General features: G+C 45.6%; 1 protein-coding gene across 1 annotated transcript; it reads right to left on the bottom strand.

The window, feature by feature from the left end:
- Positions 1-3,096: 3,096 nt before the first annotated feature.
- Positions 3,097-38,923, bottom strand: sh3bp5b (SH3-domain binding protein 5b (BTK-associated)). Its single transcript, XM_069656078.1, has 9 exons — positions 38,615-38,923; positions 36,526-36,588; positions 30,439-30,567; positions 11,584-11,748; positions 11,016-11,146; positions 8,796-8,838; positions 8,207-8,426; positions 5,345-5,698; positions 3,097-3,839 (listed from the first exon to the last, which is right to left on the bottom strand). Exons 1-9 carry the CDS (start codon positions 38,690-38,692, stop codon positions 3,601-3,603), a joined length of 1,422 nt encoding a protein of 473 aa, XP_069512179.1. The 5' UTR covers positions 38,693-38,923; the 3' UTR covers positions 3,097-3,600.
- Between the last annotated feature and the right edge of the window lie 23,530 nt (positions 38,924-62,453).

Here is a 62,453-nt window from a genome sequence, read left to right as displayed (position 1 = left end):
TTATTGTCAAACACAATGTATGAAAAAGGTATCTATGACTTCTTCAACAAGCAGTTTTCAGACAGCCGCTCATCTTAAAAGGTAACTCCGCCTGTGTCCATGGACGCTGGCAACGCCCACGGTTTCAGAGCTCTTCTCACTAGCGCTTACTGTTGCTACGATACGAAAGTTGTCTGGCAGCTCTTCCACGATGGAAAGGAATCAGCAGCAGCTCTACACCTGGACATTGTACCCTCGAAAAAACGAAGGGATTAGCTTCCCCTCCACGGTTGTTGTTGACAAAGTTGACATCAGAAGTCCCGCCCCTTCTTGATTTTGATTGGTCGGTGAGGGAGAAGTGACATTGACGAGTGCGTCGGTGTTTCAAAAGTTGAACTATTTTCAACTGAGAGCGCAGCAACAAAAATCAAGCTGATAGCGAGTGCTGGAAACGCTGAATTGCATTCGTCTAGTTTGGAAAATAGGTGCTGCCAGTACAAGAAATAACGTGAGTGGACACGGGCTCTTTTGTTTTTGGTCTAAATGACTTTTAGGCAGCAAAAGTTTTGGAATTGCTCCAGTGGATTGCTTCAGCCACCGCAACGAGACAGGCTGTCATGGCTGAAATGTAATCCATAGGATCAAATGCACCAGATGAAAGTTCTTCCACAGGCTAAAGCTCTTATTCTTTTATTATTATTATTATTATTATGATTGTTTTGAGTCAGGAAACATTACAGAAAGGATCTCTACCCACAAAACAGTTCCATCGCTCTCTTCACAGCCGCCAGACTCCATTGACAAAAACAGTCATTTTAGTTTGTAGAATATTGGAGTTGCTGTTGATTGTGTTTGATTGTGTGTGATACAAATATTGTGTTAAATATCAACTCATTAGAATGAATTATTACTTGTTAATTTAAGCATTTAAAACACCAAAGTTGAGGTGCTGGTTTAACTCAACAGTTAAATCGACGGCTAACGTACAGAGGCTACAGTCCTCGATGTGCAGCCTCAAGGTCCTCCCCTGTTTCCAGCATTATGCACTGTCCTCCTGTCCTACTAAAGGCATCAAGGCCAAAAGAATTATTTAAAAAAGCACCAAAGTCACTCAATAACACAAACAAACTAATCGAGGCAGCAGGTCAAGTTTTGGGAGGTTTAAATGACATGTTTTTGGCACATTTGATCCTTCCTGTGATGCTGTCAGACTCTTACAATAACAATCTGAGCCTGTCAGTGGAGAACACAAGAACTTTTAGTGGACGTACCTCGATCCGTTGCTCTTACCTACAGGGATTACGTTGGAGCCGTTGGAGCCTGTTTTGAGGCTGCAGGCTGAAGCGACCTACTGGAACACTTTTGTACCACTTCTCCACATAGACAAAGTTTAAAATTCAGAGTTCCACAGGGTCCTGTGATTGTTAAGGCTGCCTACATGTCATCACAGACTTTATTTTGAGGGGAAAACTTGCCTCGGTAGATCCAACACAGAACGTGTGTAACAGTGATACATCTCACCTGGTTCATAGAACAGTAATGCTTCTGGGGAGCACAGTGACTGTTTCACCCTTAATTACTGTTAAAAATAATTCATAACAAAGCCAATGCTGACTTTCTGTTGACTGTAAATGTACAAATAATAATGCTGGTGTACTAACAGGTTAAAAAAGAGCTTTAAATATCCATTGCCAAGCACGTCTGTCAGATATCCACTTGTTTATTAATGATAAATCATCATTATTATTATTATTATTATTATTATGATGAATGTTTTGTCTTTCTGTTCATTCAGTTATATGTTTTTAATAATTTAAATATGCAGCAGGACAATCTCACGGCAGCCTGTTGTATGAATGATGATGTAATGTTTGCAGAACTTGCACTAAATGTTGAGTAGACTGATGTGTTCAAACTTTGAATACAGAAACACATATCTGATCCTGTCTCGGCTCTTTGATCTGTCATTGATGTGGAAGGGGTTTGTGCAGCGGTGGTGCAGCGGTGGTGCAGCGGTTAGCATGGTCAGCTCACAGCTGGAAGGTTCCAGGTTTGAATCCCAGTTCAGACGTGGGGGCCTTTCTGTGTGGCGTTTGCATGTTCTCCCCGTGCATCCGGCTTTACGTGTCGTTTTTTTGTTGTTGTTTTTTTTAACTTTATTGAAATCTACTTCAGTATACGAGCTCTTGTTTACATTTAGTGGGGGACTGGACAATCACGTTTGTATAAGTCACCAAATTCGCTATGAACTCTGGGTAAGTCCCAGAGGAAAGTCTGCAGATATGTGGACTGAAGTCCGTAAAAGCACTCGCTTAACGGAAACGTGCACCAAAGTCAGCGAGTCCCTGAGTGTGCAGATTAACAATGACAGCTGGGCTCCAGTCTCCCCGTGACCCTGAACAGGTTAAGTGGTTTAGATAATGGGTGGATGGATTGGGCTTTTATTTTGAAAGTGCTATCAACCTTCATTAGTTTCTGGAGTCGCCAGAAGATGTTATAAATGTGATTTTGTCAGAAGAATCTTTAAATACTGATTTAATGAGGGATCTCAACATGCTAACAAGCTAACAAAAGCTAATGCTAACTCCTGGGGTTTTTGGCATCTATTTACATTACATCAGAAAACCTTGTACTTGTTTCCCACTTACACCAAAACAAACAACTGAAGATCTTTTATGCTGAAATAAGTCATTTCAAGTTCAGAATATAATTTGTTTTCCAAGCAGATTAAATGTTTGCTGGTTTCCTGCGTGACCGAGGCGACGCTCTGATGGAGCGTGAAGGTGAATCCGAAGTCAGAATCCCTCGATGTCAACAACACTGACAGGAGAAAGAAAAAGGCTGAAAGGTCGATTAAAGTGTGTGAAGAGGAGGGCGGTCATGGGAAAAGTGTGAAGGAAGGTTGTGTAAGTGAATTAAAAAGAGCCGACTGTGCTGTGAGAAGCGTGTGTGACAAACAACACGCAGCCGCTGCTGATCTGCCGTCGCACGGCACAGGTGGAGGAGGTGACAGCCTGGAAAGTAGAGTTTAATTTACTGTCAAGATTAAACACATCAAGTACGGAGTGTTTAGCAGAAGTTCAAGAGACCACGCATTTATTATTTATTCATTTATTTATTATTTATTTATCTCAACATGTGTGACTTTTATTCTTTTAACTGTTTGAGTAGCAGATCACCACCCCTGCATGGTTACAGCATGCCAAGTGCCTTTAACAGGTTTCAATTCTCCGTTTGAATCAAGAGTTTCACCATTTATTAAACAGACAGAGCGGATTTTAGACGATCCTGAAGTCCCAGTTTGTTCACAGGCAGCTCGTGTACCTTTGTGACAGAAGCCTTTTCAGCTTTCAGTGAACAATAACAAACTTAAAATAACATGAAAAATGTCTAACCCTCTCTTCCCTCCATCAGCACATTTTCAGCCCAGCAGTGCTCTTTATGTCTCAAGCATCGGAGGCCTAAGGTGCAGCGTCCTTCACAAGGAGTATGAGATGAACACTTTATATACACAGACGATGACATTCAGAGTCTCTGTGTGACCGTGGAGTTTGGAGATGGAGTGCAGTCGTAGCTTATAAACAGCTCAGAGCAGTGTCTCAGAGTTTCTCTTCTCTGTCCTCAGACTCCTTTCACCAACACCACCGTGTGCCCGGCCTCGGCCTTGTCCGTGTTTTTAGCGTTGTCGGGGCGCGGGCGGCGCAGGTTCAGGAAGCTAAAGCGCGATTCCAGGCTGAAGCTCCTCTTGGTGCTGGGGGCGGAGCTGCTGCTGGTGTTGTTGTTGGTGGTGGTGGTGGTGGTGGTAGTAGTAGTGGGTGGAGCGTTGTCAAGATCCCCCTCTGCCCCTTCTGCCCGGTCACCTGCAGCACACGACAAGGTCAGAGATGATTTAATCATGGGCAGAGACGCGAGCATGATGGGTGTAAGTTATTCAGGACAAAGTTTTTCAGCTTTGAGGAGGTCAGATAGAAGTGAGACACACAGAGAACGTCTCCTTTCAGAAGTTATAAAGATAACCTGAGAACTAAAACTACAACACATCTCATAAACTCTGTTCTTTGCATTACTCGTGCACGCGTCGCTTGAACACAACCTGCGAATATCAATAACCAAACGCTGTCATGCCTGGGCTCATAAAATCATTGAGACGTTGCACACAGCTCAGTTAACTTCCTCCTCCTGAGCTGTGTCCGCATGAACTCTCCTGCTGCTCCCAGCTCCTCGAGGCTGACCAGTGCCCAGGACACCAACTACCTGCTGTTGAGGGCCTGTCCATCTTTCTCTGGTACACTGCAGTTTCACTGTTTCGAGCAAGTCACATAAAATAAGCAGATTAATCTGTGATTTAATTGCGATAGCCGAGTATAAAGGATGCCGAAATAACTACATTATGATGCAGATTTGTAAAAAGTAAAACCAGGTCTCTTCTCAAGACAAGACAAAGACGAAGGTTTAAAATTCTTGTTTCTTTAATGGAATTTAGTTCGACCAGTTCTCATAAAACATCAGGAAGTCTGGAGCATCTCCAGGTTGACTTGGTGACAAAGCATGGAGGCAAAGCTGCACGATTTGTGTCTTTCGTGTCGGCCGGTGCAAATTCAAGCCCATGCATCTTTGCATTCGTTTGTAATCAAGCCGCACAAAAGTTTTATGTCTGAAGCTTTGGTCGTTTCTTTGCTGCATGCGGCTGACACACTAGTGGACTGTAGCTCGTATCAGCTAATGTACTGTACCTGCCAGTCCAATCTAATGGCTGGGCTGTACTTCTACTCTGACATGATATCAATTTAAAGACCTGTTTCTTTGCTTTTTTAATGGATATTTATTAAAATATGTCCACATTTGTAAGGAGTCACCCTGAGCTGCAGTGCCCTCAGTGTCTGCCTCTTTTTGACTTTGCCCAAAGACATTTTAACGAGCTAAGAAATGACGGCTGGCTGAGGTGTGTTGAGCTCTCTCCTCCACCTGCAGGATCTGCACGTTGTGTGTCTGCAGGTGAAGCTGTCTGTTTGACTAATCGGCTCCTCTGGAGGAGCAGGTGTGAGCGGAGCAGGTAGCAGGAGATCGTACGTCTAACCCAGAATAGATTCTCACACATCATCCATCTCACTTCCCTTCGCCCCCCCGCTTCCTTTCTTTGTGTTGTTCTTGTGTCTGTGAAACAAAACGAGCTGCACACTGATGAATACATTATAAGAGATGTTTAAGGGCTCGTGCATGCACCGAAACACTGGTTCATACCATTAAATTATTTTATCAGCTTATCTCTGCAATCGAAATGCTTCGCCGTTGCCACATCTGTATTTTTTCTTAACACACACACACACACACACACACACACACACACACATTTCCCATCACCCACCTCTCTCCAGGTCACATTCAGGTGACGACGCTCCGCTGCACTCGCTGCGCGGCCCGAGCACCGGAGAGATGAGGCCGAAGTCGGACAGCGACACGGTGCTGGGAAGGTCAAGACTACAGGGCCGGGACGGAGGAGCAGGGGAGGAGGAGGAGGAGGAGGGAGTGGGTGACGGAGAGGCGGAGGAGGACGTGCAGGAGGAGGAGGAGGAGGAGGTGGCGAAGGGGCAGGGCGACAGGAGCTCCTGAGGGCTGCTGGGAGACGAACCCAGGCTGCAGGTGGAGCGAGTCTCCGAGTCCTCCTCCGACATGATGCTGCTGCCGCCGCACGCCTCGTCGTCGAAGCACACCGACGCCACTGCAGGAGGAGGGGGGAGAGATGTGAGGAAGAGGGGAAGGAGAAGGAGAAGAGAGGAGACAAAAATGTTAAAATAAGTTACGATATGAGAGAGGGAAAAATAAGGGGGGAGGAAAGGGGGAAGGGAGTAAAAGGAGACGAGGAAGAGGGAAAGGAGATGAAGAGTGATGGAATAAGGAAAGAAAAGCGTGGGGAGGAGGAGAGGTGTGAGGTAGGTGGAAAGGGAGACAAGCAAGACGCAAGGAGAGAGAGATGAAGAGTAATGGCAGAATGAGGGGAGGAAGAGGGAGAAAGGAAAAAGGAAAGGGGAGGAAGAGGTGAGACAAAATGCAGAGAAAGGAGGGAGGAGAAATCAAAGGATGAAAGGCGGGGTGAAAAAGAAAGGGAAAAAATTAGAAAGAAGTTGGAGAGGCATTGTGATGGAAGAAAGGGGGAGGACAAAAACAAAAGCGTATGTGAAGGGGAAGAGGGAAAGAAAGAGATAAAGAGTAATGACAAGAAAAGAAAAGAGGGACAAAGGAAGAAGGAGACAAGGGGATAAAGGGAAAAGAGTGTAGAGGAGGAAAGGAGGATAGAAAGAAGAAAGTTGCGATTGAAAGAAATACATAAATAAAGATGGTGAGGCACGAGGAAAAGGAAACAAAAAGGAGAAGATGGAGTGATGAGAAGGAAATGAGAGGATAATGAGGAGGAGGAGGAAAAGGAGGAACATGGAGTGAGGACAAAAGATGACTAAGCAGAGGTATTAATAGATCTAACAGAGCTCTAAACTGTCACATCACTTCCAGCTGTTGTGTTTCAGTTTTACCCGACATAAATCAAAGCACCTGAAGGCACCGTGGGTGTCTGTTGTTCTACTCAGAAGCAGCAAATTCCTCCTTTAAAGAGGTTAACGTGTCATCACAAGCGTCTGCTTTGGGATCGGGCTGCTCTGCGGTTACCATGGTAACACCAGCCTATTTATCCCGGAGTCAAGGCCGACGTGAATTTTCATTTTCTGTCCTTCGAGTGTTCTCTTCTGCATCTTCAGACCTCCACCAAGAAACCTGCGTGTTTCTGAGAGTTGGAGTGGACATGGAACTCTCTCCGCCCTCGGTCCTTGGTCCCGGCACTTATCAGGCTTTCCAAGAATCACGAACCAGGAACAAGGCGCACTCTTGTTCCTCTTTCCTGTCTGTATTTACTTAACCAAAATGCGCTGACGTGAGCATCAGTCCTGAAGATTTTCCCTCCATGTCACGAGAGGAATCGGGTCAAATACAAGAACTACGAAATCAAAGTGCTCACTTCTGCCCCGGCATTTCTTTAAAACGTCACTATTTTAGATCATGTCCCGATTTTTGTTTTATACATGTTTTAGTCCAAAAACACCGGAGCTGCTGGTCTACTGCTGCGTTCATTACTTCTGATCCAATCTGGGAATCCTTCGGCCTCTGGGGTCAACGGTGAACATGTCGGGCGTGTAGCCAGCGGTTGGCGCTAAACGACTTCCAGCCAACACTTCCTTCTCCGTGCGCTGCATTGTTTACAGTCCAGTGATCAGCTTGAGAAACAACCGTGTGTTCAGATCAAAGTGAAGGTAAATTCTCCCTCCAGATGTGTCTGCTAAATAAACACTGTCATCTCTGGGTTCGTCCCATCCCCCGGAGGAGCGCCCGTTCATCTGTCTGTGCTGAGTCTCAGTCTCACTGTAAACAGTAAGTTACACAGAGGCTGCACTCTGGCTTACTGCAGCGGGATGAAGCCCAAACAGAAACAGATTTTCTTGTGATCGACTTTAATTAACGGCTCTTCAGTTTGCTGAAAGAACAACATCATGATGCAGATTAGGAACAACATGAAGCTTTGTCAGGTCTGTCCTCAGGAGGAGGAGAAAACGACTTTAACATGACAAGTTTGTTGAACGGAGGGCGGATCGTTTCTGATGCATTCGAGGAAGTCCGGAAATCTTAACGCTGAATGGCTTTTGTAACACAGCATCAAGCGAATCTGTGTCAAGTTGACTTTCTGATCTAGAACAGATTGGTAGCTTTATGATGTCTGTTTATAGAGATTAATAAATCGCCGTCAGATGGTCACTGATGGGAGCCAGGCAGATTACCTTCTGCCTGTTCTTCCTGCATACGCCGCAACCTGCTGATACGTGATTGGCCAGCACTACTCGGACTACAAATATGCTACAAAGGAAAACCAGAACACTTCCTGTACAAAAAATACACGGGTTTGATGAGAACGATATTAAGGTGGTCTCTGACGATGTCAGTAACTCTGACATTTAGAGAGTCAGCAGGGGAGCAGCTGTTTCTTTGGAGGCTGACATCAGAGCAGCAAGACGGGTAAGATTAACCTTTAACTAACTGACCTTTTATCTATCCGGACAACCGTCTGAGTCATGCTGAGGTCCATGAAGGCAACAACCATACATGATAAACACTTATGTAACAAACAGTGACGTGAGAACAAAAGAGGAACAGTGGTTCTGTGTCAGATATCTTCTCCTGTACTCACTGGATATTCCGTCGGACTCCATCTTGAAGCTGGAGACGTCGTCCCCTGACACGCTGTCGCCCTCTGCGCCCACGCCGCGCCCCCGGGGGCCCATGGCGGAGTTTCTCCGTCGCTCGTGGATCTCGTCGGAGATCATCTCCAGGTTCCTCAGCGCCGTCTTGTACTCGCCTTTGGCATGAGACAGCTTGGCCTGCCGCTCGTCCACGTTCTTCTTCAGGTTCTGGGAGAAGAGCGGCGAGAGAGGAGGGGGGTGATTAACGTGGTGGATGTAAATACAGGACTAAAGTAACGCTGCCTTTGTTACCTCTTAGCTAGACGTGATTAGATAACCTGCAGGTTACTGTGTTGCACAGTCGTGCTTTTCTTTGTTCTGAACAAAGCTAACAGCTGCAGTCTGAGAAAAAGACCTCCAATCTGATCACAGCCGGAAGCAAACCGACCAAACTACAGCACACACGCACACGCACACGCACACACACACACACGCGCACGCACAAACACACACGCACACACACACGCACACACGGGGGGAAAACTGCTATTTGTAATTGTTTCTAATTGTAATTTCTGCTGAGCAGTCATCACGTACCTCCAGCTGCAGATAGTACTTCGCCTTCATCTCAAAGTAGGGCCTGCAGAGGAGGAGGAGGAGGAGGGAGAGAGGAGAGAGAGGAGAAGATTAGATCAGAGGGGAAAATGCAGAGTAACCCAGAAAAAGAGCAGCAACCACATCGTCACCATGGCAAACTGGAGGAGGAGGAGAGGGAGATAAAGGGGTGCTGATGTTGGATGAGTGAGCGATGCAGAACAAATTAACACCCTGCTGAGGAGACACACAGCCAGGCGGCTGCTGATAACTCTGCTGAACATTCAGACGCAGAAACAACAGAACGCTGAGAATGAACTGGAAATCCAGCAGAGAAAATCTGCGTTCTGCTGCACGTAAGAAAAACTAGTTACAGTCCAAGCGCAGAATCGACAAATCGATTCATTGCTCATGATCAAGAGCTCTCATATCACATGCATGACTGATATTAACCTACAAGCGGACTTTTTCAGACTCCTCAGTAACAGCTCATATTTCATCTGTACATTAACTGCACTTGTCTGTGATGAACTGCCTCTGGACAGCATCCGTACCATCAGGCGGCGGACACGGCCTTCCACAGGCTTCTCCGAGCGATGAGGTGCAGGCATGAGGGTTCAGGGAGGGTCTTATGCAACATCTGGTTTAAACTGAGGGCCACATTCAGAAACGTACCGCCGAGCTCCAAACACACTCCCACTCCACACGGAGCTTTCAAGATCTCGTGGACGTCAGAGCCTGAACACGGAGTTAAGACCGCTTCCACCTGTGCATGTTACCCCCCATTTTATAAACCAGGAGAGTTTTCTGAGCTGATTTTACTCGGTGTTTTTTCTGCAGCAGGAACAAACTTGGATGCTTGTAGACACAAAATCAGGGTGAGAATAGTTTTTAAGTATCTGCAGCTCTCTGAGGGTTAAGAGCTCACACATGTTTAACAGAACAATAAGGGTGTTTGTTGCTGGAGGCAACCGTTGCATCAACTTTTAATCAACTTTCCAGAGTTTTACATCACTGATTTGTTCGGAACAAAAGCAGGAATGAGTCGGAAAGCAAGAGCAGCTAAAGGCATTGTGGCTTAACATCTAAAGGAGCAGTACCTACAAAAACTCAACCTCAAAATGGCCGATTATGGAGAGATGCACGATCTGCACAAAAAGTGCATAAGAAATGAGCTTAGTGTGCAGAAGCCTCCAGCTCTTTCAAAATATTAGGAGAAAAAATATTTGGAAGTATTAGAAGAAGAAAAAGGAGAGGATGAAGAAGGAGAAGAAGAAGATGAAGGAGAAGGAGAGTGAGGATGATGACGAAGAAGAAGAGGATGAGTAGAGGCACAGAAAAAAAAGGAAGAGAAGGAGGTTGTGAAATAGCAGGAGGTGAAAGAGGAGACTGAGTAGAAGAAGATAAAAAAAGAGGAGGTAGGAAAGAAGATATTAAAGAGGGGAACTCCTGCCGTCTCTGCGGCTTTACTCATGTTATTTTAGTTTCAAAGATGCCACCTGGAGCGTGACTCGGACTTCCCCCTAAACACCTGACACCTCCTGACTGAAACAAAAACAGCACTTAGACGTGATGACGACTGAAACAGAGTTTCACTGCTTTAAAGAGGAGCCGCTTTCAGCTGAATGAGGAAGAGGAACCAGACCTTCCTGCTTTGAGACTCACTGCTCAGGTGAGAGTGAAAGAAGGAGGCATCAGAGCATCAGAGCACATCCAGGCTGAACAGCTGGACCTGTTTTAACCTGAGACCACATCATGTGACAGAAACACTCTCTCACTTTCTCTCAGTGAGCTGGAGAGGCAGTGACTGATCTCTGTCCGTGGCAGCTGAACAGGCTGATGTGTATATTTCTGTCAGTGAGACTCCAGTGCTACAGTAAATGAAGTTGTGTTGGTGGGGACTTTCTTTGTCTTCAAACATCGCCCACCAGCAGCGAGTCGTGCACAGACCGTCTGCAGCTCGGCTCCTCGCTGTGAGCACGTGCAGGTCCAAACATAGAACCAGGCTGGGAAGCTAGCTGAGAATGACGCTGGCTGACTAATGTGTTCAAAAGAGGAGTTTTTATCCTCCTGTTATTTTGAAGCTTGAACCAGAGCAGGCTCTGGGGTCACTTCAGGGTTAACTCTGGGTTTTCAGGGATGTGCAGTTTGGGGTACATTAGCATGTTAGCTCCCGCAGCACACTGAGGTGTTAGCGCTGTATCAGCAGACGGAGGCGCTTACTTTGACTTGTTGATGGTGCGTTTGAGTTTCTTCTCCAGCTGCTTCATGCGGCCGATCGCTGCCGTGTATTTGGCCGCCGTCTCTTTGTGCAGCAGCTCGCTTCTCGTCTTGGTGTTCTCCGCCTCCATCACCTGCGACAGCCAATCAGAACTCACCGTCAGCCAAGAACTGAGGTTAAACGTCTCAAAGAACTCTGTGAGTGTTCAAACATCTTTCTGTTAAGTGAAGAGCTGAGGTTAGTTAGCAGAAATATTGAGCAGTAATTCGAATGGAAAGTGGTGAGGAGGAGGAGGAGGAGGAGGAGGAGCAGGAGGAGGAGGAGAGAAGAAAGAGAAGAAGTAGAGAGAGGAGGAGGACAGAGAGAAGAGGAAGGAGGAGGAAGAGGACAGGGAGAGAAGAAGGAGAGGGAGAGAAAAGGAGGAGGAAGAGGTAGAAAGAGGAGAAGAAGAAGGAGAAGAAGGTGGAGAAGGACAGAAGAAGAAGGAAGAGAAAGAGGACACAAAATAGGAGGAGGTGAATGAGAAGACTAGAGTAGAAGAAGAGAAAAAAGAGTCAGCCCCCTCCTCACCCGCTGGGTGGCGTGGTTCAGCATCTCCTGCCAGGCGGAGTCAAACTGCCGGTTGTCCTCCTCCAGCAGCCTCTGCTCCGCTAAAGAGATGGTCTCCTTCGCCGCCTGCAGGACCTCAGTGGCTCTCTGGAAGTCCTGTGTGGCCTTCTGGGCCTCCAGCTGGGCCTGGAGAGAGACAGAGAGAGAGAGAGGGACATGTCACCTAGACTGTTTTAAACTGATGCATTGATAACATGTTACAGCTCTGCCTTATGGAGCAATGATACAGCCATAATAATCCATTTGTGAACCAGGCTTCATTGTCACACCTGAGCTGTAAATTGACTCCAGAAGCCTCCCTCAGGTTCATAAAGACGCTTACATCTCCATGAGTCCACCGTGCGACTGAGAGAGAACCTCTGTGGAAGAAATAAGTTGTTTTTCATCTTACGAGTAGTTTCTGTCTTTGTTATATTTCTGCTGTTTATCTTTCATCAGAAACTGTCGTCCAAAAAAACATCTCAAAATCACTTCTCAGCTAGTTTATGTAAAGTTAGGTTAGTTAGTTACGTCTATTTCATAACAAGTAAAAACCTGAAAGAAAATAACGATTAAGAAAAATGAGGAAATAGATCCATCCAACGTTCCCCAGGCCAACGAGGGTGCATTCAAACGTGAAGCAGACAATCCTCAAATCTGAGAATCAATAAGAAGCTAATGTTTGCCGTTATTGATTGTTTTTCTGTTGATCACCTTTTAATCAATCACCTGTTTGGTCAGAGTATTGGACTTTGTTGTTTTGTCATTAGGAAGCAGATGAAGTCATCCTCTCAGCTTGAGCTGAAGTCCAGGAAAACATGCACACACGTGACACGTGACACGCTTCACGAACATGCAAACACTGCACACACACTGGGCCTGAAATAACACAGGTCACACTATAAGGTGTGAAAAACAGAGACTTCACACTGACTGTTAGCAGCCTGTTGCAAACATTTACAAACTTTTAAATAAAGAACATGGAGCCTGTACGTTTACGTCTAAACGTGTAAAATGAGTTTCAAACTGTGCGATGACCTGGAGAGACCTTTCAGTGAGGCAGGGGCAGGACGGATGCTGAGACCAATCGGACGCACAGCGAATAGTTGAGCATAGAGAGAGCACGCGTGCGTTTGACACAGAGTACAGTGTGTGTTTGAAGGATGGCGTCAGCAGCATTTAGCTCATCCCTTCCCTCCTCTGATGTGTGAGCTGGAGCTGACAGCACTGAATTCACCCACAATAACGTGCTTCTCTCTGACTACACATGTGAAGTGTGTACAAATATAACATACAGTATGAATGTGATGAATCACCACTGATGTGTTGCAGCAAAGCCCGGCTCCCAGCTTTCATCTCCCTCTCTCTGAGAGCGTGAGAAGCATTTCTAAAGTTCTCTAAAGTTTGGAAACAGAAACGCCTCGACTCGGAGGAGAACTCGACAAACAGAAGAGAGAAACAAACCACAGCGACAGTCAGAAACTCTGGAGGGGAACAGTGAGAGAGCGAGACAGCTGGAGACAGCTCAGTGAATATTAAATCAGAAGATGATTCTCCTGACCCACTTTATGCCCACTGAGTTACTGTACAAACTTTGCTGTGTGTTTCTGTGGTGCTCTCTGTAGGCAGTGAGCAGGGACACATACAGAGACCTTGTTGGTTTATCACAAATCTCCAAGCAACCTGCTACAGGTCCAAAGAACAAGTGAGGATCCACGAACTGTATTCAGTCAGACAGCTTGTTTGTGATAGTCTGAAATGTTTCCTGCAGCAGCAGAACACAGCTTGTATTCGGCGTCTCTGTTCGACCTCATCACTCCTCGCACATTTATTTTACATGCAGAAATTTGAAGAGTGGTGAGACGATATCTTAAACCCCTCTAGTAAGAGCCTGCAGGTGGATGCCGGGGTGCTGGTGGGGCTGAAAGTCTGAGCGCAGTACTGGTGCAGGGCAGCGATGGCAACGACAGAGCAGAGGGAGAGACCAGAAATCCATCCATCAGAGAGGAGAGGCGGGGCTACACCTGGACTGATCACCAGTCAATCACAGTGCTGACACACAGAGACAGACAACCTTTCTCACACACACACACACACACACACACTGGACTGTGGGAGGAGGCCGGAGTACCCGGAGGGAACCCACGCACACACGGGGAGAACATGCAGACTCCACACAGAAAGGCCCACTACGTCTGAACCGGGATTCAAACCAGGAACCTTCTAGCTGTGAGGCGACAGTGCTAACCACTGCCCCACCGTGCAGCCCTGAGACTGGATATGTTGCAGCTTAAAGGACGCCACGTTGGGAGGAAGTGTTTGTCAGAATGAGGGAAGTGTTTTTCTTGTTTCTGTTCAGTGCAACAAATCAAACATGTCATGTTTCACTTCATCAGGTTTCAGTAGTTTTTATTACTTGATTTTGTCACGACTGTAACTTTGCAGTGAAGAATGAGGGATGCAGGAACATATTGGTATCAGCTGATGAAGGCTTCATCATTAAATATCTTCAAATGAACATTTCTGCAAATATGACGAACATGCTAACAAGACTACACTTTAATTATGCTGATGCCAAGTGGACTGTTTACTATTCAGGGGTTTTAATGTCAGTCATGAGCAACAGGCCAAAATAAGTTGGAAGATACTGGCACAAAACCTGCTTCCTAATCAGGAACAAGTCTGCTTATTTTCCACCTTCATTGTTGCATCAAACATCGCAGTAAAAACACAGTCTGAGACTGAACATACAGAGTGTGAATGTCAGTTCACCTGTAGGGCCTTTAAAATCAGTTAATGTAGCACTTATATTTATATTAGTCTGCTTGTGTTTGTGACTGCTTTCTTCACATGACACTGATTGCATCGGTCAGTCACAGATGATCCAGTATCTCTCTTACTCGCCTCTCTCGCTCGACCTCGGGTCTGCAGCCGCTCTGACATCACCGCATGCTCCTGTAATTTCATTAGAGGCGCTCATCAGCGTGCCAGCACAGCAAGAAGCAAACAACCTCTGCCTTGTTGTCGTCATGTGCTCGGCTCGGTATTCCACGCTGCCTCGTGCACATGCTGACTGCACAAGCTGGCCGATGCTGCACAGAGTCGTCTAACATGAAGGCCTCAGGACGACGACATGAGTCACAAAACGTCTCCTTTCAAAGAGTCAGCAGCACAGCTCAACGCGTTGTCTTCTTTATGTTGGGCTGTGCAGCTGCTCCAGTGTCGACTTAAACTGTTAGCACGGATTAGGCTAGCTAAAGCTAACGTATCACATTAGCAGTTACGTTGATATATATTATAGTTAGGCTATAGACCACACTAAAATATCTCAACAAGGAGAACAGACTGCCATGGAGACGACTTCTGTAACTCCTACTCTTTATCTACCGTTACATCAGTGTTGTTTCCCGTCTTATTTTGTTACTTCCTGTGTTGCCTGTTGGATTCACTTGGTGCCTCCTCAGGTGACTTGTGTTAATTCACCTGGTTGCAGTCACCTGTGCTCAATCAGGCTGTGTCTATTGAGGCGGGGCCTTCTAACCAGCTCCGCCTCTCTCCCCACCTCGCAGCAGCAACACCTCAGTGTTGTTTTCAGGTTGATATTATTTCTGCTTCTTTCAGTATCTTTGTGTCCTTTATATTGTTGGGCATCTGAGCCAGCCGTAACACTGGCAACACCAACAGGCCAAATGCCACGCCTATTTTTCTCGTTCTCCAAAGGATAGCTAAAAACTGTTCCCATTAGCTTCGGCTATACTTTAGCATTAATGCTGACTCGCACACAATTTGGCTAATGCTAAGACCAAGAATAGGGAGTGACAAGGGAGTGAGAGTTTAACATAACACTAAACTACTACGCTGAAGGTGTATATTGCATCATGCTAACTGGTAGCATCTTATCGTGCAAAAATGCTAAATATTTGTGTAATCGTTGTCATGGTATTGTTCAGCTCTTTTCATGTAAAAACTGAGAATTTATTTGGGCTGGTTTTTAAGTTGCATTTGGTTTTATATTACACATACACTGTTTTTCATTATTTCGTTTAGTAGATTTTGAGGACAAATTTCAAGCCTTGTTGGGCCGCATCAGCTGCAAGCACGCAGCAAGCTCGGACTTCAACGCTCAGGTAAAAGTTTATGCACCGCGACACCCTTTTGTAGCATGCAGCCAACGAGGTCATTTATTTGTTTGTCTGTATTTTCCTTTCTTAAAAATGTTCACACACATACTGTGCATGCTGTTAATTATGTTTAGCTAACATTTATATTGTCTAATATTTGCAGTTTTCACAGCTGGTTTGGAGGAGAAGCTTCCAGTAAACCAGCACTAATAGAGCCACTTGTGTTCGCCTGTGCTGCGAGGGATTATACTTTGCATGCTAACCTGAGGTCAGTAGGAGTGTTAGCATTAGCTAACGTGCAGCTGAGGCCGTTTCTTTCATACTACGGACCTTTAAAACAGACAAACAAACCTACAACCAGCATCCAGTCATGCTAACAACCTGCACCACACCAAGAGCATCATTTTGTAGCTTTAAATACAGACCACAGCTAACAGTAATAGCAAGTTCAGCTACATTAAATCGTTAGCATTGTTTACTGGTCCAGACTGCATCTTTAAAGCTGATGTTTTTTCTGTTTCTAGAATAAATAAAGTTATATTTCACTAAGTTCAGCTCTTACATTCTTGTGGCTGCCGTCATGTGTACAGGCTGTGCTTCAGGCTTTCCTTTACGCTGACTAAAGTCGAAAGAAATGTGGCAAAGTGAAGCTGACCATGCTGAGGCGTCCTGAATACGTCAGCTGTAGAGAGGACACGCTGTGATTTAGGAACAACATGGACTTTTATTTTGGCGTCAACATGAAGCCAAACATTCTGAGAAGAGCAAACAACACAACAGTTCTTCATTTGTCCTCCCTCTCATGGTAACTTCTGCTGCAGAGTTTGACACTTGTTTTCCTTCCTTACCTCCTCCTCTTCTTCTTCTTCTTCTCTCGTCACGTTGCCTAAGAGTAACCCCTCCTACATGTGCTCCCTCCCTCCTCCCTCGTTCAGTCAGCGGGGACATGAAGCCCTCCGCTCGGTGCTTCAGTCAAAGAGGAAACAGATCTGAGAGGTTCACATGAGAGGGATGAATAAATGCTGAGGGCTCGTCAGAGGAAATTAAGGTTCAAGTCTTTCCTCTAAAAACGCTTTAAAATTCACTCACATCCAGGACGTGTTTATCACCACCTGAATCCCTCCATGGTACACTTCTTCTTCCTTTAAACCTTTCCTTCTTCTACTCCTTCCTTCCTTTCCTTCTTTTGTTTCTCCTTTGTTTCTTCCTTCATTATGCTTCCTTTCCTTCTTCCTCCTCCTTCTGTCCTTTCCTTCTTCTACTCCTTCCTTCCTTTCCTTCTTTTGTTTCTCCTTTGTTTCTTCCCTCATTATGCTTCCTTTCCTTCTTCCTCCTCCTTTTGTCCTTTCCTTCTTTTGCTCCTTCCTTCCTGTGCTTCTTTTGTTTCTCCTTTTTCTTCTTCTTTGTTTCTTCCTTTCATTCATTCCTTCCCTTGTTACACTTCCTTTCCTTCTTCTACTCTTTCCTCCTTTTCTTCATTTTATTCTTCTGTTTCTATTTTCTTTGTCCATTTCCTTCCTATCTTTCCATCCTTTCCTTGCTTCCTTCTTTTGTCCTTTAGTTAATTCTTCTTTTCCCATTCTACCTTCTCTTCTTCTTCCTCTTTTCTCTATCTTTCTAGCCTTCTTCTCCACCTCTCTCTTTCTTCTATCACTTCCTTCCTTTCTTTATTCCATCCTTGTTTCCTTTCCTTTCCTTCTTCTTCCTCTTCTAAAGAGTTTTCTGTTCACAGCAGAACGTTTGCTCATGTTTCTCACGGTCGAGTTTTTGAATCAATAAAAGCAAACGCACAGAAAGCTCGTCTGAAGTGAAGCCCGGCTGGTTTTCTGACACTCGTCAGAACAAATGACGCACAAACACAAACAAACGATTAAAAACACAAGAAAACAAAACTTAGTTTTTCTTCTCTGTCCCAGTTTTTCTTCGACAGGGCCGACGCGTTCGCTACAGGCAGCAGTGATGTCATCGCTCAGCCGCTCATAGCCAGCGCTCTGAAGGAGGAGAGGCTGAACGCAGCGAGGAGCCGAGGAGGACGGCAGGTAAATTAAATATGTAAAAGTCTGTCGAGTTACAGTTACAGTTTTTTATCGTGTAGCTTTATGATTCACTGCATGTAGAAGGTGGTTTTATGTTAATAGAAGTGTGGCTTCAGCTGAAAGCCTGCGGCGCTCCAGCTTCTCTTTGTCTGAGTTTAGAGGAGGAAGGTGTCAGCGCTGCAGCAGGTCACTTCTGCTTCTCATACAGTGAGCGTGAGTTCTGCATCACACCAAAAAAACTCTCATTTCTCAATTTTCTATGAAGGTTTTCGTCTCTTTCGTCATTCTGTCGCTCTTTGTCACCTCATGAAACACCTTTCCTCCATGTTTCCTTCCCTTGCTCTCTCTGCTGCTCTCTCATCTCTCACCGTGTCTCTTTAACTTTTGTCTTTCTCCTCTTCTGTTTCTATCTTTATGCATCCGTCTCCTTCCATCCATCTCCAGCGCTCGCTCCCATCTCTCCCTCCTCCCTCATCCAATCTGTCGCTTTCTATATCCAACTTAATCTTTCTGGCTTGCCTCTCTGTTTGCCTCTTTAACATCTCTTTCCCTCCTTAATCTTCCCCCTCTCCGTCTCCTTCCACACCTCTCTCCGTCTCTGGCCTCGGCGTTTGCTCAGCTGCTTCACATTTTAATCACACCGCATGAGGCCCATGAAATTTTCAGAGCTGCGATCCTCCGGGGGGAAGCCGATGTGTAAGTAATGCAGGAGTTCAGACACAGAGCTGCGATCCGCTCGCTGTTCCTCTAACCCTCTTCAATTATTCAAGAGAGCCTTAAACAAAAAATGTGCTTTGTTAAACGAAAGAAGAAGAGATGATGGGGAAAGACGTGCAGGAAAAGAAAGAGACATTTTGTTTCTAGCAACCCCAACAACCCGCTTATCGATTCCTTGTCAGCTGTCTGATCTGACGTCTGATTGTTTGTAAGTCTGTGAGAAAGCTCTTGATTCGTTTAATCAGGTCTGTATGCCTGGAACGATCCGGCATATTGAACCTGTGCATGAAACACATTCAGTAACTCAATAACAGCACTGTGGGGAATGAAACACATATTATATGACTTCAGTCGAACTCTCGTGATGGCTCTTTATCGGTCAGAAGAGAGGACAGACGGAGAGGACAGTGAGACGTGTCCTCATCAGTCAGCGCTGTCAGGAGGAGACGTTCTTCAATCGTCAGACTTCCACTGACCTTCAGAGAAACACGACGCGCTCTGGTTCAGAAGTTTTCCTGCTAAATGAAATGCACCGCCATGTACACCTTTCTCCTTCACTCGTTCTGGGAGACACAGCAGGAATTAATCTTCGGATCCAAGACAACCAATCTAATCTAATCTAATCAAACTAATTTGTTTGCTAAAAATCAACACAAGAAGAGGAGCAGACGTTTGGAGGAGACAGTCTCTGTTTTCTAAGTGACCTGATTTGGCCAATTTTCCAGGAAATTCTATTACTTTTCTCTCCGTTTGATCGAGCCTCGCACTGAATTTTCTCTGGCACGATCTGGGACAAACACATCTCCAGCAGGCCGACGTTTGAGGCCAAGTGTAGCTGTAAACATGTTGTCCTTTGTGTCCCAGCTTGTCCGACTTACGCCAGCCCTCAGCCAACCCACATTTTAGGTCGCTGTTTATTCCAGGAGCGAGGTGAGAGCGCTGAGCGAAGTGTGACTGGCCTAGATATGCTGAGAGAGAGCTGGAGGGTTGTGTCTAACAGCAGGGAGAAGCCTCAGCCTGTGATGTGGGCGTCACGCTCTTTAATAGGGAAATTAACCCAGATACGTCCAGGCTCACAAGAAGGAGTTCAAAGAGAAAGTGTGAAGAAGGACTCACTTTTTCAGCTGGCACACGTCTTAACCTGAAACGCTCATTATCTTCAGGATGACAAACTTTAACCACGAAGAACAACCGACATTTAGAGCAGCTACACAAGGAAAGTTGTTGTTGTTATGAAAAAGGAAAAAAAACTTTGTATTGTTTGTAAGTTTGTATTGTGAAATGACCAGATGCTGTATGCTGCTTTCGTGTGTGACTTCCTGTTTGGAACGATCTGCTCTGTTCAGCTTGACGCGTGCTTGAAGCGGCCTCCGTCAAAAATAGACCCGGCGCGTATCTTTAGCGGAGCAGAGCGGAGACACGCTTCTGGAGACGGCCCGCGGCGCGCGCTGTGGAATCACGATCATTGACTTGAATGGGCGCAATCGACTCGGGAGGTCGCGACGCACACGGAACGCGCCGGAGACGGATCCTGAATCTGAGGGTGAGTGAGTGATTGAGTGACGGTACTTTCACAGGCGTAGAGAGAGAGTTGGGACATCGCAATGGCGGATCATGGAGCATATTGGACCTCCAGTGACGCGACTCTCTGTCTATACGGCTCTGGATGCTTTGTTCGGGGAGTAGGCGGGGCTGCTCCTCCGCTGCTCGTCCCCAGCACGCACCTGCTTTCAAACACGTTGTCATCGGCCTCATGAGGACAGTCCTTGTCTGTCCTGACACGGTCAGCCACATACTAAGTTTGGACCTAGGCTTGTTTAATGTGAGGTATGTTTCAGCAGCCAATCAACTTGCAGTGAAGCAGTGAATGAAGTCAGCTGGTCAGTAGTTTGAAATCAACACCTGGAAGTCTTCAGGTGAAGAAGAGGATGGAGCGTGCTGTCGTGTAACTGTTGAAGCACTTTCATGATTAGACGTCGTTTAATTTGTTGGATTTGATCTAAAATGTTTTGTGTTTCTTTGCCTTTCACAGTAAAATCCATGTATTACAACCTGAGACCTCCAGAGCTCCAACATTCATCTAACACACAACGGTTATAACTTCAAGCCAGAGCGGGAGGGTTGTTGTAGCGCAAGGTTCTTCTCTTTTTATGCAAGTTTAAAAATGCACACTCAGAAGCAAACATTATTACACCACGTAATGTTGAGTCACAGTCAAAAGTACAAACGGAAACCTCCACCCAACCACAAAACTCTGTGTCAGAGCTCCACTGTCCAGCCTGCCAGCAACGTTATGCAACAATTACCAACCACTGTGGCATCACAACAAACACACACACACACACACACACGCACACACACACACACACACACAGTGTCCGAGGTGGTCAAAGCGAAACCAGATGGCTTTGACCTTGCAGCGGCTTCCTCTGCCTCACATCCAAATCCCTTCATCTTTCACTCCATCCTTTTCGCTCCATCCATCACCAACATTCCCCGTGGCTGATGTCTGCCTGACGTGCACCGCCTGCCAAAAACACTGCTCTGCAGCGGGGGAGCGAGGGAGGGAGATAAACAGAGAGAGAGAGAGGAAGGAAGGAAAGCAGCCCGGGAGAGAGACTAAAAATGAGACTTAAAGCCAAAGAAAGTCGATTTATTCACGGGGGAGAAGAAGCCAACATTATTGACGTACAGTTAATGGGCTGTTCCCCAAATTCTCCGTTTTGTCGAATAATTTCATCTTACATAACGTAATGACTGAAATAACCACAGACACACACCCAACTCTGTTTGATCAACACTTTCGGTACTAAAGCAGCAACATTTGTTTTCTATTTTTCTCATATTTTTTGTTCTTTTTCTTCTAAATTTGGACTCCATCAGATCCTGCACGTAGATATGATGTATTAATTATGCAACCTCAACCTCCCCTACACTCACCCATAATACCTGTTAAAGTCCCACCTGCAGGACGGGAGCAGATTGATGGAGACGGTTTTGGCTTTCACGTCTGACACTGAGCCAAAACAATCACCTCCTCTGAGTGTCTACGTTGATATCACGGCCCATCTCTTTCCTGTCCCTCCCTGCTCACAGCTCTCTAAATCTAGCGTATCATCATCTGGACAGCCGGGGCTTTACTCCCTGCTTCACCCGCCTTTGCAATCTTTTCCTCACTAATCCGCCGACATCTGTTCGCACTCAGGACGCCGTCACGGACACCGAGGACGTCCTCACATCCAACGTCGGCCAACAGGAGAGGATTCATGTTTGACTTTACACAATCAAAAACCCAGAGTTTAAATAATCAATTAACACGTTTTCTCCATATCGCCACAATACTTTCATCGTCTCCTCTTCATGATATTAAGTTAGCTTGGGTCATAAGAGCATCATGGTGCAAAGAATGGTATCCATGTGTAGATAATGCTGACACTAAGACGTGGTCTCTTCTGTGACTAGTTACCCGACGTTTGTGAAGTAAAAAGGTGAAAACACAAAAGGTGAGAGCACCTATTACTGATGAAGAGATACAGAAGCAGTAGCAGTTATTTTCTTTTCTTTTTTAAGATGATTTTTTTGCGTTTTTATGGCTTTTATTTTAGAGAGAGGACAGTGGATGGTGGCAGAAATGGGGAGAGAGAGAGTGGGGATGACACGCGGCAAAGGGCCGAGGGCGGGAGTTGGACCTGGGGCCGCCGCATTGAGGACTGTAGCCTCTCTATAGGGTCGCCGATTTTAACCGCTGAGCTAAACCGGCGGCCAGGTCAAGTAAACCACTGCAGGGCCTCAAAAAGTTACACTTTGGCCAACAGAGATTAAATGTAGGTAGCCCTCTGTGGCCAAGTCTTATCAGCGAGCCTTAAACACAACACACAAACATCCAAACACCTTCCAACTCAACATCGTAAGCCTAACGTTTCGGCTCTTTGAGCGCTATAACAGTGCAGAAAGTTTGGGTTGTGGTAGCAGACACACTCTGCAGTATTTCAGCAGCGTGTCTTCATGTTCTGAACGTTTTGTTGGCTTTTAGGCTTAAGACATGAAAAAAATCCAATATTTTCTTTGGCGCCATCAATAGGGGCGATCTGACCCTGACCCTAAGACTTTAACGATGTGACGCCATCAGACGGGTATGAACCTCCAGAAGCAGACGTGTCCTGCATCAGTGCTTCAGCCGTATCACAACACCAGAAATCTCTGCACATTTACTCCACGCTCCCTTCATCCCCCATCATCTGTGCATCCACATCTTTAATTCAATCAGCCTCACTGTCTTTCAAACTCCAACCACCTTCTCACTCTCGCTTCCAGGACATCCAGCGAACGCCGCATGCCGAGCAGGCCGCTGGTTACATCAGCTGCGGCAGTCGGCACATTTATGACGAGGGGTCTGAGCCGCTGACGCTTTAATGCTTCATTATAATTCAAAAGCAGTAAATTCAGAATGTTCACTGCTGCTCTGCCCGATGGTGTGACCTTCATTCAAACAGAACAAGCAAGAACAAGAGACTTGACTTCCTCCACAGAGAACGTGCGAGCTGTGAGAAGTAAAAACTGACCTCCTTACTTCCTTCCAGTCTTGTGAGGTGAAGTGGAATGGAAAGGGAACTCGATGCATATTTCATTACGTGAAAAGAAAACACACTTGTGCAGAAGGTTGAACTTCAGATACAGCGGCCTCGCTCCGTCCCACAGGAGTCAGCACTTAAAAACGTGCCTCTCTGAAGCGAGGTGCACTCAAGCGATCGCTCCACAAACTTTTTTGCACCGTCACCCTGACCCACTTCATCGCAGTGTTCAGGTCGTCCATACAGTAACGCAGCTCTTTTGCCACCTGAGTCACTTTCACCAGTGAGATCAAAGGAGACAGACTATCATAGAGCTCTCACACTGGATGCTCAGAGACGAGAGTTCCCTTACAGAAAGGTGACGAGTCGGATTCATGCAACTATTAATGTGTTCGCTAATTGTGTCCTTAAATAAACAAGTAGAATAGGCTCGTGACTTCTAAAGACTCTGGCACACAGGCAGACACACGGCCAAATCCATCCATCCATTATCTACACTGCTTACCCTGTTCAGTGTCGCTGGGGGGCTGGAGCCTATCCCAGCTGTCATTAAGCGAATGACGGCCAAATATCAAACAGAAATCAATGTGTTTCAGTGGAATCAAACCAATAACTCCTAAGCAGACGCAGAGGAAACAGGCCTGAGTATTTCTACAGGTCCGTTTAAAGTCAGTCATAGCGCCAACTACTGGCAACAGGAAGCACAACTTGCTTCCAATTTACATTTTGATGTCCAAACTTCTGATGATGTGTTAAACAGCGTCTCCATGTCAGATCCATGATGTCATGCCAAACAGGAAGTGAGAATAACCCTTCAAATTTCATCTCTCAGACTTTACTTGAGCGGGCTGCCAAGGTGTTACATCTGCCAACCAAGTGTATTTGGTGGCCCATTGTACAACTTTGGAACTGAAGACCGACACCATCCGTGAAATATCAATCAGGGGACAATCTGACTGATAGGACAGTGAAAAGATGGGGGGAAAAGACAGGGCATGACGAGCACCAATTGGCCGAGGCCGGAGTCAAACCAATGGCCGCTGCGGCCTCTGTACATGGGGCGCCTGCTCTACCAACGGAGCTAAACCAGCGCCCTGTGCCTGTTCCTTCTACTGCTGCAAGAAGGTTCTGCAGGCAAGGTGAGCAGAGGGAAGGAAAGAAGTAATGTGTAGGTAAACAGTAAGATAAGGTGGAGAAATAAAGAGATGCAACAGGATGAAGAAATTATGGAAAGGTGTTCGATGTATACCTTCGAACACTTTCCATGACTTTCCAGATAATGTAGAAGCTTAGGTTTGGCATAATGATGGTCACCTGAGGGGAACTCACTGGGAAACCCTTGCTGTACTCCTGCATAGTCCCTGGATCATGAATCAACTGCCTCCTGGATGCCTGACATGCAAATGTAGATGATCTAACTCTCTCAGAGTTACAGGTCTGTGTTTTATCTGGACTCAAGGTCAAACCGAGTCGTTGGTCCCGCTGGGCGCCGCCGGCTGCTTATCTGCAACAGCAAATACTGCGTTTCTTATCAAAGTGAGTGGGAGAGCGATGGAGGGAACACAGAGGGAGACGAGCAAACACAACAGTGAGTCAAAGCTAAATAATGTTTGCATACACAGTGATGATGGTGAAGGACAACACTGAAGTGAATAAGCAAAAGAACTCAGATTACATAACCAAACCTCTGCTGAAGAAACGAGAGCGGGATCTGACCCACGGTGTCTTCAGATACTTTTAGCGAATCCTTCAAGATCCTGCGAGTTCTGCCTGAATGTGTCAGAGGCCGATAACAAGATGCTCAGAAGCTGACGACAGATTCATTAGTGAGAAAACCAAACATTCACAGCCTCCAACAAGCAAATGTTTGTATTTAAATTCCTGCTTCACCATCTGGTCAGAAAATAACACATATCACAGTCCATCCTACACATCAGAACAGTGTGTACAGAGCCGCCGGGAGTAAGAAGACGCAGCCTCTTGTTAAAGATCTGAATGCCTTCGAGGGGCAGCAGCAAGAGATAGATTATGTACTGTATATTTGGACAAGGAGAACAAGACGAGCTGCACAGAAGCTAAATCTCTGAGAGGGACCTCGAGGCCAATTTGTTCATGCCAAACAAGCAGCAGAGCTCGCCATCCATCTGCTGAAAAAAGAGATCTACAAACTACTAACAGAAAATTCAATGCACCTTAATGGGAGCATGACGTGCCTTCACACAGACACGAGGCTACCTGCACAAAGTAGGTGATACCAATCGCTACTTGTGTAATTATACAATGGATGATTTAAGACCGATAATTGGGGCGAAAATAGAAAGTATTCATTATCCAAAGTTTAAAGAGACTCCTGGTTGGCATTAGTGGAGTCTTATGAACTTCATAGGTTAACAGAAGTCAACATCGTACTCGGGCACAGAGCTTGGACACACGATAATGTTGCTAAAGCGCTGATATATTTCACAGGTTAAATGTTAACCATGGTGCCCATCTTTGCTTGTTTGGAGCATCCTGCCATTAGCTTATTAGCACTGAACATAAAGTACACTGAGGCTGAAACCCAAAGTTAAAACTAATGCTGACATGATTCGTTTGTTGATTAGTCAGTGATTTATCAAACACATAATGGTTCCACTTTGTTTCCTTTCACTTTATTTTACTGCAAATTGACCCGTCAGACAAAACCAGACATCTACAGATCTCTGCCTGACATGATTTGACACTCTTTTCCATTGGAAGTCTGAGCCAAGAAACTCATCCAGAATCTTCCTTCCCGGTCTCGCTGTAAGCAAAGCCTTAAATGCTCCGGTGCGAGACTAGTGAAGCGAATTACTGCAGATATCTGATAAAAGCTCCTCTGCTGTCTGAAGCCATCAGAGAGAGGGAGAGACAAAGAGAGCGGCTGATTATGGGGGGAGGACGGAGCGATGAAAAGATGTGTGCGAGCGGAACAAGGCCGGCGTACCAAAGCCGACGTTGATCCTTCTCTGTTGATGTGAAGCCTAACAAAGGCCGAATCTGCCCTGTGAGGCATCTGGGCAGCGGGCACAGATAGACACAGCATGAATCAGATCAGCTACGGTGAGGTCAAAGCTGGCTGTGATTTCAGAGTCACTGGATTGGAGCGTCAGACCTGCTGAGGAAACCTGAACGTGGAGATAAACGAGCAAAGGGAACAAGACGCTTTAAAAATACATGTTCGCTTTGAAACATTAGCTGATGTGTCAGTGCCAATGAATTATCAACTCCGGCAGCCGTCTTCAGGTCATAAAGGCTCTGCTCAGATGCTTTATGTAAGGCCAAGACAACACTGGATTGGATAAACAGTCGAGTACGTACTGCAGTTATTTGAGGACGTGAAATGTTGAATTCCCAAGGCTCAGAGTTTTCCACTTTCCCTTTTCAAGCACGGACCCAACAGATCCATCTGTAGACCAGTCAGACACAGGCGTAGATCCATTCATCCACCCATCATTTTCACGATTGACCGATTAAGATAAGATAATCCTTTATTAATATTTAAATACAATCTATAAGTAAGCCTGCTGTGGTTTGGTGGCTGATTGTGCTGCCCATCTGTCACAGCTCATCGCGGAGAGGGTGAGAGGGGTCATCCACGATGGCTTTAACTTTGTCCTTCATCCTCCTCTCAGCCACTGACTCCAGAGCGTCCAGGTCAAGCCCAACCACAGAGCGGCCCTTCCTCACCAGCCTTGAGGCCCCCCCACCAGCACACCACAGCAAAGAGCAGTGCGCTGGCCACTACAGACTGGTAGAAGGCCGTCAGGAGCCTGCTGCTGAAGGACACGAGTGTCCTTAATCATCCAGTCTTTAAGCTGTCAAAGTTATTGTGAAACAAACAAACGTCTCTACTAAAAACCAACAATCCAAAACCCAAAGACTCTTCATTTACCGTCATAAACCACGACGAAAAGCAGCAAATCTTCACATTTAAGAAGCTGGAACCAGAAAATGTTTGACTTTTATGCCTGAAAAATGACTGAAACGATGAATCGATTGATAGTTGCAGATTGATCGATAGATTTATCGTTGCAGCTCTAAAAAGAGTTTGAAGGCTAAAGAAGAAGAAGACCAGAACAGAAGAAGAATACCTGGTCGGGTGATGTTACAGTGTTACAGTAACAGATACAAACTCTCTGTCATCTGATTTATGTAAACATCTTACTCTTATTTTTTGGCCCTCTGTACAGGACGGTCTCTCTTACTAAACAAAGATATCACAAGTGGGTCAGGAAGATACGAGCTGAATGTTCTCCTTAACTTTAGCTGATTATTGTAGTCAGGCTGATGTCACTGAACGAGTCAGTTCAGTCAGGCAGGACAGGATGGTGCGGTATATCCGACACACAGATATGTCAAAGTAACTTTTCCAAATGGTTTCCCGAACAGAGCGAAAGAGCAAGGGCGGCTTTTAAAATGTTTTTACTCCCTGGAGGAGAACACAAACCCAGCCTCAACCTTCGTCCTCTGCGTGTCTAATCCTCCTCCCTCTCAAGTTTCTTCTTCTTCCTGTCGCAGAATCTGTACAACCAGCATCCATTGTGTATCTGTGGCACCCTAACACATCCCTGCACTTCCAACAAACGTGAACTTTCAAAGAGCAAAGACAGAGGATTTACTAAGGATGTTTTTACCCCGAGCGTTCAAACCAACTCTTGACAAAATGTAGGACAGCAGATGTTAAAAGTTGCTCCAGATGCATTCTTAGGAAGAGAAAGTAAACGTCGAGAGGATACAGGAATAAATGAGGCCGGCAGGTGAGCACACAGGTAGAGGGAACCAGCACATCCTCATCTCAGTTCCCCCGAGCACCGCGTCATTGCTCGGTACAACAAAACCACAGATGCTCAGATTAACATTATTAATTTCTGTCCCTTACGTCTTAACTCTTTACTTGTATTGATTTGTCCACTTGTGTTGGCTGTGAAACATTTTGTGTGCTTAACAAACAAAAACAAAGGAGGGATGAATTACAGGACAGCTGGATGACCTTAGTGCCACGCCTCCTTCTTTTTTAGCTACGTAACTTAACTGGCTAATGTGATGTGCTAATGCTGCTTTTAGTCATTTGGTAAGCAATCAGAGAGCAGGCTCCCCGTGTGCAGGGGCTGCAGATCCGGCGCAGCGGGCCGTGGGTTGGGCGCCCACCCTCTGACCTTTGCTTCATATAACCCCCCACTCTCTTCTCTCCATGTTTCCTGTCTCTCTTCAGCTGTCCTGTCTAATAAAGGCTGAAAAGGTCAATCGGAAAACCAAGCTAGGCTAAAGTTAACGGCAGCTCAGCTCGCAGCCCCTGAAGCAGAGCTGCGAGAAACCGAACTTTAACATGAAACTACTTTTTTCAGTCCTGGTTTTAATAACTTGGCGTGTTTGTTAATTAGATAACAAACCTGATAACTGATAAGTGAAGGAACGATAATGGCAGCTCAGCTCGCAGTCCCTCTGGACGTCCTGTGTCCGGCTGAGTGTGAGAGAAACACTGATGTTTCAACATGTTATGCTTTTTTAAATGACCAGGTCTGTTTGTTTTAGAGAGGAAGAACCTGCTGCGGATACATTAAAGGTCATTTACTGACTGCATGATCAATGACACGGCTAAAATAAACAGAAGTGCAACAATTTAACTCACAAAGTGATTCAAATCTTCCCCCTTAGGGAGAAGCCCTACAAAAGAGTGTAATCTCAGCTTGAACATTTCCATGTGATCCTTGTTCACACTAACAGCAGCAGCGTTCACACAGAACGTAAACAGGTTAAAGAAGGACATGGAGCTGAAAAAAGGGGAAGCCCAACTGCAGTGTCACTTCACAGCAACTCTTTCGTCACTGCCCGTATTTCAGCACGCTGCGGAAAATTACCTTTAGCGTTCATTGCGATAATTTATCCCCCTGTGAAAAGAAACAGAGATAGCCTTCTTATAGGAGCGTTATCAGAAGGCGGAGAGCGGGAAGAAGAGAGCATAATGAAACCTTTCACAGTCTCAGACGATCCCCGCGCTTCCTGGCTGAGCTCCTACAGCTGTGTGGGCTCTTATCGAGACGTGCAGGTGGCTGCTTCCCCCTTTATTTGCAACACACACACACACACACACACACACTGAGTGTTCAGGCTATGCTGAAAAGGGAACTGAGATCGAGGTCTGATATGTGCAGTTCCCCCTCCTCTCTGATTAAGAGCTCTTTAATTTCTGCATTTCGCAGATCAACACTGAAGCCTTTACGTTAACGAATGCTTTCACCTCGACAGGCAGCAGGTAAAAGACGCACAAATGATTTTAAACATGAAGGAAAGGAAAGTCCTCTTCTTCCCAGCCGGCAGGTTTTCCCACTGAATTTTTCCAGACTTAACCTCAACTTGAAAGCAAAAACAATCAAGTCAACTTTTGACCTGGTGAAAGCCCCAAACAGTTCAATGACAAGAAGCAGCCATGCACAGCTCAGCACTCTGAATATGTCGTCAGCAGGCCTGTGTGAGACTGAACTCATGTTTTCAAACGGTCGGTCCCTTTGTGGAAAACCTACCTGAGCGTGTTTCCAAAGAGGAAGACCCAAACAAACAGGACACTTTGATCTCATTGGTCAGAGCTTTGAGTCCCGTAGTTAACCCTAATGAGGACGGACTTCATTTTAACATGCTTCCATTTTATCCTCAGTATTTATACATGTCATTAACTCTCTGAGTGATTTGGGTCGCAGGGCGAATCATTAAGTGGAGTGTATGAGATTCTACGATGTGTTGAAATCGTGTCCATTAAACTCACAATATGTGGATCCAAAGGATCAATTTCACTTATAAACTACAGCAAAAAACATTTTATTTAGCGTCTGGCTTTCTGCTCCCTCATGTCTGTTTCTACATGTACTGATGACCGATGTGCTGTGACTGCATCATTTCAGCTCTGCTATGCCTTTAGCTAGCCTTTAACAGATCAAAAACAGCTCCTGCATGATTCAAACCCAGTCGACACAATACGGCCGCAAGGTTTACATCAGCAGGAATATAAAAATATATATTTGTTCACATCCATCCATTTTCCAGGTCGCGGAAGCAGCAGACTAAGCAAGGTAGCCCAGGCGTCCCTCTCCCCAGCTCCTCCTGGGGGATCCCGAGGCGTTCCCAGGCCAGGTGGGATATATAACCCCTCCAGCGAGATCTGGGTCAACCCCCAGGTCTCCTCCCAGTTGGACGTGCCTGAAAAACCTCCACAGGGAGGCGCCCAGGAAGCATCCTAATCAGATGCCCGAACCACCTGAACTGGCTCTTGTTCCTATCCATCAAATACACATTTTACTTAAAAAAAAGAAAAACATCGTAGATGAGGAAGCATCTGACCCTAGTGTCATTTGGACCTGGTCCGCACTGTTGACTGACCTGTCTGGCCAGCCTGCGGGCCTCCCAGTACGGCTTGGACTCCTCCACAGCCTTGCCGATCTTCTTCACCAGTTCGTCCAGCTTCACCGTGGCCTCAACCAGAACCAAGCGGAACTTCTGCCTCGCGTCCTGACAAAGAGAGAGACGAGCTGCAGTTATTCAAGCCGACACAAACTACTGAGCAAAAAGGAAAGGATGCCGAGTTGGCTTAATGGATGTATCTCTTGACCCTTGAACTATATCTCACTAGCTGCTTGCAAAGTTAATAGTAAAGGAAATGAAACTTGCTCTGTTGCTGCCTCTGCAGTGAGTCACACCTCTTAAGAAGTCCAGGATAAAAAACACAAGTAGGTCTAAACAATGGAAGACCTAATGTGGGTGTAAAACAAACACCACGTGGCAGATGAAGATGACACCGCTTCCCTAATAAACTCTGAAAAACAAACGAATCTGTTGACAGCTGCCTGTGAAAAATCTGCCGATTATAATGTTGTTAACTGCCACAAAGCAAACTGTGTTATCTCAGAGACGTTGTTTGTTCGTTGGTCATCAAGGGGAATTTCTCAGACTGATGAGCGTTCAGCGCGGTTCTAAGTAAGAAGACAAAGGAAAACAAGTCAGAGACTTCACGGGTCGCTTCAGGGGAAATTCTCTCTTGGACTTGCCCTCTCTTAAGGCCAGGTCAGTTATATAAGCGGGGAAGGATGTTCAGACTGCACTGGGTCATGGTCCTTCTGTTAACGGACAAACATGCCCTTAGGTGTTAGAAAAGAGTCCTTTTATAGAAGCTGAACACTTCTCCTCAAACAGTCCATCTGGAAGGCTGTGTGAATGACTCAGTGTGTTTGTCCTAATTTATTTGGTCGCATTTGATGTAACGAGTTGAGAATGATACGACTAAAACTCAAGTGGCGCCAAGTCACCGCAAAGAAAGGGGCGTTCAGGCCAGCGTGATTCAAGTTAATACAAAGACGTGAACAGACCTGACTCGGCTGGATGTCACTGAAGGCGACACCAACAACGAGCCTTTCACGGCGCGGGCTGGCCAATAAACGAGTTTGCGTTTGCGTGAGAAATGGTGGATCCAACCTCCTTAAAAAAAACAAGCATTTTAAAAGTTGTTTACTTGTATTGTCCTGCAGATCGAGCTGATAACGCCTGACAGGCGTCTTCATGCATTCAGTAATCCACTTTGCATGCGGATCGGATCAAAGGCTGAATTCAATTTTAACTGCAAAACAATAATTCATGGCTGAACTTTACAGCTAGGCTAAAAAAGAAACTCATGATGCTTCAGTCTGAGAAGAAAGAACTTCATTTGGCACGCTGCAGACCTCTGCTAAAACCAGCCTACTCATGAATCATATCACCAGACACAACAGATCTCACCACCACCGTCAGATCTGTCAGTCAGGTCAATAAAGGCTGAAAGTCTGCATGTTGGGCTGAACTACCCTGAAGATCTGAGGAAGGGCTGCAACACAAGGCAGCTAAAACCAACTGTACGGCACAGTTTGCTTTCACTGACGTCCGTGGTATCCTCCGCGCTCACACATCAGTCAGCCCTCTCCTTCACTCCTCAGGTTTGACTTTGAGCCATTGATAGTTCTGTCAAACGGATGTTTCAATCCATCTAACAATTTTATATCCACCACTTCTTCAAAATGTCGATCCATGTCTCTTCTTCGACCTTCACATCGCTCAGCTTGACCTCCATTTCTTTATCGGATGATGCTTTAAGAGAGCTTTTTGTTCTGTCACTGAACTGATGCAATGTCAGAGCATGTTTTACATTCGTTACAGGCATGGCTCCAGGACGTACGAGCTATCAGTAAATACTACAGAGGATGAATCCCACTGACTCCGATAACCTCTTGATGTTTTCCTTTGACACCACCATGAAATATCGATACAGCAATATGTCGTCAATATATCTTGTGCGATACAGTTATTGATACAGTTATTGGCTGGTGCTAAATATCGATATTTCAATTTACAAATATGTGACGCTTTAAACAGACTTTCCTGCAGTGTTCACGCTGCGTCCCTTCTTCATGCCTCCTCGCGGTGGTGCTTACGACATGAACAAGGATAACGTCTGGATGTATCATTATACGATTGTCTTGTAATATATCAATTATCACAGAGTTGCTGTATCTTGAGATTATCGCTATCATCGGCCATGTATCAAGTATTGTATCGTGAGTTCCCCTGTGGTTCCGACCCGTAACCATGACCACCCCAATGAAATTCCAAGAGTCTCTCAAAAACCTACTCGACGGATGTCCGTGAAAGTTGCTTACGACATTTATGTTCCCCCAAGGCTGACTTACAATGACTTTGTTGACTCATTAAAGTTCCTTGTTGTCCTGTCTGCCCGTTAGGTTAAGTTTTATTTTATTTTTCCTCCTGTTTCATGTCTGGTACTTCCTGTTTTATTTTGAAATCCCTCACCCCTGTCTCTGTTCCAGGTCTGTGTCCTGCCCCTCCCCCGACGTGTGCTCACCTGCTCCTGATTGTGCTCTCCCCAGCTGCGTCTCATCAGCCCCATTACCTCGTGTATTTTACCTTCCTGTCTCGTTGCCAGTTCGTTCGTACCTCTGTGTCGCGTTCCAGCATTCTGTTTCCTAGCTCTCGTTCCGGCGACTGTTCTGACCCTGCGTTTTTGAATCCCTCTGCCTGATCTGCTAATCTGTGTACCGAACCCTGTCATTAAACCGTTTCTGAATTCGGATCACCCGTTTGTGTGTTTGCATTTGAGTCCTTCCACTTGGTCCCCGGTTCATGACACTTCTAGCTTCATTAATGTTTTCCACTAATCCGACACTTTGGTTTCTACCTAACGCCCAAAAAACTGGACACAGTCCAAACAGAATAAGTCGCACTTACTGTTAAATGCTAATTAGCAAATTTAAGCAAGCTTACACTAACATTTAAAGCATTAGTAAAGCTAGAATATTAGAATTGTGATTGTGAGCTTCCAGCGATGTTAGCGTTAGCATTTACTGCAACAGACGCAAAAGTGCAGCTTCCCAAACCGTTCTGAAGGATTCAAATAACTGACCAAATATCAACATACTGGTTGATTAACAGGATTAGGCGATGTGAGTGAAACACCACATTTGACAGTGGAATTGTTTGAGGGGATGGGGTGGGGGTCCCCAAAACAAACAAACTTTGAAGAAGCAGCTATTTGCTAGACGGCGTGAGGCAGGCCCATCGCTGCTAGCTGCTCCGACCCTCCCTCCTCTGCTGCGAACAGTCAGTGAAACCAGCTTTGAACCAGACAGCCGTGAAAGTAGCTTTACTGCTGTCTGCCATGATCTGCTCTTCAGCTAACGACGCAGACAGGAGCCCAGCGCGACAGAAGCTGCTGATTCGCTGGGATTTCTCCCTTTGAAACTGTGAAGTTACGATGTGAGCAGATGACTGTCAGCAACCGGTGATGGACTATGACTCAAGTAAAAACAAGGACTATGGGGTGGAAAGTTGTGATTTCCAACTGCAGCAGAAGGAAGGAATCATGAGCCTTTTTTTACCCTCCGTGTCTTGCTATAAAAAAGGGCAAACGTTTACACAAGCGATGATTTGAACACCACCTGAAGGTCAGCAATCCTCTCTGAATACTTGGTTACGTAACAAAGGCTACAGAGCTGCACAGCAAACTATTATGATAAAGAAAGGTAATAAAAATTGATTTCAGCAGAGCCATGAAGGCACATCCTCCCCTCTCTGTCCTCTCCTCAGAGTCTCTCTGTCTCTGTGTGATGCTGATGCAGACTGCAGTGCAGAGTCTCCGTCCTTCCTCTACCCTATGACGCACTTCACCTCGTCAACCCGTTAGCGCCCCGAGGCGTCCTGTTTGCTGTTTATCCACTAATTTAATATCATTTGCATCACAGTTATGAAAGAGCATTAGCGTCTTCACATCACTGATGTTCCCATGACTATGGGCTCATTATTAGTCCAGTCACTCTCCCTGTTCCTCTCATCAGCACCATGAATACTTCAAGTCAAACCTTAAACTACAGAACATCAGAACTCAGGAGGAAAATGGGACATTTGGAAACATTTGGAGGGATGAGATTAATCCGAGCAGGATTCAGTGAAAGGATTAAAGCACTTATGTGGGCAGAGGATGACGAGCAGCGAAAACAGAGACGCTGGATTATAACAGGAATATCCTGGTTTAAGGTCTGTGAAGACAAGCGTCCGTCCATCCTCACCCTGCTTTAGCCAGACACTGAAATTCACTGAAAGTCTGATGCAGCTAGAGCTGCAACGATCTTATGTGAATAACTGGAGATGTGTTCAGTCTATAAAATGTCAGGAATTGTAGGAAATATTGATCGCAGATCCAACAGCAAGGTGACGTCCTTTAAATTGCTCATCTTATCTTACAGTCGGCGACTTCGGCCTACAAAACAATCCTGTGTCCTGGGATAGTTCAGGGTTTTTTGAGGTGGGGTTGTCTGCATTTCCTCTTATTTGTTGTCTCTTCTACAAACCGCTGATCCAAACAGCTGCTGTGATGACATGTGCGGCATGCACAGGTACACAGGGCCGTTGTACAGAGAAAGACGGAGGTAGTAGTGCGGAGGTAAAGGGCTGTCTGACATCGGTTCGTTTGGACAGGTGAGAACACGCATTGGAACTCTGGTGCGGACCAAAGCACCGGACCATGGTCCTCCAGAAAAGACGGGACTCGGTTGTTTCCAAAAGAACCACGGTCCGGTTTGATTTAAGTGTGAACATAATCGGTATTGGTCGGACCAAATACAGGAAGCAAACCAAAACACAGTGCATTGTGGGTTGTGAACGGGTGCTGACACTCGCAGAGACAGACACGCAGCCAGGCAGCAAGATGAGTGGAGGACAGACGTGGGGGAGCGACGAGGTGAAGCTCTGATAGAAATATGGGCTGATCAAACACACACGAGCACGGAGCTGTTCAAACTGTTCGATCTGATCGATCTGATCGATCTGATCGATCTGATGGAACTGATGGAATAATGTCTGGTAAAAGTTTAAAAAACACTATGACAATTCTCTCTCTCCGTGTTCTCTCTCTTTGTTTAGGCTACTTCAGAAGTTTTCCCACATGGAAATGACCTCAAAGTACCTCATACAACTCCACTTCAAAGAAGCTAAACTATCCCTTTAAGAACCTTAAAGGGATTCTGCACCATTTTCTGACATTTTCATTTGATTGACATTTGAACACGCTCATCATAGTGTCAGGTCGCAGCTGCAGGTTGTCAACTTTAATTAAACTGCCACTCAATAACGTTTCGACTTTCCCTGCAGACAGAATGTGAACACAGATATAAAATGAGTCTTTGAGTTTATGCTATAAAACCTTATGGTGGTTCCTTGTTTGTGTTGCTGAGCCTCTGTGGTCCTTCGTGATGGAGTCGGGTCACAGAGAAATGTTGAAGGACTCAAACGAAGCCACTCTCAGCTGCATTTTAACCTCCAGGATAAGACTCTGGACTTTCTCCTCTATAAAGCGCCACACATTAGGGCTGACCTACATAAATGTAAGCCACCAGACCTACCTGTGTTTTAAAGGTGTTCAAAGATCAGTTATGCAAGTTTAACAGCCTTGATGGCCGAAGACACTTGAGCACATTACGTCAGAGCGATCACAGCTTCAGTCACAAAAATAATCTGCAGGAATGTGACCTGTGCCTGCTCCAACACCTCGAACTGCTCACAGTACAGCTGCTTTAAATGTTTAAATGACTTTATAGACGCACAAAAAGTAAGTGCCTCTCAGAGAACGAGATACAGGCCAATGCCTCGTCTGATTTAACCTGCTGACACAGAGAGATGTGCGAACACTTTGGCCTGGACAAGGAGCAAAGATCCAGCTGTAATACGGAAAAATCTGCTGCATCTGCACACAGTGTAACCTTCAGAACAAGACTTTAAAGTGACAGGTTTATTTTACAGCCTGTCAGTCAACACAGAGAGGAGCAGAAGATGGGGAGTCTTATCTGCTGTCAGTGGTTCTGAGCGTGTACGTGCACACAGATAACCTGCAGACACATTCAATGCACACGACTCCACGTGAGAGACACTGACCTCCAGCTCCGTCTCACATCTGTTGATGTCGTCGGTGGACTGGTTGAGTTTCTCCAGCTCCCCCTGGAAGAGAGACAAGGAGGAGAAGGAGAGTCAGATAGTGTGAAGAAGTAAAGAAAACAAGGGACACAAAGGAGGATTCATATTAACCCAAGGCAGCTGACTGATCCTACATTTTCTCTCCTGCTACAAACTCTGATGCTCCGACTCGGGGTATCTGAGGATGCAGATTTCTGATCCCAAACTAGAGCTCTCTTTCCCAAATGTAAGTACCTCAGATCTAAGTAGGGTTGGGTGATCATTTCTATCTTCAAAGAGTCCAATTTTAGTAACTAGTGATTGTCGATCAGATCGCAATGTGTGGAAGCACGCCAGTGAAATGAGGAGAAAGGAATGCAAGATAATATCTACAGGTGAAGGACAGGGAACGACAAACATCTGGAATTAATTAAGAAAAACAGGAAGCTTTAAAATATTCATTTTAAACTAAAGCAACTGTCTGAAGTTTCCCTGTTTCAAAAAAAGGAGAATCCTGGTTCCACAAAACAAACAAGTACAAAAAGCCAGATATGCAGATATGCATCGGCTGCTCAAGCTTCATGGTGACAGACTTTTCTTTGTTTAACAACTTGATGAATTTGTCAATAAACAGAATTAAATAAAACTAATTCAACAATGTTTAAAATGAAACAAATTGAGGGGAAAATCTCGTCACAGACTAACATGCAGCCAGTGAGATCGCTCGGTTTCACCTGCACTGATAATGAGTGGTTGTTAGTTTGAGGTTGACGGGGGAGAACAGACCGCTGTGTCTGTGACAGACCCATCACATACGGGATTGGCACATGTGTTTTCTCACATGCTCTAATATGTAATACAGAAAACAACGCTCGGAGTGATTTAGAAATGATGTCAACGTGTAGTGTGACTCAAAGAGCGCGCTCAGACTCCATCGTTTACAGTCCTGTCAGCACCGTGTGCAGCACATGTAGCAGAACATCACAGCTGAGCAGATGTTGGTCCACACATTATAATAAAGATTAATATTCATCATATTTTAAAGAAAGCAGCTTTCTGAGGGTCTTTGCATTGTCATGTTGGTGCAATATTAATGCACAGTCAACATGGAAATGGTGTTTGAATATTCCAGCCTGCTGGGCTTACATCACAGCAGTGCAGTGTGTGGGGGGGGAAAGCTCTCCCTAAATTAGACTGATGAGAGCATTTGTCTGAAAGTTGAAGTCAGTAAGTCAACAACTTTGACAATAGAAGAATTCTTTCAAACAAAAACAGGAAATGTTGACTAGTCCTTTCTTCTCATTGGTTTGTTCGCTGCTTCCTCTTGTTCTGGGGGATAAAAAACTGAACATGTTCAAAGTCATCTAAAGACATTGCATTGGTTTATGGAATTTATCAGGGACATTGTTCAGTATGTTCATGAATATCTGCTGATAATTGGCTCAATAGTCGAGGACAATATAATTCTTTGTTTGCTGCTCGGAAAATAAACCGCAGATCATTCGATTTTACGGTCTTTATTATAATATAACTTATATCTTTGTGTCTGCTTGAGATTGGTTCATTTTTGTCCATTTTACTTAAGTAAATTACGTCATTATTCTTTTACTTTGTGAAAGACTGGAACTTTATTTTGAAAAGCTCTGCACAAACATGGATTTTACATTAATATTTAACGTTGTATTAATTTTTAATAAACACATGGACATTTTTTTTTTTACTTCTTTTGTTGGATGCATCTCTGTTAGCCAGATTAACCCCAAATGCACATAATACACCCTCTTTTTAATATTAAATTAGCATGGAGTGGATTGGCTTTTCAGCGTATTTGCATCAGATTAGCCAGTCTTCTTTATATCATGTGTACCAACATCAAACTGTCACATGTTTAGGATTAATTTTAGATAGAACCAGCAGCAGGGTGCACATTCAGGACGTGCAGAGGCAGCATCACGCTGGGACTTTGTTCTCTGGGCTGCTGTGGGGACAGACGTGCTGGCTGGACCACAATGAACCCGTATCAATGAAAACCTCGCACTTAATCAATACTAGGGATTTAAAGATAAGTCACCTGGATTCTGGGGTCCACCTCCTCGTCCTCATACTCCGTCTCATCGTCTGACCTGTGCTCCTTCTCTGAATGATCCATGCTGGAGGTGTGAAGGACAGATGTCACAGCCGAACAAAGACGCCGTTACTCCCGGACTCACAGAGACCGCAGACTCATCCGTCTCAGACCGGACAGCACACGGTGGATTCACGAGCCTTAATAACGCCCTCAGTATAAATTAATCTGTGTTAAAAGGAGCGTTTGTCGAAGAAGAACATCCTGCTTGTATCCAACGAGGCTGAGCAGCGGCAGCGTCTCTCCCCGCTGAGCTCTCCCTCCACACTGAGCCCGGTGCTGAGATGACCGGAGCTCTGCTTCGGTCCGGGAACGCCTCCTTCTGCCCGGCTGTGAGAGTAAGAGGGGTGATTAGTGCCTCGTAGCGGCGAAACAGATTACTGACAGAAGTGCCCCTTAAGAGCTATTTTTGAGGAGGTCAAATGATATGATTTATATTTTGTTTAACCCGGTTTTCCTTCATTCAAAGCGAGAAAAAAGGAGGCTAGAAGTACATGGCGGCTGGATCGAAATGTCCAGACTGCCCCGTATTTTCAGACATTCAGACTTTGTGTGTGTAATAATGGCGGTCCAAACCCACCTTTCACCCAGTCCACAAAGGTCCACAAGGGGATTTTTCAAGTCTTTGATAGAATCCACTCGGGATGCAGACTTTACCGGACTTCAGGGATGTGATTATCCAAAATTCATTGCATGACATTGTAGATTCTTTACAATATAACTCAAAATGAATGTGTAAAACAATTCCTTTATTCAAACGTTCCTTGAATCAGTAGTCCAGAAATAAGATTCAACCTCAAATATGCAAAAGTGTCAGCTATTGAGGTCATCACAATGCGTAGTATTATTTTAGTCTTCTGGCCTGTTTTCCTGAGGCTTAGAGCCTTGCTGTCTTGCAGCCTTGCGTCCTTGATGTCTTCTCCCTCATTGAGAAATTCAGGATCAGGCCTCTCGCCTCTTAAATGTAAAACAGAAGTGATAGCCCCATTAAACAAAACAACGCCATTACTGCGCTCTGAAACCCAGTTTTCATCGGCTAGCACTGCACCATGATGCATCTGCTTCATCAAGCAGAAGTCACAATGCTTTTAGATCAAACATCGAAAAATGTTCCTATTCACACACACACACACACACACTCCTGACAATTTTTAGAAATTTCAAGACAGTCTGCCCCTGAAATTTTACACAGTTACCCTTTTACACCAATGACTGTATATATAGATGGACGACGCGTCTCCATCTGCTCCCATTGTACGGAATTTAAGCCAAAATAGCCCCTGTGATAGGTGCTGCCATCTTATGATGGTGACGTCATTTGGAGTCAGAGTCTGCGCAGTAGAGATCGGTGGGTGTCGCCACTGTAATGACAGGAAACCATGTTTGAGAAAAATGTATTTGAAGTGTATTTTGCTTTTATAGTTTGACTCATGTCCCATCTGTTAACATGGTGGAGGCGGGCTTTATGAGCTATACTGCAGCCAGTCAGCAGGGGGCGATAGAGAGGGTTTGGCTTCACCTTTAGGGAGCTGTCATGTCGTCCATCTTTCTGTGTTTCTCACACGTCCCTCACAGTGGATGATTTTCCCTGTCAGACAGGGGACGGTCTCATGAAGCAGGACATGATATAAAGAGTACGCTGCAGAAGTCACAGTGTAATCTTTTCAACATATCCAAGATGCAGAACAATCTCAGCGTCAGCCCTCACGGCGAGAAGTTCTTGAATCTCTTCATCTCTCCTGTCTGCAGACATCTTTACTGTCGTCTTGTAAATGATCCTTCTTCTTCAACCTCAGATTTTTCTAATCATCAGACTGCCCACTCGCTCGCTCGCGGTGAATGTTCCTGACTGTTACCTGCTGCCCTCGCACATCGGCTCGCCCCGACTTCTTACAGACATTTCACTCGGAGGCTGGCAGGAAAAAGTCTGCAGAAAGTCTGGGTGAAAAATGCTTCTGTTTGTTTTCACACATGCATCCCACCCAGGCAATGTGGGTACATTTTCAGGAGTGCAGTGCAGGTGTGAAGGAAGCTATTCAGTCATGTGCATGAGCCTCAGTCAGACCCAGGCTCAGATTAAAGTCTGTCTTTGAAGAACATGGGCGACAAGGCGACAAGGCGACAAGGTGACGTATCAGAGTGGAGAGTGGAGCTAGCATCAACACTGGCTCTTGCACCAATTGGAATATTGATGTTTTTATCCATGGCTCCTTCGGATCACATGATCACAAGCGTCCTCAGGTAAGATACTGGACCCAGAACGGCTCCTTGAAATGTAAACAAATGTAGGATAATTCCTGCCCTTTGAGCTGAATGTGGGTCACGTTATCTTGTTTACACGTGTCAACATGTTCAGTGACGTCTGAAAATAATCATTTTATCTGATTAAATAAGTTTAGTGGAGCAGGAAGTGCTTCAGCTCGTGTTCCTAGAAGCCCGGCTCAACAAAGGTCATTTTATAAAGATAGAAACCATGATGAGAGACAACATGTCATATAATCAGGGACAGCTATGAAGCATCATTGCTCTTGCATGTAAAATAAGAAATAATTGAGTTTCATGCCTGCTGTGCCAAATGGATGAAATATTAGATTAGTTTGAGTGCGTGGTGTTCTCAAACCATAATTAACTTCTGTCAAAATCAGACTTATGTGCAGACTGCTGTTTCTCAACACCACTAAGGAGAGGCAGAACGCTTTGTTAAGATTTCAGGAAGAATTTACAGTCTAACACAAGTTTGTTGGCTTTCAAAGGCTCAGAGATGAACTGAGTGCACCCGATGAACCCTGCTGGTTTTCCCCGAGAGGCTTTAAACCCGACTTCCTGCCCTGTTTTATAACAGAGAACTATAAAACTTGTTTAAAATCAAACAAAATGGTCAGATCGCTTTAAACAATTTCCCCGGGGAGGGGAGTTTCCGTTCTCTTCAACCAAGCACTAGTGACATATGTATCGCATTAACTGTCTGACTAAAAGTCTGGGATCCTTGCAATGCTGTCTTTGTACCAAAGAAGCTGCTGCTTTATGTCTTGATGCCAGACAAATCAGTCAACCCGGTGGAGGACAGATCCTGAGGCAAAGACCGACACAACTATAAAACATTTTTATTAATGTTGTCAACAAAATCTCTTGCACAAGCTAATATAAAATAAACGACCAAACCAACGAACAAGTCACAGGAAGATTTCTGGATTTAAAAAGAAATCCTACAAAATATTGGCACATAGAAGTTAAACTATCTGCATGTGTGGATGCTTCAAATGTTGACACACAGACCCCCAGCTACATCGAGTATACTGAAACCTGCTTCCTGTTTTCAGCAACCAAATTTATCTTCACACCAAAGTCGCTGCAGCCCCTTATCAGCTGACAGACGCAGCACACAACATTTACTCTGAAAATACCTCTGACATGAGGAGGGACACGGTGTTTCTGCAGAGAGAGAGAGAGAGACAGCCTTCTCTCAACATACTGGCATCACACGTGTCATCTTATGTTGTCATTCCTCCTGCTCATCGGAGGAGAAAGTACTCAAAGCAGAGAGACTGAGAAGACAGCGGCCTGAGGTCACGTTACACAGGTTGCATAACGAACACAAAGTGCTTTTTTACCTCAAGGACGCTCTGACAGAAACACTTCAGGTGGCGCTGAGGAAGAAAGAGACAAAAGCTCACAGTCTCCGGTTATTTGGCCTAAAATAGTGAAAAGGCACACGTGATATGAAAGTGATAATTCTTCATTTCAGCTGGTCACTGAACGATGATTTACAAAATGTTATATTGTCCATATCGTAGTGAGCAGTTTGCATAAACATTGTACATTAGCTGAGATGCCCAGTTTTCTTCACAAAGCTATGGATGCTAAATGATGCCTCTGTAGCATCAGCCAGTGCGATATTTTTACAAAGCTAAACTTCTCCAGCCGACGAAAAAAAACAGATCAACAGCTCCGACTGAACTCCTGCAGCTGAAAGAAGATGAATGATGCGATTCACCAACACCAGCGGCTCACATCCATCGGAGTCTCACCCTGCAGAATAACTTTTGTGTGATTGGATGGCAGAAATAATTGTGCAATTTTTGTACTAAATGTCTGAGCTTAACCTCGCCAGATTCAAACACAAAACCACTAAAACATATTTTTGAAACTTCAGCCCAGTTCAGATCAGTGATTCGCAACGAGACTGGATGCAACTGCCAAAAGATTCCCTCGACATCTGATCGTAAACGTGCACATCAAAGCAACGGAACGCACACAGACACAGCTGACCGTCTCCATCGCAACGACACACTGACATACCTCACAACTTCTGCGCTAACACTATATAACATTAGTATTAGGCCCAGGTTACATGAATTAACTAGCTGGATTTCTGTTATCGATATAAAAAGAAGTGGATGACAGTGACGTGCTCACAATGTTAGCTGTAACACTGATTAATAAACGTCGAAGACAGAAACTTTGGAAAGAGAGGATCTGGAGGCGTCTTTGGCTGCTGCAGCGCCAGAGACAGGGCGCCTACGCCACTTTATGCTGTTTCCTGATTGGCTGAAGTGAAATAGCGACATCATTCAGTTCTAAAACTGCATTTGGAGATTAGACAAGTCAAATCTTCTGCAACTCCACACAACGGCTTCAGACGCTCTGCAACTAACCAGCTCACACCGCTGAAATTTTCTCGAGGTGACCGTAGCTCGTATCGCCAGAGCTGCAAGATCACAAAACAAACAGAACAAACATGGCTTGTCCTGCTCTGTAACGTCACAGTGACCAGCCTGTTGTTCTGTTTTTTAGATCGACAGGAAAGTATCCTGTTATCACGAGAAAAGATAACACTTTGAGATAACGAGATAGATAAGTCGAGATCTGAAGAAAACAAACAGAAGTTACTCGTTATCACGGGAAAACTGAGTAAATAAATGTACGGATGCATGTCTGCTTAGGCCTTCTGTATTATGTACATAAAACACATAGTCAGAGGGCGACTGTGGATCTGGGCTCCTTCTTTAAGTGACTCTCCCAGCTGATCTATCCCCAGTTTTCCACGGCTCTCCTCAACGAACACAAAGATAAAGATGGAGACGCCTATTTCATTGAGGAGAGGCATATTAAACACATTCATCATCAAAGCTTTAAAAGATCTCACATAATCTAAATATAGCCGTCGAGGGTGGATTGTTCTTCGTTGTAAAATTGAAACACGCTGACATTTGTCACATATTTGGTTTGCAACCCAGTATCCCTGCTGGAAAAGACAACCGTCACCCTGCAGAGCCTGAAGGATATCCAGAGTCACGTCAGCATGTTGTGTGTCTCCTCGGGCTGCAGGTGATTTATCTGAATAACAGGAAATGTCAAAGAGAGGAAGAATCAGACTGCAGTGTCCTTTAAATGCTCCTAAACCTCCACCCGAAGACCCTGACTTACTGACCACTGTATGCGTGCGTGCGTGCCTGTGTGCGTGTTTATTATTTTACTGTCATTGTGATAAATTGCTTCTTCCCGACAGGCAAAAGGTAAATTGGCATTGATGCATGGAGAATATATTTGGGACAGGCCACTGGAAACAAAGTGATGACTTGCATATCAATTTCTACTTGATGTTGACTCCTGTATTATTAATTCAAAAATCAATTAACTGCTACGTTTAAATGGATTATTGGAGCGGCTCCAACCAGGACTCTGACGCCGGGGATGTCAAAGACATGGCAGGGACAGGAGAGGAGCAAGAGCTCGGTCAGCGCCCACTTCTGGAGGCCTTGTCATGGTCTCCTACATGGCCTGCAGGTTCTCTCTCCCTCCCCCTCCTGTGTGTGTGTGTGTGGTTAATTGCAGGAGTGGAAGCAGGTGTGCGGGAGCCAGGCTGGCAGCTGCAGTCCATCTCAATCAACCTACTATAAAGATCCAGTCCTGACTCCTCCAACCTGCCAGATCGTAGACTCTGTTTATGCAGTCAGTCACCTTCAAGCCTTTTTGTGATAGTAGACTTTTTGCCAGTATATGCCTTACCCTAACTCCTGTTTCCTGTCCCTGCAGTTTTCCAGCCGACCCCCTGCATCCGTCTCCAGAACTCCTGCTGCCCTCGTCCTCTGCTCCTTCCCCTGGCTTCCCCTGCACTGGACCCCTGCAGCTCCAACTCTGGCTTCCCCTTCACTGGACCCCTGCAGCTCCAACTCTGGCTTCCCCTGCATTGGACCCCTGCAGCTCTAACTCAGAATAAAACAAACATCCTTGCCCTACTCTCTGCCTCCTGCCTCTGTTTCTGCACCTGGGTTCTAGTCAGCCGTAACAGTACGATCTGGCCAGTGGAGATGGACCCAGCAGATGCAGAGAGGTTCCACCACGCTCTGACCAACCAAGGCTCATTGATCGGACAACATGAACAGGCACTTAAGGACATTATGAACTGTTTAAAAGACCTCACTGCCAGTCTCAACTCTGTTCGAGAGCAAATTACGCCTCATGCCACACCTGTAGCTCCTAGCCGGGCCTCAAGCCCCCCCCCCACCCCTCACCGTGAGCCTTTCGTCCCCGCGCCGGAGCGCTATGATGGAGACCTGGGTTCCTGCCGAGCCTTTTTAGTACAGTGTTCCCTGGTTTTTGAGCAGCAGCCCAATACATACACCTCTGACCGTTCCCGAATCGCTTACCTGATTGGCTCACTAAAAGGAGCAGCGCTCGCTTGGGGCTCAGCTGTGTGGGAGACACAATCAGCAATCTGTTTTTCATATGATGACTTCACCAGGGAGATGAGAAAGGTTTTCGATCATCCTGTTCGGGGAAAGGACGCGGCTAAGCGTCTTCTCTCTCTCCGCCAGGGCTCACGCAGCGTGGCTGAATTAGCCATCGAATTCCGGACGCTCGCTGCAGAGAGTGGCTGGAATGACGAGGCTCTTCAAGGTGCGTTCCAAAACTCTCTGAATGACAATCTGAAAGATGAGCTAGCTTCCCGTGAGGAGTCTTCAGACCTCGACCAGCTGATTTCCCTGGCAATCCGGGTGGATAATCGGCTCCGCGAGCGTCGTAGGGAGAGGATTTCCAAGTCACAGCTGTTGTCCCATGTTCCGTCAGTCCCTCCCCGTGTCTCTGCGCAGGCTGTTTTGGAACCTCGCCGTGAGACCCCGAGTCATCCCGATCCTGAACCCATGCAACTTGGGCGAGCCAGTTTGACCCCGGAGGAGAGGGCTCGCCGTATTAATTCCAAATCCTGCCTGTACTGTGGCCAAGCCGGTCACTTCATTTCTTCATGCCCGTCCCGCCCCTTAAAAGGGTCGGCTCTTCAGTAGCTGGAGGGATACTGATGAGCCGAGCAGCCAGTTCCCCTCTCTCTCGAAGCTTACTCGAGGCCTCCCTCTTGTGGCGCTCTGAGGTATTTTCCATTTCTGCCCTAATAGACTCTGGTGCAGATGAAAGCTTTATAGATCGTAAAGTGGTCATGCAATTAGGCATTGAGCTTGAGCAGCTCAAATCCCCCCTGGAAGCTACTGCACTAAATGGTTTATTGTTAACTCGGATTGAGCAAAAGACTGTTCCTGTAACCCTGTTGCTGTCTGGTAACCACAGAGAGACAATCAGTTTACATGTAATTGACAGTCCTCATACTCCACTAGTGCTTGGGTATCCATGGCTAAAGATCCACAATCCACACATCAACTGGAGCTCTGATAGAATAACATCCTGGAGTACATTCTGTCACACTAATTGTTTGCTTTCTGCCCTAGCCCCTCCTACCTCCGAATCACTCCTTCAGCCAGAGCCGCCAGACCTGTGCTCTGTCCCAGAGATTTATCATGACCTCGCCCCAGTCTTCAGCAAAGACCAAGCTATGTCTCTGCCACCTCATCGTCCATATGACTGCGCCATCAACCTCCTGCCTGGTGCTCCTTTTCCCAGCAGTCGGCTTTACAACCTCTCCTGACCTGAGCGAGAGGCGATGGAAAGGTATATACGGGATTCCCTGGCTGCTGGCATTATTCGACCATCATCTTCACCGGTGGGTGCAGGTTTTTTCTTTGTTGGCAAGAAGGATGGTACTTTGAGACCTTGCATTGATTACCGTGGACTTAATAACATAACAGTGAAAAACAAGTACCCTCTGCCTCTAATAAGTTCTGCTCTTGCCCCCCTCCATGGCGCCACCATCTTCTCTAAGCTGGACCTGCGCAACGCTTACCACCTTGTCCGCATCCGTGAAGGGGACGAGTGGAAAACCGCCTTCAACACTCCTCTCGGACACTTCGAGTATCTGGTAATGCCCTTTGGATTAACTAACGCACCCGCTGTTTTTCAGGCCTTAGTTAACGACATCCTTAGAGACATGATCAACCGCTTTGTTTTTGTTTACTTGGATGATATCCTGATTTTCTCCCAGTCCCCTCAAGAACATGAACAGCATGTATGCCAGGTACTCCAGCGTCTCCTTGAGAACAAGTTATATGTGAAAGCTGAGAAGTGCGAGTTTCATGTTTCCAAAGTATCCTTCCTTGGTTACGTGATTGCACAGGGTCAGGTGCAGATGGACCAAACCAAGGTCACGGCTGTGTCAGAGTGGCAGGCACCTTCCAACCTGAAACAGCTACAACGCTTCCTTGGATTTGCTAATTTTTACCGAAGATTTATACGCAACTACAGCCGCATTGCTGCTCCCCTCACGGCCCTCACCTCTACCTCCACCCCATTCCACTGGACACATGGGGCAGAGACTGCCTTCAACGAGCTCAAGGGTCGTTTTGTCTCCGCCCCAATTCTCATTCAACCAGATCCAGCCTTGCAGTTCATCGTGGAGGTCGATGCCTCGGACACTGGGGTAGGTGCTGTACTCTCTCAACGCTCCTCTGCTGATAACAAACTGCATCCCTGTGCCTTTTTCTCTCGAAGACTTTCTCCAGCGGAGAGAAATTATGACATAGGCAACAGGGAACTCCTCGCCGTGAAGTTGGCCTTGGAGGAGTGGCGCCACTGGCTGGAGGGAGCAGTCCACCCATTTGTCGTTTGGACGGACCATAAGAACCTGTCCTTCATCCAGTCAGCCAAGCGATTAAATTCACGTCAAGCAAGGTGGGCTTTGTTTTTTGGCAGATTTAATTTTTCTCTGACTTATCGTCCAGGTTCCCGTAACATCAAGCCGGACGCCTTATCACGTCAGTTCACTGTGGAGGAGACTGTGTCCATTCCTGATCCCATCCTGCCACCTACCTGCTTTATCGCCTCACTCACATGGGAGATTGAATCACTGGTGAGACAGGCTCACAGTCAACAACCGGACCCAGGTAACGGACCCCCTAACTGCTTGTTTGTCCCAGACTCTGTGCGCTCCCAGGTTCTTGAGTGGGCTCACTCTACACGCCTTACCTGCCATCCTGGGATCCACCGGACTCTCGCCTTTCTCCGACAACGGTTTTGGTGGCCTACTATGAATTCTGACACCAGGTCCTTTGTGTCTGCCTGTTCCGTCTGTGCTCAAAACAAGTCATCAACTAGACCCAGCTCTGGACTCCTTCGTCCCCTGCCAATCCCCAGTCGTCCTTGGTCCCATATCGCAGTGGACTTCGTCACAGGTCTCCCTCCATCTCAAGGTAAAACGGTCATTCTTACCATCATAGATCGTTTTTCCAAGGCTGCCCATTTTCTCGCCCTGTCTAAACTTCCCTCAGCTAGGGAGACCGCTGATCTTTTGGTTGAGCATGTCTTCCGGTTGCATGGCATCCCTTCGGACATTGTGTCGGACAGGGGCCCTCAGTTCACCTCTCAAGTTTGGAAGGCATTCTGTACTGCCTTAGGAGCCACTACCAGCCTCTCCTCGGGATACCACCCCCAAACCAATGGCCAAACGGAGCGGGCCAATCAGGAGATGGAGACTGCCCTCCGCTGTCTCTCTTCCTCCAACCCTTCCACCTGGAGCTCCCAGCTGCCCTGGGTGGAATATGCACATAACTCCCTGCCCAACGCCTCCTCAGGTATGTCCCCTTTTCTTTGCTCTCTCGGTTACCAGCCTCCCCTATTCCCTGCTCAGGAGGAGGAGTTAGCAGTGCCTTCTGTCCAAACTCACATGCATCGCTGCCGAGAGATCTGGAGGCGTGCCCGTGCTGCACTCTCACAGGCTGCCACTAGAGCTCGGAGTCAGGCCAACCGCCGTCGCACCCCGGCACCTAAGTACTCTCCGGGTCAAAAGGTATGGCTCCTGTCCAAAGATCTTCCTCTCAAAGTGGAATCTAAGAAACTGTCTCCTCGCTATGTTGGTCCTTTTGAGATAGATCGCATCATTAATCCCTGTGCTGTTCGACTTAAACTACCTGCTACTCTTCGCATACATCCCACCTTCCATGTGTCCCAAATCAAACCTGTCTCCACCAGTCCTCTGTCCACCCCAGCACCTGCTCCCCCCCCACCTAGGATGGTTGACGATCACCCTGCCTACACAGTCCGGCGGCTGCTGGACGTGCGCCGCCAGGGTCGTGGCTTACAATATTTGGTGGACTGGGAGGGTTATGGACCTGAGGAGCGCTGCTGGGTTCCCCGCAGGCAGATCTTGGACCCATCCCTCATCAGAGATTTCCATCGGGAGCATCCAGGGTACCCCAGACGTGCGCCAGGAGGCGCCCGTAGAGGAGGGGGTACTGTCATGGTCTCCTACATGGCCTGCAGGTTCTCTCTCCCTCCCCCTCCTGTGTGTGTGTGTGTGGTTAATTGCAGGAGTGGAAGCAGGTGTGCGGGAGCCAGGCTGGCAGCTGCAGTCCATCTCAATCAACCTACTATAAAGATCCAGTCCTGATTCCTCCAACCTGCCAGATCGTAGACTCTGTTTATGCAGTCAGTCACCTTCAAGCCTTTTTGTGATAGTAGACTTTTTGCCAGTATATGCCTTACCCTAACTCCTGTTTCCTGTCCCTGCAGTTTTCCAGCCGACCCCCTGCATCCGTCTCCAGAACTCCTGCTGCCCTCGTCCTCTGCTCCTTCCCCTGGCTTCCCCTGCACTGGACCCCTGCAGCTCCAACTCTGGCTTCCCCTTCACTGGACCCCTGCAGCTCCAACTCTGGCTTCCCCTGCACTGGACCCCTGCAGCTCTAACTCAGAATAAAACAAACATCCTTGCCCTACTCTCTGCCTCCTGCCTCTGTTTCTGCACCTGGGTTCTAGTCAGCCGTAACAGGCCTGAGCATGGGGGAGCAAGGTGAGGACCGGAGTGCATGAGCCAAACAATGCAAGAAAACCACCTGTACTGTATTTACCTGTCGTCAAACTAGCCTCCTGTGGCCTCTGTGGCTGTGTTCAACCTGGCTCTCCACTCTAAGCCTGACAAACCTCATCCTACAGGCTGTGTTCCAAATACCAGCAGTGAGTTCTGATTTGGCCAAAATGTAGGATGAATGCAAACAACAGCAAAATGTGCAGTGTGCCAAAAATACCCGGATGTGGCACTGATTCAGAAAGAATCTCCAGTATGCATCGGACCAGTCTGCCTTGTCTACTGTATCCCACAATGCAAAGCGCTGGAACGTCACAGCAGCAGTTGAAATGGCAGACGGCAGCAGAAGAGCAGAAGGGGGCGCTACAGCTAAAGAAGCAGCTTTTTGCTATTGGCGGGCTGTTGTTGTTTCCTTCCGCTCTCCAAAACCAGAAACTGGCGCCTGGTGGAGCATACTGCAAAATAAATTTGAACACATCCGTACTACAGACTACCGCTGAACGCAGTATGCAGGATGTAGTATATAGTATCCAATTTCAAACACAGCCCAAGAGATTTTTTTCTCCATGTACGTGTGCAACAAAATCCAGCTCCACTTAGAGCGCCCCCTCAAGGCCTGGAGGATCTGTGCACTGCGTTAGTTTAATTGTTTTTGTGTGACTCGGACTTTGCATTACTTCTTTTTTTGCTGAATATTTCACGTTAATGAGTTTAGAGGTCTGCAGCACGTTTCTGAAGTTGTATCTGATGCGGTTCTCATCTGTGTTTGGGAAAGTGTTTTGTTTACGAAGCTGCAGCTGGTTTCTTTCTGGTTGGCCTCAAAAATGTCATTTATTAAGTTATGTTACAGTTCTCGTGTTACAAGGACATATTGTGTGTTATGACATTTATATCGCAAGAGGCCCGAAGAGGACATGCATCCATACATTGTATTTGCTCCTTTTTTCCGTTATAACGAATAATTTCCAGTCGTTTTCTTGAGATTATTTATCTCACGATAACGGGAACATTTTCTGTTGATGGAGAACAAAACAGCTGGCTGGTCACTGTGAGCCTAAAGTTTGTTTTGTGCTTTCGCAGCTCTGGGGATACGAGTTCTGATCATCTGACGTTACGGTGCTGCAGCGCTGTTATCTCGAGATAACGAGATAAATAAGTCGAGATCTCAAGAAAACAACTGAAATAAGACATATCCGCTTAGGGCTTCCGTACAGACTGAGATGCATGGATGCAAATATTTGAAACATTCCAGCCCTCGTGTGGACGTGTCAGGACAGGACGCAGTCAGCAGATTCCTGATACCCTCTGAAAACATGGAGGCTCTGTCCTGATAAAGAACTTTATAACTCTGAACGCTGCCTCTGTACCCGACACTCACTCCTCTGCCTCCTCGTTTCATCCGCCTCTCCTCACGCTGATGTCTACTTTGTAAAGTTAGTGATCCAGGAAATAAAACATACTCCTGCTGCTTCTCTCATTGTGAGTAACGCCGGATAAGAGCGTCAGCTAAATGGCTAAACTGCAAATGTAACTTAATGTAGACTGCTGACAATGTGCTGTGTGTTATACGCAGACAGAAGTTGCATTGAGAGCAGAAGAGGAGCAGCTTGTATGTGTTTAAATCCAGTTAAGTTTACTCTCCTGAGACACGAGCAACTTGTAAGCGACAGTGGATGAGAGTGTCAGCCAAACATCCCAGGAAGATGATTTTATCCAGACTGTCAGGACCCTCTCTCAGTTCTTTATTAACTTGTGGACGTGCAAGATCGTCATTTGTACAATCCCATTTCCATTACTCTTAAATAAAAAGGTAACAGCTACAGATTTCATTCCTTTTGCAACAGAAAGCACAGGCTCCTTTTCATGGTTATGCGAGGTGGTGCAGAGGTTATCGCGGTCCCCTCACAACTAGAAGTTTCCTGGTGTGAATCTCTGTTCAGACGTAGTGGGCCTTTCTGTGTGGAGTTTGCATCTTCTCCATGTGCATGCGTGGGTTCCCTCCGGCTTCTTCCCACAGTCCAAAGACATGCTCGTTAATTGGTGACTCTAAATTGCCCGTATGTGAGCGTGAAAGGTTGTCTGTCTCTGTGTGTCCTGTGATTGGCTGGTGACCACTCCAGGTGTAACCCCGCCTCTCGTCCAATGACAGCTGGGATAGGCTCCAGCCCCTCTGCGACCTTGAACAGGATAAACGGTGTAGATAATGGATGGGTGGATTATGTTGTGTGTTTCCTGATGACCTGATGATGTTACGTGCCGTGTTAAACGAGGTGGTAACGTGTGGGCTCCATGTGGTGGCCCTGTTCTGGCTGCAGGAGATCATCGCTTGCATAATCCTGTTTGAACTGATCTAAAATAAACACCATAATAATTGGAGCATAATTTACATTAATTACATCATCTTTGGGTTATTCAGATTTTAGGAATATAATCCATTTGAAGACACTCAAAGAGATGACATCACAATAAGCAAAGACACATGTAGGCACTGTGTTTTACTTGCAGATGAAATGATCAGAACGCGTCGGCACTCTGAAGCTCAGAAACTAAAACAAAATCATTGATGAAATAACTCATTTATTGTAAACTTATAACATTTATTTATTGTAACATTCAGAATAATTTAGTTTCAATATGTTTAGTGTGTTTATTCAGCGAAATGTGATAAATAACATGTCAGAGTTTAGGGATATAAAGCATTTACACTTGGACGAGGTGCTTTTTCTGTTCTGGGGATCAACACGTGGATCGCCTTTCCTGCAGAGCTCACACTGGGAGCATTTTAAACTCACACTGAAACCCTTTTTGAAGAGGGCTCAGTCTCGTAGTCATGTTTGATTTTGTGCTCCCTGTTTTACATGAAGTTTTATTGTAGGATATTTCGTATCCTGTATTGTTATATCTGTTTTATGGAGTCTGTTTTGTTCTGCCTCTTGTGCATTTGTCGTTAAAGGCCCATCTCGGGACGGGCATTGCAAATCAGCCCGGGCTTTAAATGCTGTAGTGTGTGGCATCGGTTTACTTGCTTCATATCCGATACAAATAAACATTAAATAAATCAAATAAAAATAAAAATACTCCAACGAAGGTCATCACTATAATAAAACAATGTTAGAGACGTTTTATTAGTTATGTCTTCATTTGGAACAAATATTTGGGGTCTGAGGCAGACAGGATGGGGAAGCTGGAGAGATTTAATCAGATTTGTCAGGAAAAGTAAAATAAGAGTATTAATAAGTAATAAGAGCTTATGGAAACATTGTGTTCATGGACACAAATACATGAGGGGCCGTTAGGGACATTATTCAGAATGACCATGCATACACACAACCGAAACATTATACGCTCACACACACTACTGAAATGCTTTCATATAGTATAGTGAAATTTCAGTAGTATGTGTGAGCGTATAATGTTTCAGTTGTTTATGTGAGAGTGTTTCAGTTGTGTGTATGCCTGGTAATTCTGAATAATGTCCCTGACGGCCCTTCATACAAAGAGAGGAGAGATGAGGAGGGTGTACACTGTAGATTGTACATTTTGAGTGTGCTGCTCAGGACGTTATATAACAACAGGGAGGCAGAGTATATGACGGAGACCTCGATGCACTCGACCTTTACGTCCCCGTCTCTTTCACTTCCTCCCTGTGACCCCACAGCAGGACGTGCATCCAGAACGTGCTGTTCTTTTCAGGGACCGCTCATGGACAGCTGCTCAGGATGCTCAGAGCGTTTACATTTCGGTCATCTATAAACCTTAAAGACAAGGTCTAAAAAAGTCTGTGTCTTGGAATAATCATAGTCTTTGGACCCTACAGAACGACGGACCCTCTACATTTGAAGATATGTTTCTGATCATGAAAACTTCCTGCTCTTTCTGTTCAGCTTTAGTGCTCATCTCTCTTCACTCCTTCTGCGAGCAATTAGTGAAACATCACAGTTGTAAAAACACACGATAATCTTGACATAATACAGTAATCAGACAGACAGGAGCATTGTACAGGGAACATACTGTTGCATAGTTGCCAGATACTCTGCAGAGCTTTCAATCTCCTGAGAGACACAGATAACTGAAGTTAAATGATGGGCGTGCTGTTGCTCTCTGTAGAGGCCAGAAATACTCAAATACTGTCCTCTAGCGGTCAACAGGACTTTGTACACCTCATTTCTTGCACAGAGTCCTCCGTGTTTGACCGGTTTCATTCCACTTTACTGACACTTTCCAGGTATTTTGGAGGTTAATTAATTTCATGAATGGAACAAACAGAACACTTCGATTAAGTTGTATTGCTTTGTAAAGGTTATTAAGACTGTATCAAAGCCAGAGAAAAACACATAAAAGATTCTTTTAAAACAGATGTGACTCGAACACATCAGTCGGAATACATTTTTTTAACTTCAGGTAACTAGTGTTGGGTAACATTACTTTTAAAAGTAACTTACTGCGTTACCTCCTGAGTAAAGTAACACGTTAGATTACTTTTGCGTTACCAAAAATTAAACCCCCTCTGCGACTTGTTCCACATGTGTGTTATATCGTGTAGCGGCGTGTAGCCCGCTGTACGTCTACTTTTGAATGTATGGACTCTACCGTCATTGCAGAGCCTCGTTTACGGCCCATAATCTGTAACTCTGCAGCCTGATAACAGGAATGACAGACGCAGTATCACCTTTACAGCTCTTTATGATGCTAACAGTCTGACAGTGAACTGGGCAGAGGCATACAGTTTTTGCATACTGTTTCTGTGGCGACAAAAGGACAAGAGAAATAGGGCGATTTATTTTCCAGTAACAGATTACTGTTTATGAAAGAGTACCGAATAAAGGAGTACTTGAATTGCAGAACTAACTCGTTACATTACAAAAAAAAGTACTTTGTAACATGACTGTATATATAGACGGACTATGCGTCTCCATCTGCTCCCATTGTACGTAATTGATGCCAAAATAGCCCCTGCGATAGGCGCTGCCATCTTGCGATGGCGACATCATCTGGAGCCGAAGTCTGCGCAGTAGAGATCGGCGAGTGAAGCGGCGGTAGCCACTTCCGCTAACCAAAACACACACTTAACTTACCGAAAAAACAGCAAGGATCCGGCACGCCGGCGTGTTTAACAGCAGAACAGCTTCTCTGTGTTGGTCTGAGGTTAACGTTCACAGGTATGGAAACTTCAATGACTGTAGTGATTGTTTTAGTTACGTTTCTACTCGCGGATCGTCCTCCGCTCTGCTAACTAACTAAATCATCATTTTGACAGCATCAAATAACTAATTAATATTAAACTTGTCAGAAGTGTTCAAAAATGAACACTTAGACGTAAATCAGCATGATAAGAACTAACTATAATGACAGAAACCATGTTTGAGAAAAATTTATCAGGCGTGTATTTTGATTTTATAGTTTGACTCATGTCCCACCTGTTAACATGGAGGGGGCGGGCTTTATGAGCTATACTGCAGCCAGTCAGCAGGGGGCGCCCGAAATGTTTTGGCTTCACTTTTAGGGAGCTGTCATGTCGTCCATCTTTTTATACAGTCTATGGCTGCTTCCCAAGTCTCTTAGGCTGCTTCCCACTGACGTGATTTGTATTTATCCTGAAACTTTTAGCCGAATCAATAATGTTCATAGTTCATGAACAGACAGTATTTGGGCTTATTAAATAATTAATTCAGATCAGATTATCAGTGATCGAAAATGTAAATAATGAACAAATAATATAAAGACACAGTGCTGTAGGAAATGTCCGTCTGGCTCTGCAGCAGGAACACAGACTGCAGCCTGTTCTTCATGTGCAGGTGTTTGTTACACAGGTAACAGGATACAGAGAGGAAACACTGTTACTGTGTGTTTTATTAGAATTAATACAGAGCACATGTGTGCAGACACAAACAGCTGTTAAAGCAGACTGACAGCTGATCCAGCGGTGATCAGCTGACGCGATCATCACAAACGGACGTCGCAGCACGTGACGCTTCATCGGAAAGGACGTCTCATGTCTCTTAAAAAACATTCCCTCGTTTCCTCTCTCCTCTCTTGGTTTCCTCGCGTCTCTCCATGCATCTCTGGTGGGAGGGACTAAGAGGCAAGTGAACGACGCAAGTGAAGGGAACATGGATGCAATTTAAGAGACTTGGGAAGCAGCCTATGGTTACCACAAACACTGCTAGTTGGCATTTAGCTACGTTGTTTGTCTTGCCTCTTTTAATTTAAGCCAAGTCAGGTGAAAATAATCAGAACAAAACCACAGACTGTAAATAAGAAGAGGACATGACCCGGCACCAGGTCCCCACCTTGGGTTTTGGAGCCAGAAGTAACCATATTTGGACGAGAGGGCGGAGCTGGAGAGAAGCCAGGGCTTAGCAATAGGCTAACGCTAGCACTAGCTTGGTAAGCAGGGTGTATTTGTAATTCACAACAACTGTTAAATAATTGGGATTAATAATTTGATTAAATTTTTGCTAATAAAATACAGGCTTTGAACATGACGTACTTACAAAAACTAGACATGATAAAACTAGACATTTTTCAGACTGTGGCGACTTTGTGACATGGCCACAAGCGTGAAGGGAAGAGGAGAGCAATTATTTTTAAATGAAGAGGGTTTCATTATAAACAAATAATCCTTGCAAGGTTATAAAACCTCTTGTCTCTGTTCTCTGTGTCTACCTGACATGGGTGACAGATGTCAGGTAGACACAGGTGTGCAGGGCATGAGTAATAAGGCGAACAATGGGAAGGAGCAGAAATGTTTGAGGGGAGTTGGCTGCAGGGGGCTCTGGTGGAGCGGGCAGTCTGAGACTGGGAATAGAGGACAGTAGCTTTATGGTGTGTCCTCCTCCATCTGAGAAAGGAGAAGGATTTTTTGGAGGACCGTAACAACTGAGCTCAATCCAGGTGGACTCTTTAGAGCGGACTCTAAGTCCAGGACCGGTGAGCGCGATTCTTTTGGATCCCTTCTCCCGCATTGCTTTGGATCTTTTTGCCTGGATTATACCGTTTTTGGAGTTTTGGAACAGTTTTTCTCATGGACCAGATGGTGCTGTTAAAGTGGACTTTATTTTTTCCAAATTTATGTTTTGTTGTGTGAATAAATTGGGGATATAAATTGCATCTAAGTTTACCTTTGGTGAGTTTCCTGGGTGTAACTTGGGGTTGCACGGTGGTGCAGTGGTTAGCGCTGTTGCCTCACAGTTAGAAGGTCACTCGTTCACATGTCACATGTTCTCCCCATGCATGTCTCCGGCTTCCTCCCACAGTCCAAAGACATGCTTGTTAGGGTCATTGGTGACTCTAAATTGCTCGTAGGTGTGAGTGTGAAAGGTTGTCTGTTGTCCGAAAGTGCATCATTGACTAAATGAACGTCATGCTGTGTTGAAGAAGATTTGAAACTAGAGATTGAGACCATAAACTCGTTAGGCAAATGTTTACTGAGGGAATCAATCAGGAGAGAAGTAGGACCATTTTCTTTCAGTCGCCCCCTGTTGACCTTAAGAGAGACTGCAGCTTTAAGGCACTGTTGCATTGACTTTACTTTTCAAACTAAATCATATTTATTGAACAGTTTATGAACAAATTAAACACATTTAAAGAAATGGAACCAGTAGACTTGAACAAAAATTAAACAACAAATTAGATATTAAAACAAAGAAACAGGCTGAGCAAGATTTGACTGCGAAAAATAGGTAATTCAAATCGGCAATTACAACAATTAAAAGTAAATTTGTACATGTTTTATATATCTGCGTGCGTGACTGCAGATGTGTGTGTGGTGCGACATCTTAAGGCCGGAGTGAGATGGCGGGCAGCTTCTTCTCACACATCCAGTAGTAATGGCTGTCACAGTTAACCGGGTACCACATGATTGAGGGCGAAGAGTTCCCGTCAAGATACACACAACTGCGAGTGTAACGGCAGGTAAATAAGAATCTTACCAGCTGATTCCAGTTACTGTAAAACAACACAAAACAATATGTTGTTAGGCAGCAGGACAGGTGGAGCAGACCTGTCTCTGTTAAAAGGATAAGAAAGGTTCCAGCTCTGTTTGCGGCACAGGATAAGCAGAGAAATAAACATGCAAGAAGCTTCATGTTTAACACACTGAAATATCAGGTCATACTGAAAAATAAAAACCTCAAGAATAACTTTACTTGGGTCGCAAACCACCCGCTGCTTCATGACATGGTTTATACATAATCACACAGACACATGCTTCATTTCATTTGTTTGACATCATTTGAAATCAAAAACATGTCTGCTCTCTTCATCAGTGTTTGCGTTAGTAAATCACCGAGAAGTAAGCTCAATATCCTGTCTGCTTTCATCCAATGACTGTATATATAGATGGACAACGCGTCTCCATCTGCTCTCAGTGTACAGAACTGATGCCAAAAGAGTCCCCATGATAGGCGCTGCCATCTTGCGATGGTGACGTCATTTGGAGCCAGAGTCTGCGCAGTAGAGAACGGCAGGTGGCGCCGCCGTAGCCAAAACACACACTTAACTTACTCTATTGCTGTTTATCAGGATCTTATCAATATTTATTAACAATAAATAAGTCTCACGTAAAAGAGGCTTGGCTTCCATCCACCCATGTCCAATTCTGAGAGGCGGTTAATGGTTTATTTTGTCCCATCAAGCCCATCCACAGTCTGACACCGCATCTAAAACCCGTAACAGCTCTCTGTTGGGAAAGAAAGCGAAGTCCAGTAACCACTGTCATGAGTGCAAAGGCTGCAGGTTAAGAAAAGAAAAATGAATACCTCTTCCTGTTCATCATTCAGAATCACCAAATGAGCTCCCTTTCTCTCACAGTCTTGTTTTGCATAATCCCAGGTGTTTTCCTCTGAGGAAGACACGTAGCAGCTGGACATGTATCGCTGCCATCCTCGGGGACACCACCGGGCAGTTTGTTCTGATGAAGGATGGGCCCAGGACACATCAGGACACATCAGGACACATCAGGATAACATCAGGACACATCAGGACACATCAAGATAACATCAGGACACATCAGGACACATCAGGATAACATCAGGACACATCAGGACAATAGTGGATGTTGCAAGAACAAGAGTGGGACAGTTGAAGACAGGTGAAGTAAGGATGGACAGAGTGGACAGAAACAGGACAATACTAAAGCAAAGGCAGAGCCCCTTTCACACCTGAACTCCTGACAATTTCAGGTCCTGAAATTTGTCAATACAAAAGTAACAGTAGAAAACATAATCGCCTGATAGCACGGCCTAAAAGAAAAGACACTCACCAAAGGGATCTTTTGTCTTAAGTTCCTTTAACTGATTTTGGAGTTCAGTGATCTTCTCATTTAACACCCTCTTGTCTTCCATCAGGCCCCTGTTGTTGGCCGTTAGCACTACTCTTTCTGCAGTCAGTTGGTATTTCTCCTGCATCAGCTCATAATTCTTGGCGGAAAGACGGGAGTTCTCGGCTCTCTCTGCAATCAGGGTTCTTATTTGGTCAGCTGACATTGTGGTGGAATTGCTGTTTGAGTCGTTGTCGTGGCTGTTAGAAAACCCGACTAGAGGGAAGGGAAAAAGAAAAGTAAATTAGAGGTCGTAGGGTAACTCTCATGTGTGATGTAACCCCTGGGGTAAACAGGGAGCATAGCAACGTGTGTTTCTGCAGCAGAGGGTCGCTCAGTCTTTCTCCTCTATGAAGTCTGCTACTCGTGTGCAGAGAAAACAGGCTAAGTATGTTCCGAGCTCCGTGCCATGCACGCCTGTGTGAGCAGCAGAGCAAACAGGGCAGAGAGGAGACACAGGTGAATCAGAGGGAGGGGGCCATGAATCCATGAATGGGGGGGGGGGGGGGGGGGGCTAAAAGCTCATAAAGGCTCCTATAAAGACTGTTTTACTATTGTTTTGTTTCTTGCTAATTTATGACTTGAGGTGCGTGGCTGGCCCAGCACCTGCCCGGCCCAGCACCTGCCCGGCCCAGCACCTGCCCGGCCCAGCACCTGCCCATTGTTGTTCATTTTGGTCTCCAGCTCCTTTTCTTTTCCCTTACTTCATTCGTGATGATTTTGATCCTTGTACTAAATAAAAAAAACCTGTGGGTTACAAAAGTTGATCTTTTGTGTGGCGTCCTTTTTAAATATGTTGCAGTCCTCATTGTGAGCCTTTGTTTTTTCCTTGTATTTAGTTAGAGAGGCCGTAACAGTTGTGTATGGTGTTTATGTTTTCACGGTGTGATGTGCAAGGTGGGGGCTGAAACTCACCAGAGCTCAGTCGAAGTGAGACATTGAGAGCAGCCTGTACGACGCACAGCAGGCCGAAGCTGACTCCAACCAGCCAGAAGATTTTGGACCCTCCTACAGGTGAGAAAAACACACACATTACCCACCACCGCACTTTCCAATGTGTTTTATCACTGTGTACATGAAGAGTGAGATGTACTGGGGATTTTACTGTTCGGGGTTTTCCAGAAGAGATGACATCCTCAAAAGCAAAGAGGAAGCGGCTAAACTTAAAGATTGATAACACAATTTCAGAAGTCAGAAGCATGTATTTGCTTTCTTTTTCATTTACTTCGGCGCTTTGGCTCGGGGCTTTGGCTCCAAATGTCTATCGTCATATAAGACAGACACTATTAAATATCGAAAAGAAGGGTATGCACAAGCTTTAAAATAACCAACCAAAATGTGTGTTAGACTAATATCCGCACAAACATGCATAACATCATTTTTAAGGCATCAGATCGCACTGAAGAAAGAGTGAAGAAGTGTTTCTTTTAAAATACGCACCAACATACACTCACTGGCCACCATGCTAGCATCTGATTGGACCCTTTTGCCGTCAGAACTGCCTTAAGTCTTCATGGCATTGATTCAACAAGGTGCTGCAAACGTTCCTCAGAGTTATGGTCCAAACGGACGTGATTGCTGCAGATTGGTCGGCTGTGACCCTCCCGTTTCACCACATCCCAGAGGTGCTCTGTTGGACTGAGATGTGGTGACTGTGGAGGCCGGTTGAGTTCAGTGAACTCAGTATCGTGTTTAAGAAACCAGTTTGAGATGATTAGTGACATGGCGCGTTATCCTGCTGAAGTAGCCATCAGAAGATGGGTACACTGTGCTCATAAAGGGATGGACATGGTCAGTAACACTCAGGTAGGCTGTGGAGTTTAAATGATGCCCAAAGGCCCAAAGTGTGCCAAGAAAACATCCCCCACACCGCTACACCACCAGCAGCAGCCTGAACCGCTGAAACAAGGCAGGATGGATCCAAGCTTTTACGCCAAATTCTGACCCGACTATCCGAATGTCGCTGCAGGAATCGAGACTCATCAGACCAGGCGACGTTTTCCCAATCGTCTGTTGTCCAATTCTGGTGAGCCTGTGCAGATTGTAGCCTCAGTTACCCGGCATGGTCTTCAGCTGCTGTGGCCCGTCTGCTTCAAGGTCCGACGTGTTGTGCGTTCAGAGATGCTCTTCTGCATACTTTAGTTGTAACGACTTATTTGAGTTCCTGTTGCCTTTCTATCAGCTCCAACCAGTCTGGCCGTTCTCCTCTGACCTCTGCCATCAACAAGGCGTTTTCTGCCGCTCACTGGATATTATCTCTTTTCCGGACCGTTCTCTGTGAACCCTGGAGATGGTTGTGTGTGAAAATCCCAGCAGAGCAGCCGTTTGTGAAATACTCAGACTAACGACCATGCCACGTTCAAAGTAAATCAACTTTCTTCCCCATTCTGATGCTCGGCTTGAACTTCAGCAGATCGTCTTGACCATGTCTACGTGCCTAAACGCATTGAGTTGCTGCCATGTGATTGGCTGATTAGATATTTGCATCAACAAGAAGTTGAACAGGTGTACCTAACAAGGTGGCCGGTGAGTGTATATAGCAGGAATGTTTTTCTTTTGAGACATTTTTACACACAAAATAAATGATAATGGAAGCACAAAGCGTGAATAAATCGGACCTTTAAAGAAGGTTGACAAAAACGTGACCATGAGAAAAATTACAAGCTGTGACTTTAAATGAAAATGCAAAGTGTCCGAGGACACCGCTCAGACAGAAACAGAGGAACAGAAGGTTGATGAGATATTCTGACCTGAGCAGCAGCTCTCTCTTTGCTCCTCTGTATTGCTGTGAGCTGAGTTGACGTAGTGTCCAGTCTCCATTCTTCGTGCAGTGACAGTGTTGAGCTAATGGCTGCAGAAGGCACTGCTGTGTGTTATACATCTGTTAATTCTCTGTAATTGTCGTCACTCTGGTGTTGCGAGAGCACGCAAAGTCTTGTTCCCTTTTTGAGCCTTCTGATGATGCAATGCAACAATGACCGCTGTGTCACCCACCACAAAAACAGTGTTCGTGCAAATCAAAATAATAAAGCAGTGCAGTCTTTGATCTTTAATAGATCAGTTATTCACCTCATTAGCAATTTTCAACTCCAAAGTTGCCTCACTGAGCGGGCTGCAGATTCTCCACAAACGGAGCTGTTTGCTTTCATCACTGCTGGTGACTTAAAATAAAATCCTCCCACGTCTCTGCCATCGTTTAGTGGCAACTTGTTTAAAGTTAGCTAGCTTGAAATGTAGTAACTAGTAGCAGTAACGTTGACGTTGGTAGTCAGTAGTGAGTT

Source organism: Semicossyphus pulcher, unplaced genomic scaffold, assembly GCF_022749685.1.
Source record: "Semicossyphus pulcher isolate SPU_LCO1_2020_fin unplaced genomic scaffold, fSemPul1.0.p SCAF_9, whole genome shotgun sequence".
Taxonomy (NCBI): domain Eukaryota; kingdom Metazoa; phylum Chordata; class Actinopteri; order Labriformes; family Labridae; genus Semicossyphus; species Semicossyphus pulcher.
This window is presented reverse-complemented; position numbering and strand designations above follow the sequence as displayed.

Coding starts and splice junctions, on each gene's coding strand:
- sh3bp5b (XM_069656078.1), bottom strand. CDS start 38,692: ATGGATCATTCAGAGAAGGAGCACAGGTCAGACGATGAGACGGAGTAT. Junction 11,147..11,583: donor TGAACCACGCCACCCAGCGG/GTGAGGAGGGGG, acceptor TGGCTGTCGCAG/GTGATGGAGGCGGAGAACAC. Junction 8,839..11,015: donor CGCACCATCAACAAGTCAAA/GTAAGCGCCTCC, acceptor CCTCCTCTGCAG/GCCCTACTTTGAGATGAAGG.